General features: G+C 49.1%; 2 protein-coding genes and 1 non-coding gene across 7 annotated transcripts; 2 read left to right on the plus strand and 1 right to left on the minus strand.

The window, feature by feature from the left end:
• Positions 1-19,157: 19,157 nt before the first annotated feature.
• DDX20 (DEAD-box helicase 20) lies at positions 19,158-29,782 on the minus strand. The gene is made up of 12 exons (XM_049616564.1): positions 29,706-29,782; positions 29,184-29,532; positions 28,719-28,813; positions 26,916-27,084; positions 26,189-26,303; positions 25,930-26,072; positions 25,647-25,785; positions 25,489-25,547; positions 23,894-23,976; positions 23,454-23,559; positions 23,227-23,328; positions 19,158-20,694 (listed from the first exon to the last, which is right to left on the minus strand). The coding sequence occupies exons 2-12, from the start codon at positions 29,482-29,484 to the stop codon at positions 19,535-19,537; spliced, it is 2,472 nt and encodes an 823-aa protein (XP_049472521.1). The 5' UTR covers positions 29,485-29,532; positions 29,706-29,782; the 3' UTR covers positions 19,158-19,534.
• On the plus strand, positions 24,764-24,836 carry TRNAK-CUU (transfer RNA lysine (anticodon CUU)). Its single transcript has one exon. It is a non-coding gene; the product is annotated as a tRNA-Lys (tRNA).
• Positions 29,783-29,887: 105 nt separating the features above from the next.
• INKA2 (inka box actin regulator 2) lies at positions 29,888-56,235 on the plus strand. 5 transcript variants are annotated; one of them, XM_049616565.1, is made up of 5 exons: positions 29,888-30,286; positions 30,391-30,442; positions 31,186-31,417; positions 32,931-33,033; positions 55,434-56,235. In XM_049616565.1, the coding sequence occupies exons 3-5, from the start codon at positions 31,203-31,205 to the stop codon at positions 56,232-56,234; spliced, it is 1,119 nt and encodes a 372-aa protein (XP_049472522.1). In that variant the 5' UTR covers positions 29,888-30,286; positions 30,391-30,442; positions 31,186-31,202; the 3' UTR covers position 56,235. The 5 variants fall into 5 exon arrangements, with proteins under 5 accessions (XP_049472522.1, XP_049472523.1, XP_049472526.1 ...); XM_049616566.1 differs by having other exon boundaries at positions 29,888-30,172; XM_049616569.1 differs by lacking the exon at positions 31,186-31,417.
• The last annotated feature ends 7,120 nt before the right edge of the window (positions 56,236-63,355 follow it).

A 63,355-nucleotide genomic window follows, 5' to 3' on the forward strand; every position in this document is an offset into this window, starting at 1 on the left:
CCTTCCTTCCTTTTCCTTCCTCCCTTCCTTCCTTCCTTCCTTCCTTCCCCCTTCTTCTTCCTTCCTCCCTCCCTCCCTTCCTCCTTCCTTCCTCCCTTCCTTCCTCCCTTCCTTCCTTCCTTCCTTCCTTCTTCCTTTCTCTCTTTCCACAAACATTTTCACACCTACTGTGTGTCAGGCCCTATGCTGCATGCAGCTGGGTAGTTTTCTCACCCCCTGATCCCTGCTACTGGCCTTCCACCAAGCAGGGCTTCCTTGACATATCAGAAAAATCCAGAATTTCAGAACACATCTGTGTATGCTGACTGAAACGAAGTCACAGAGTTCATGAAAGTTCTGAAATGTATGGTAATTTACGTATAAAAATACTTAATAATATATATTATGCAACTATATCATGAATCCAGTTGAGCCCCACAATTTCGGTGGCATCAATTCCTGGTCTAACAGATCCCCTTCTAACAGATCCCCTTGTGTGTGCCCTTGTGGTCACTCCCTCCGCCTGTGCTGAGGTGCCTTTTGACTTATCTTGACCTGGGTCTGTAATGTTGCCAGCCTGCCTTAGGTTCATCTTCTGGCTCCGTGCTGTCCCCTCCATCCTCTCCAACACCCATTTCCTACCTTTTTGCCCAGGGTCCAAGCTTTCCCACCCCCACCCCCTGCAAGCCGCCCAGAAATAGAAGTCTTATCTTGTTCCCTGTTCAAGTCAGCTGGCAAATGTGAACAATATCTAAATTCATTATGCTGTCCTAAAGAAAGGGCTACAGGAAAACTAGGATCTGCCTTCCAAACCAAGGAGCCTGAGGCCTTGAAGAGCCGGGGGTCCTATAGCAAACCCCCCACCCACCCAGGAGCTAGGCTGAAAGAGGTGTTTGGTCTAGTGGGTGAGGGTCCAAGAAATCCCCAGCTCACACACTAGCCTCCTGCTGTGTCCACTCAGACTGGGCTTTAGGCCGCTCCTGTGGCTCCCTTGCCCTCTGTGCCCTCTGTGCCCTCTGTCCCTCAGAGCATCACATCCCCTGCCATTTTGCCCCTGCCAAGAACAGAACAGTGGTCCTTTCCCGTGGAACTTTAAAAAGCCCACCCCATACAGAAGGAATCAGCCTTGGCCTATCCCTCCCTCTGGCTGCTAAAGATGATACTCCCTCCCTTCTGCCTCCTTCCCCACCCTCTTCTCTCTCCCTCTGAAATCAGAGTAAATATTTACAGTGTTTTCACCTTGCCTGGATACTGTCTCTCCTCAAGGTTGCTCAACTGTCTCTTTCACCTCGGGTTTCTTCTGAGAGGCGAAGAAAAAAAAAAAAAAAAAAAAAAAAAAAAAAAAAAAAGAATACAAGAATACCGCCTGCTTCCAGCACTAAGTCTGTCACCATGAGACAAGGAAGGCAGGTACAGAGGATGTAGTGACAGTGGAGAGATAGGACAGGCAGGAGGTCATGGAAGCTGAGAATTCTCAGCCCATACCACATACTCAGGAGCTAGACAGCCCTGAGGGTTAGCTCCAGTCCACCTGCCTCAGGTGTAAAGGAAATGCTTAAAAAGTTATCATCTTTTCCTGTCACAATTGGTTTGCTTGAGATTGTTACTAAAATGGCTCCGTGACCATTTGCTTCAGAGACTAGGTTCTCGAAGCCACGTGAATTGGAGACCAAGTAAGGAGGTCTAGCAGCGGAGAGAGGGGAGCATGTGAAGTGGGAGGGTTTTTTCAGTGGAGATTTTTATTGAGATAATTATAGATTCACATGTAGTTATAAGATTATCACAATCAGGGTATGGATGTTGATACAATCCACCAATCCTATTCAGACTTCCCCAGTTTTACTTGTACTCATTGTGAGTATGTAAGTGTGTGTGTGTGTGTGTGTGTGTGTGTGTGTGAAGTTTGATACAGTTTCATCACCCATGCAGGTTCATGCACCCGTCACCTCGGTCAAGGTGCTGAATGGCTCCGACCTATAAGGACTCCTCCCAGCCTACCTCTACCCTGTCCCTAACCCCTGGCAACCATTTATCTGTCCTCCATCTACATGTTTTCCTTTCAAAAACATTACATAAATGGAGGTAACCATTTGGGAGATTGGTAACCGTTGGGAGATCGGCTTTCTTTTCACCTCACATAATTCCTGGAGACTCATCCAAGTTGTGTGTGTCAATAGTCCATTCCTTTTTCTTGTTGGGCAGTATCCCGTGGCATGGATGTATCCCACACCATGGGATTATAAGAACCACGTTTTTGGCTATTATAAAGTACTGCGAACGTTCATGAATAGGTTTTTGTGTGGACGTAAGCTTTAATTTCTCTGGGATGAGTGCTTGGGAGTACAGTTGGCCGTGTTTTCGTGTGGCTTTTCCGTGCCTCCCTCTTTTTCCTTCTTCTGCCTCTCCCAGGGCAAGAGATGTCCATACTCATGGCCCAGTAGCATCTGCCAGCCAGCTAGGAAGTGCTTCCTGGGGCCTGACAGATTCTTGGGCACAGATGCATCTGGAACCATACCCAGAGGGACAGCATCTTCCTTCCAGACCTCTCCTTCAACCCTGGAATCTCCATCCCTGTTGAAATTGCAACTTTCTGGGCTTTGCTAATCTGGTTTAGAAACTTGCTGGCAGGAGTTGAAATTGAGGGAAGGAGGAGGGGGATGTTATGGAGGCAGCATTTGACCTGAAGGTTGGAAGACCCTCCAGCCCCACTGCCTGGCCCTGGAGAAGTTACTTCCCCTCGTACCCTCAATTTTCTTGTCTTTAACGTAGCCTAGGTGATGCCCACATTCTCTTTTAACCTCTCACGTTGTGCTCATGACCAGGGGAGGAGAGAGAAGCTGACCAGTCCGCACAAGGATGAGCCCACCACAAGGGCCTTACTGATGGATTTCTGACGAGCTGTGAGGGATCTTCTTCCTTCCTGGGTCTTCACCAGCCTTGCTTGAGCTCCTGCTCAGCTCACAGCTCTGTGTTAGACGCTGAAGATAAAAATACCCAAAGGCCAGACTCGGGCTCTCAGGAGCTCAAAGTCAAATGAGAAATCCTCACCAAATTTCATGTGCTGGGTATGGTTCTGCAAATACATTGCAAACCTCTTTATCCTGTGTGGGAAATGATTAAACAGCGTTGTGCATTTGATATGACAATCTGTTGCTCTAATAGAGCCCAGGGTAAGATAAGATTAAAAGAAGTGCCACAAAGGAGAACAGGAGAATCTTTCATCTCTAGAAAGTAATGAAGACAGACCCCGGATACGGGAAAGGTCTGGCTCTAAGTGGTGCAATCAAATTATAGAAGGCAATAATGAGCTTGACACAAGCGGATTTCCATATGCAGCTCTCAATACCCAGTCCTCACCCAAGGCAATAACAGCCGCATCCTCAAATGGTGGGCAACATGCTTGAATGTAGACATCTTAGCCGAGGGGAGGGCTGGCACGGGCTCCCCAGGGAGGAGACCTGGAGCTGGGATGAAAGTTCTTTGCTCAGAAGAAGAGGACTGACAGGGCTTACTCACCATCCTTTCTTGGCTAGATTCCCCTTTCCATTCTCTCCATCCAGAGAAGCCCTCTTCCTCAGATTCCCAGGTAGATCTTCCAGGCCCAGGTCCTGGTCTCGTACCCATATTTAGAAGCCAGGAAAGGGAGTTGAGCTGTCCCCACAGGGACACGTAGGCCACAGGAAACAAGAGATACAGTGTATCCTTTGTGCTTCTATTGACAGCCTGGATCTGACTCCCTAGCATCTTTTGAGCACGTGAACCAGCCAAGCAGGACACTTGGACGGGACACTCCCCCGTGCTGGGGAGAGAGTGACGAGAAATGGAAATTGCCACGATTTTCCAAGGACTCTGGTCCTGCCCAGTGTCCATGCCGAAGTTACAGGGGACTTCCGCAGAGGCAGGAGGAGGGACCCCTCTGCCCCAGGATGGGTCTGTGAGTCCGTGGGCTCTGCTCCCAGTGTCAAGGACCTGGAGCCAGCTCTGGATCTCCAGGAACCTGGACTCTCTTAAACCAGCAGGAAGCCCTCTACCCTTCCTTTCTCCCTCTTCTCCCAAAGACTCTTCCCTTTCAGCCTCCCTCTGTGGTTGGGCTGCAGTCATGGTGACACTGATTATGGTCATTAGGAAGGAAAAGAGCAGCAGCATGTTCAGTGTGTCCAGCCTCCCGGGCCTCTGCAAGCAAGACAGATGCACTTGCATTGAGATACCGGCCCTGAAGGCATCTGCTGAAGGCACCAGGCTGGAGCTGGGGAGATTTTCAGTTGTCCTAGTTAAAGCCAGAGTGGCATATGAAAATGTGCTCCACCCCCCCCCCGTCATATACACACCGGCCCCCATGTCACATGCACCTGCTCTCATTCGCACAGACACGCGTGACAAAAATATACATGTATTGGCACATCCATGCATGAATCCACTCCCCAAAACTGAAATGCAACTTTAAGTACACTTATTAATTTAAAAATTCCTAGGCATTGGGTACATATCAGTGAACAAAACAAAAACTCCTGTCCTCAAGGAGTTTACATTCTGGGGGACAGTTGCAAAATAAACATAGAAACCAATTACTACCTTAGTAATAAGTGCTAAGGGAAAAAATAGAAAGAAGGGAAGATGTTAAGAAGTGGTGAAGGGCACATATGCACACTCCTTGCTTTCCTCATAATTAACTGATCCTTGGGCACCTGCTGGATACGGGGAACCACACTGGACCCTAGGGGACAATCGGGAGAGCTGTAACATATGCTCCTTTATACCGCTGGCAGTCTAGTTAGAGATGAGACATACTCTAATGTGATACTGAGTAGATAAAGGTCATAAAGCTTTTGGAAGGAGGGAGGACTTTGATGAGTGGTATTTCTCCTGCCGGGATTCCATCAGGGCTCTCCACCAGAGAGACGAGTGGAAACCCCCAGGAACTCTGACCAGAACCAAGCTGCACTAAGTGGGTACACAGAGTCTCAGACCCGGTCCCAGGATCTATAAACAGAGATCCATGCGGCTGGGAAGAAGCCGCTTCCTCCCCTTCATCAGACCTCATCTGGGATCGCAGCCGTGCAGGGGCAGCCCGCCGCCTCTGGCTTTTCCTCCCAGGCTTGTTGTCTCATTTCTCAGTCTCGCTCACTCTTTTTTCTCTGCCGATTGCAGAAGGCTCGCCTGGCCAGGATCCGCGTGGCCAAAACGGGCAGCTCCAATGCCTACCTGCACAGCAAGCGCAATGGACTCCTCAATGAGGCACTGGAGCTGATGGTAGGTGCCGGCGGGACCCGGGCTGGGGAGGTGGGCTTGCTTTCTCTTCCCAGGGGCACCGCCACCCCAAAGCCCCAACACGAACCCTAAGGAAGACGTTTCCAGACCCTCCAGGGAGTGGCCCCGTCCACAGACCTCTCCCATAGGATTATCACCACTACCCCTAACCCAGCTATAGACCAAGGGCCACCAGCCCGAAAGCTAGCATGTTCTATGGTGACCCTGAAATTTGGTTCATCCCGATTTTTCTGGTGCTCTCCCACCTCCTGTGGAGAAGTGAAGAGATGGAGACGGGAAGAGTCATCAGCTTCATCCTTAGCCTTTTGTTTTTCTTCCTAGGGCACCCCAGAGGAGGAGCACATGGGCAAGACCACTTCACTCATCGAGAGCCAGCACCACCACCTGCTGCACTGCCTGGAGAAAACCACTGTGAGTCCCAGCCCAATGCACTTCTTCTCACCCCTGACCCCCGACTCTTTTCTGAGGGCCAGAACTCACAGAGAACTCTGTGCGCATGGCCTCGCTCTGGGCCCAGGCTTCAGAAGTCAGAGTCGCCTTTAGATCCAAAAAGTAGCAATGGGTTCTCTGTTAACCCTCAGGGGGAAAACCCCAGTGAGTGGGGCACAGTCACCCGGGTGGGAGGCCATCTCTGTCCTGCAGCAGCGCAGGAGGTCGGTCCTCCCACCCCCAGCCTTTCTGCAGACCCCTACATAGTCCCCATAGCCCACTTTGTGATCACTGAGAGCTAAGGGCTCCGCCTCTCCGTTTCTCAGTTCCGAAGGCCATCACTCTTCAAAACTAAGGCTGAATTAATCCTAGATTGTTACAGAAGTGTGGAGAAGGGCGTCAGTTTTTGTCCTATCCCTCGGGCTAGGTTGCTGCAATTTGTGAGTCCTTCCTTTGCTCCCTACATAGCTCTTAGGACAGAAGACAGTGAATGAAGGAGGCGGTGCCTACATTTCTCTGGCCAAGGATGTTATCAGTACCACCGCTTCTTCATCACCCTGTGGCTCCCAGGGAGTTCAGACTCTAGAGGGCTTATTGTTAAAATAGAGCCGTGGTTTAGGATGCGGTAGCTGGAATGTGGCATGATGCTTGTGCCTCACAAACAGACTGAAAGGAAGGGCAGTGGGGCCAAGCCTGGACCCTTGGCAACAAGTGTTAGGAATAGCAAGGAAGAGGAGAAGTCAGGGTGGACAACCAAAGAGAGACACAGTGAAACCCTTCCCTGTTCCTTTCTAGGCCCTCCCTCCCTAGAGAGCCCATGGTCAGGGCTCAGCACCCTAAGGAAGGAACTTTCTACTTCTGAATGCTCCATATCCTGGCCTCTAGATGCAGGGGGAATAGATGTTAGATACCTCTAAGTATGAGCCAAATGTGGACACTATGGATGGCAGTTGAACCCAAAGAGGGCTTCCAAAATGGGAAAGTACTCTGACAACCCTAGTTTCCCGGATTTATCAACTATGTCTGACGGTCAAGAACTGTACAGGTGCATCTAGAATTTCTCTCAAAGACTCGGAGCTTGCCAACGGGATAGGCCCGGATCCAACTGCCCTTTCCGAGTTGCATGTGCTGGGTGGAATGTGTCAACTGAAAGGATGTGGGTAAAAAGATTTGGGTTTGAAGGGCTGGAATGTTGGCATTGAAGAAATGAGGCTTTGGGGCCGGAAGGACGGAATGCTGGCATTGAAGGGGTGGAATGCTGGATTTGAGGGAATGAATGTCGGACTGTGGGGGTGGGGGGCTGGGGTGAAAGAGACGGAATGCTGGATTTCAGGGTGGGGGGGCAGGGAATGTTGGGATGGAGGGACTGAATGTCGGTACTGAGCTTGGGAATGCTGGAATGTACAATCAATGGTGTTTTTATCTTCTGTTGGCATGTTGTCCTGTAGGGGTTGTCCTATCTTGTGGATGATCCCCTGTTATCTGTACGAACCTCCACCATCAAGGTATAACTTTTTAAAAATTCAATTGATGTGTTTTTCTCTCTGATTCTTCTGAGTCTGTGGATTTTCCTCCCTTCACCCCCCGGTCTGGTTCTCTGCATGTGCCGTTGGTTCTTCTGGGGCTTATTCCTACCTCTACTGCCATACCCAGTACCAGCTCAGGCTTTTTTTGTGCCCGACAACCCGACTGCCTTTCTGATTCCCTCTTTTGACCTCCCTGAGGGCGCGGAGGGGGTGGCGGAACGTGGCACCCATGTTGCTATCCCCTGGGCATCCGTGTGCCACTTTCCGGCCCTGCAGGGACTCCTGGTACTGGCTGCCGGGGCTGGTCTCTCTCTGTACGCTGTTCTCATACTCCCTCTCCCCAGACTTTCTCCTCACACTGGCGGCCTCGGCCAGACCGTTCATGCCATAGAGTTTTAGTCACCTTGGCGAAACAGCCGTTTTTTAAGTTATCCTGGGTTCAGCACCGGAAGGCTGTTGTTAGCATCCCTTCCCATGCTTACATTAACAACTTAGGGAATCCTGTGCCTCCGGATATATTAGGGGTCCGTATCCTGTAATCAGGTGGTGGGGGGGAGGGGGAAGCACCGTAGTTAAAAGAAATCATAACCCTGACATTTTGACCCCACGGGCCTCCAAGAGTAAATAAAGCCCTCTCAATTCCGTGAATAATCCAGGGCCTTTAAAAGCTGATGTCTCACACTAACCCGAGATCCGTACGGATGTCACCCATTAGATCCAACCTAGCGTTAAAGACTGCCTAGCATACTGGCTACCCAAGGCCAGTGACTCCTTGTCTGCCACTTCCAGGAGGTCGTGTGCAAGCCTTGCCAAGCAAGGAAAGTCTGCTTCTAGCTCTAAGGACACCACTACACCCCTTCAGGCCCTCTGTATCCCTTCAGCTCAGAGCTGCAGGTGGAGTTATTGTCACAGCAGGATTTAACATGCAGGCCCCACCCTTCGGTCTCATGGCCAGGGCTGCCAATAGGAATCTTTTTCTTTCTTCATTTGGTGCTTATGGGACATCGCCCCTCTGGGATGCTTATCGGTGCTCCGCGCAGCTGGGAGCCTTCCTCTCAAGGCCCAGACAGAGACAGGCGGCCCCACGGGGCATGGGGGGCTCATCCCCCTCCTTCCCGTCTCCTCTTCCTACTTCTCCTCCTGCTTCCCGCAGAACCACGAGTTTATAGATGAGCAGATGTTTGAGCAGAACTGCATGGAGAGCTCGATGCAGAACTACCCGTCCACAAGAAGTCCCTCGCTGTCCAGCCACCCGGGCCTCACCACCACCTGCTGCTCCCGCCGCAGTAAGAAAACCACACACCTGCCCAATTCCAACCTGCCGGCCACTCGCCTGCGCAGCATGCAAGAGCTCAGCACGATCCACATCCAGGGCAGCGAGCAGCCCTCGCTCACTACCAGGTGGGTGGCTTCCATCCCTGCCAGTCCCCAAGGCTTGAGTCGCGCCAGTCACAGAAGGAAACAGTCTCCGCGTTAGGAGACCCCCCCAGCCCTCCCTCCCCCTTATCTAATGCATCATCCTTGCAGGTTAACCCAAAGGCTTTTCAGATGCTTGGGAGGATACCATAGCAGGTTTAGGCCCGATGTGGGGTTAGATACCGGAAGATACCAGAAACAGTAACTGGCCATGGTGGTGGTGGGGGCAGGAGAGGGGCGGATGTACCCCAGTGCAAAGAATGGACTGTTTTCTCAAGGAAACAAGTGTCACAGTTGTGTTAGACATGGCTCATCTCAGGCTGCTGTTGAACCACAGACTGACCTTTTTCCTCCTTTCTCTGCTTACACTTTAGGCCACTTCCCACTATCTCCAGTGAGTGGCAAGGAATTCAGGGAAAGCAAAAAATGCCACAAATGATAGGTAAACAGTCGTGGGAGGGGGTACAGTCTAACGTATCCCCTGAATTCCAAAGCCCAGCATACGTGACTTTGCAATTGTTAGAAATGATCATTAGAATGGGTAGGGACAGGCTAACTACCAAAAACGGAGACAGAGGGACACTGGAGCTTCCTCCTAGTTACCATGAGCTAGACATGTCGGAGTCAAGGACGCTTTGGGACACCAGCAAGAAGAACCATCACCAAATCACTCTTTATTTTCTTCTTCTTCTTTTTTTTTTTTTTTTTACCCCAGTCGCTCCAGCCTTAACTTGAAAGCAGACGACGGACTGAGACCGAACTGCAAAACATCCCAGATCACCACAGCCATCATCAGCATCCCCACCCCACCAGCGCTAACCCCAGAGGGGGAGAGCCGGCCGCCCCCTGCCAGCCCCGGCCCCAACACGAACATTCCTTCCATAGCCAGCAATGTCGTCAAGGTCTCCGCCTTGTAAACCCACTGGACAGAGGGCCGGCGCGGGGAGTGGGAGTGGAAGGGGCTGGCATGTTGGTGAGTGGCCAGTGGGACCACTCCCTCCCTGTCCTCGCTATCTCTGCCTGCCCTGTTGCACCCCTAGCACTGAAACTTGTGCCTGGAAGGAAAAGGAGGCAGCAAAGGGGCACCCGAGGTTCACTGCTGCTAGCACGGATGGACGTGGCCGTGGCTGTGGCCCTGTGATCCTGCATCTGGGGCCAGAGGAAGTGGGGTGGGGGGAGATGGGGGATGGGGTGACGGGGGTGGGAGGGTGGTATAGAGGCTGTGTGCCAGGACGGGGCCTGGAAGGGGGGGAGCCTCAGACCAAATAACAGTTGTTTCTGGAGCCCCCAGTGAGGAAAATACAAGACCAAGAGCAGCACAGAGGCCGAGTTGTCACATGCAAAACAGGAAGAAAATATAACACTGTGTATTTAAGCACCTTTTTCAAGGCTCTTAATGGATAATATTTATTCATGGGAAAAGGTGGAAAACAAAACACCAACGGATTTTTGTGACATATTTTTCTCCATGGACCCAATACCTTTGAACCAAAACAATGCATTTTGTGAGGGTTTTTTTTTTCTTCTTTTATAGCAGAAGCTTTTAGGCTAAGAAGTCCGTTATTGCTGAGTTCTCTCTCCATTCCCCCAGGTGGGTGAGGTCAACTGAGCCTGGGCCCCCACTGCCCAGCTGACCTGCACAGAGCTGCCAACTGACCACACAGCAACACTTACCCTCTGTATGTCCTCTGTCTCTGTCCCTCTCTGCTTCACCCCCTGGCTGTTCTTCTCTGTGTCCAGCCATCTGTCTCTACATGAACCCCGGTGATCCTGAGACGTGTTAGTAAAGCCTTCTCCTACTGCCAAGCACCTGCAGACTCGTGCCTGCAAGTTATATCTGTGTGAATGCAGCTGTGGAAGAGAAAAGAATAAAGCCAAAAAGGGAGAGTTTAGGGATGAGGGAAGTCCACTTTATAGAACAAAGTGCTTCCCTTGTGGTTGGAACCACTGGTGTTTGGGGAAAAAAGGGACTGACCAGAAATTTCACGCTGGGATCTTGACACAGGAAATAGCCAATACCTGAGAGGCGTGGTCGAGTCTGGTGTGTGCCAGTGAAGAGAGAAGAGCCCAGGGCTCACAGCTGTAGTAGGCCCCGGGGGCACCTTGTTATGTACCCTTCTCACAGGACCCACCATAAAGCCCATCGGAACTCTGCCAAGAGGCCCCGTTAGCAGTTTCATGCAGAAAGGGAAAGGTTCTGGCTTACCTTACAATTAAGGCAACTCCCATCCGGAGGCTGCGGAAGATCGAGCCTGTGTGCTTCAGTGAAGGATGCTCCAAAGTGCAAAAGCAAGTGAGAGATTCTAGATGAGTCTTACATGGTCTGAAAAATGACTTGAGGTCTGAAGAGTCTTCAGGCCTGATGTCCCTGAAGGTAACTGAAATGGGGGCGAAGCCTGATCACCTCCGTGCAAGTGAGGGAGTGACTGTTAAGTTCTGGAGAACCTGTTCAAGTGGTTTGCACCCTGGTGGGACTGGGAAAAGCATTTCTGGAAGCCTCCCACCATTTTCACTGCTTAGAGCAGAGCAGGTGGGCCTCAGGATGAGAGGCCCCTTCCCGCCCTCCCCAGTTGCAGTTTCTCTGGCTTGGCCTCTGAGATTCAGGAGCTCCTCATCCATTCTACAGTTTAGTGGTTAGAAGTTCAATTGTAGGCCAAGAGCCTCTCTGCCCGCCACAGCCATCTAGACAAGTTGCACTAGTCAGGAACCTAAGAACACCTTCAGTGGGCTTCCCTATGTCCCCAGCTCTGTTGAGCCTGTGGAAGGGGAAGGCCAGTGGGTTCTGAGATGGCTCCTAACCAGAAGGTGTGCAAAAGGGCAGAGGAGAGGGAGCCTTCGACCTTTATCTCATTATACTATCCTCACTGACCACTGACTGAGTCCTTTCTCTCGGTCCAGCCTCCAGGATTTCCCCCTAACATGAGAATGGGGTGGTTTTGGCCTTCTGAGCCTGTGGTCTAAGTAGACAGAAAAGCTTTGCAACTACAGATGAATATATACACAGGAATATATACACAGGAATACACACACACACACACACACACACACAATAACAGCAACCTAAACACACCTGAGAATCAGTACTTAAATCCGTTCACTTCATACACATATCCCATCAGGGAAGGGGAAAGACTGGGCTGGACTCCATGCAGAGGGCAGGCAAAGGACTAGAAACAGATTATTTCCTTTGAAAGAATGGTAATGGAACAAAATTAAGCATATCTAAGTATCTAAGTTTACATCATAAAAACCGAGTCACAGGGTGCCTGGCTGCCTCAGTCAGTAGAGCACACAACTTTTGATCTCAGGGTCATGAGTTCAAGCCCCACGATGGGCGTGGAGCCTACTAAAAAAGAATAAAAACTGAGTGCGGAGTAAGGAATAAAGAGGTAAATAGGAACATGGTTGCATACACATACAAACTGCCTGTGTTTAAGAACCGGTCATCACAGGGTTAGAATAATGACTGATCATTATGACTGAGCGTGTTAGTGCTTCCCACAAAAGTTAATGAACAAATTTTTAAAATCATGTCCCACATAATTTCTCATTTTTTGACCCTAATTAACTATTTTGTATTCCTTCAATTTCATTTATAAATCTCACATTAAGCCAGTTCCTAAGAGACTTCAGACTGTCCCCTTCATCTCCATCCCCCAACGTAGCTGCAGCCAGGGATAAGAGACCCAGCTCACCAATGGTCCAAGAGATGTCAACCCAGGAAAAGGACTCCTCTACACAAGAGATAACAGCAAGACTACACTGCTAGAAGACTTTTGTGAGTAAACAAAAAGGCCTAAGTGTGCTGGATCAGTTCAATGACTAACTCATTGGCCAGTGACCGAAGAACCGGGATATCAGGGTTTTCTGGAGGCAATGGCTTTCTGGGGCAATGATTCCTGAGTTTCTTGAACCACTTCAGCATAATAGAAGATTCCCGAAACACCTTGCCCCATTCAGTCCCACTAAGCATCAGAGAGGGTTAAAAATAATGATAGTAATAGGCTATGTTCAAATGAATGGAAACTTAGAAAACATCGTATTAAGAATGTATTAGAACTAAAAGGCATTAAGAATATCTAATTGATTTTCCAGCATAGAAAGCTGAGGCCCAGAGAAATTAAGTGACTTGCTCAAGGTCATGCAATCATTTAATGTCCTAGCTGGGACCAGAACACAAGGCCCTTGGCTATTAGTCTAATGCTTTTTCCACTACATTCGCTGCCTCTAGGAGCAGTGATGCTTCGGAGAAGACCCATCAAAGAATACATGCTGTAATTAGAGACATAGTCTTATGTAAATGTCAATACCACTTGGACACAGCCCTTGGAAACCATTTGACTGTGCTAATACCAACCATCTTTTGAAGCCACCATTCTTTGGGTGGAACCAGCTATGGACTATCAATTCTGTCCAAAACAAACACAAACAAACAAACAAAAGGTGAACAAGTGAACAGTTTTCCTTCCGTCGAATGCTACTTCTTCTCAATGAAGAGAGGGCTAAAACATTTCAAAGCATCCCTTCCGGGGTCCTTTTGATCCTTACTACTATCTCTGATGGTAGTGGGTCAAGTGACTAAGTCCTTGATTCACAGAGAGGGAAAACAGGTGGAGAGAAACTGAGTGACACAGCATGGCAAGTGAGTGGCAGAACCGTGATTGTGATCCAGGGCTTAGACTTCTCGCCCTGAGATTTTTCTTCCACATCATGTTGCATTACTCTGGGGCTTGCTTATATTTTTAATACTTGGATTTCAAGGGTGGTGATTAGGGGGAGGAAGCATTCCATTCAGGAGCACCGGGAACCGGGACCTCCAGAAGCAAACTCTGTACGATTTCGCCTTCATCCCCCATTCTTAGAACGTGTCAAATTCAGGACTAACTTCCGACTGAAAGACCAGATATTCTCAGTGACAGTTGGACATAGTCTACAATCACATGGGAGTTTAAGGCCAGCAAGTAGAAAAGTAAAACTAAGGGGAACAAAGAATTTGAACAGAAATTAAAGTGGACAGTTAATGCTGATCCATGGTTAACAAGAGTCACCTTGTGAATGTGCTAAGGACTTTTACCTAGTTTTCAAATTACCATTCCTGCAGTTCAGGATCGTGTCACTTATTGGCCAGAATATAGGCAGAAGTGTACATTGAAACGCGTATGTAGATTTTTTTCCTTGACTTTTTAACTTTGCAGAGGTAGTGGTTGTAATTGAGCTAAATCTAGATTCTAAGATTATCAACGAAGTCCAGTGGTCCAGGCTCCCTCACTTCAATTATCAGGTAGCTACAAGGCAGAAAGATCCCAATGCTGTTAACCTAAGGCAATAGTAGTTTCCCTTCTAAACTAGTTGGCATGGTAACCATAACAAGAACCTGGAAGACTTTTGTTTTCCCTTTCTGATTTCCTTATGAAGTCTCATTTGCAAAGCTTTAAACTGACTGGATGAAGGAAAACCATTTTTATGATCCATGACCCTTGGAGCCCAAACAGGATCATGAAGAGAAAGTGGCTATCGGAAAAAGAAATAGCTTTAAAGGGGTTCCTTTTGAGTCTTGTTTTCTATTCAGAATGTTCTATGTTTTTCTCATCAAGTGTGGGAATGACATTTATCTTAGCAGGTTACTTAACTACACTGGATGATGTCACTCTAAACCAGTGTAGGGCACTGACCCAAATCCTGGGGGGCTCCTTGGACCAATAGACTATTTTACAAACCTGGGAGGTGGGAGGGATGGTATATTTTTGATAATCAGACATTCCAATGTAATGTTTTCCTTAGAGGTCACCTCCCCATTAATGTTATCGTGAAAAACATCAAGTGTGTTCTTTTCTATTTTCATATAATAAATGGGCTTTGCTTACCAACATCACAATGGCAAAGGAATACTGTACAAAACTGCAGGAAGATAAAACATGTGAAAACTTTGTATGAAAAAAAAAACAACTCTTGAGTTTCCTGTCGTCTTCTTTTGAAACTGTAGTGCATATGTTAAAACGTATTATCATTTACAGTATTGAGTCATGTGCCACTGCTGTACCTGATGTATCCAATCTGGATTAAACAAACTATGTGCCACAAACCCTAATGTGATTAGGAATGTTTGTTTTAATACCAATTCTCCTGCTATACACTAGAAAATACGGGTAATTTGAACAGAGAGGCGTTCTATCTTGTCAAAGAAAAGCCACAGAATCTCAGAAGTGTGTGTAAGGGTCTCGTCTCATCTTCCCTCCTCCACCCTCCCTCAACGCAAGCAACCTCTCGACGACCTGGATCACAGATCTTGCCTGCTCCCATGCTTTAGTCATGGATGTCCACAAGCACTGGATTGCATTTGTCAACAGCCCTATTTTGAGACCAGCCCCGTATTACTAAAAGAAAATCTGCCTTTACATAGCAGTACTGGTTCTGCTGAGAATATATTTACTCCTTCATCTAAACCAGGGTCTTAAAACTAAAGGGAAAACCCAAAATTAAATGATGTGTAGGGTATGGCAGGAAGCTTGGGAATTAGGTGATGGGAGGCTTACATTTAGGTTCTATTGCTTACTTGCACGATTTCCCATCAGGCACTGTGTTTCCTCATCTTAAAAGTGGGGGTACTTAATCCAGTACCAGTATCTTAATCAAGTACCAGTATCTTGAAGATTTGCTCTCACCTTAGTAATTCTGATTTAGGTTAACGAGAAGGGGCATTTTCATATTCCACCATAATGTGAACAACACACATTCCCAGCAACAATGGAAATCCTTTTAATTTCCCCATGACTACATCCCAATCAATGAAAACCATGATACAAATGGAACATCAAGCCAAAAATGCATGATGCCCAAAGGCCTTTGAAGTTGGCCATGAAATTCAGATGCTCATATCCTTATCACCCACTAGGTGTCACCACGGATCCACAGCTCACATAATCCAGAGACCAGAAACTGGAAACCAGATGTGCACGGAGCAATACATGCTCCTTTTTGCTAAAAAAAACACTCAGTGTTAACTGGGACATAGGTGTTTGTTGACAGAGGCACAAAACAATATTCTGCCAAAACAATAGAATACCCTTGTGAAGGACCCAGTTCCAAGGTCAGCTATGACTATCAAAATTATGTTTTCTTAAAGATTAACAGGTTCATTTACATTTAGGGGAAGGGGAAAAAACCGAAAACTTCAAAACTACTCCTTGTCTCATATGATTTGATCTGCAAGTACTGTAATTCCTATTCAATTATTTTTAGCACTCAGGGGCTAATGTTTACCTTTAAACCACATTTTTTTAAAAATATTTTTTTAACATTTATTTTTGAGAATGAAAGAGACAGAGCTTGAGCGGGGGAGGGGCAGAGAGGGAAGGAGACACAGAATCCAAAGCAGGCTCCAGGCTCTGAGTTGTCAGCACAGAGCCCAATGCGGGGCTCGAATTCACAGACCACGAGATCATGACCTGAGCCAGAGTTGGATACTCAACCGACTGAGCCACCCAGGCACCCCTAAATCACATTATTAAAAGGTAAGTGATGCTACAATACTTAATCTACTTTAGAAAATGTTATTTTTATTACCCAAATAGTTTGTCTTCTAAGTCAGAATTATCTACAGCTGCAGGTTTCCTAGAGATTTCTCTACATGTTAATACTACTAACCTAATTTAAAGCTTAACTAGAATAGTGGTATTTAGTATATTGTTTAGTATTCTAGAATTCAGACATTAAGCCAATTCACACTAGCCTTCATCCAAATCACCTGAATTTATCAAGGCTCTCTATATTCATAAACTGATTTTTCTCTTCCAGAACTAAAAAGTATTTTCTCTTATTAGTCATATTTTAATTAAATCTTGGAACTGGAAGGGAACTAAAAATCTTCTAGTCTAACCCCCTCATTTAATTGATGAGAAAACTGGACCCTAAGAGGTCATCTAACAGGTACAAGGTGAAAAAGGAGGCGGCAACCATCTCTGCCCCGACAAATGCTCTTTCCACTACACAATAGCACTCTCACGTGAATTCACCTGAAAACTACCTATGGTTCCTAACAGATTATGGAGACAGTCACCTTGACTGCAATTCTTTTTTTTTTTTTAATGTTTATTTACTCTTGAGAGAGAGAGAGAGAGAGAGAGAGAGAGAAAGGGCCAGAGAGGGAGACACAGAATCCGAAGCAGGCTCCAGGCTCCAAGCTGTCAGCACAGAGCCCGACACGGGGCTCGAACTCACAAACCGCAAGATCATGACCTGAGCTGAAGTCGGACGCTTAACCCACTAAGCCACCCAGGCGCCCCACCTTGACTGCAACTGTAGACAAAAAAGTCTAACCATGCACAAATAGCAGCCGGTTCCTTCCACAGCCACCACCAATACTACGTCCCCTTATTTGGGAAGGTAACTGCTGAAATTTCCCAAATGCTTATGGAAAATGAAACCATCAGTATTTTCAGATGTTATGTGTATGCTCCCCTCCAGCTTATTTTCCTACTAAAAAAAAAAAAAAAAAAAAAAAAGGCAAACACAAAATAAGATAAACCTTGAGAGAATCCAATTAATTTCAAGACTAATGGGTAACCTCATCTCTAATTAAGATGCAGCAGTATCCTAATTAAAATCCCCTAGCAATGACAGACTGTGAACTTGGCTGTATTGTGGGGGGAAAGGGTAGAGAAAAAGAGTTAAGTTCAATTATATAGCAATGACGGGATCTTACTGAAATGTGTGTAATTAAAGTCTCTACCTCTTAATGACATGCTGGACCTAATTATGGATTTGCTATTTACAGTGTTAATTAATTCATTCTAACTTGGCAATACATGTACAGTACAGATCCATGTAAGTAAAGCCTACCACTGCCCAACCCAGATGACAGGAATCCGAATTAAACAGGAGTTTAGGGTAGTGGTATGTTGAGGGTTGTGGACAGTAAATGACAGTGGCTGTGGGTGTTTGCTGAAAGCCTGGAGGAAAGTGTTGGTAGTGCCTAGGGAAGTATGTACACAGAAAAGAAGAGCTTTCCTTTTAAAAAGTTAAATACAAATCTCTCTAGACACGAGGGGTTCTCTCACCACAATTCCAATTCACAAGGTTTGGGAACCAAACGCGTAATCATAAAAAGATTGCCAAGGAGAAGAAATGAAAGAATACGTATCTTTACACCACCCTTATCCACAGAGGATACGCTCCAAGATTCCCAGTGGATGCCTCCAACCGCGGGCAGTTCCGAATCCTAGATGTACTGTTTGTTCCTATACGTACATACCCATAATAAAGTTTAATTTATAAATTAGGCACAGTAAGAGATTAACAATAACAATAGAACAATCACAACATACTATAATAAAAGTTACATGAATGTGGTCTCTCAAAGTATCTTATCGTACTGTACTCACCCTTCTGGTGATGATGTAAGATGATAAAATGCCTACCTGATGGTGAATACTATAGGTATTATGACACAGCATTAGATTACTACTGACTGGCCAGACAGTATGTCAAAAGGATCATCTGCTTCTGGACCCAATCAATGGTGGACTTTGGGTAATTCAAAGTGCAGAAAGTAAAATATCAGGGGGTACCTGGGTGGCTCAGTCAGTTAAGCATCTGACTCTTGATCCCAGCTAAGGTCATGATCTCACGATTCAAGAGATCGAACCCCACTGACAGCGCAGAGCCTGCTTGGGATTCACTTTCTCCCTCCTCTCTGCTCCTCCCCTGCTTGCACATGCTTTCTCTCACAAAATAATAAACTAAAAAAAAAAAAAAAAAAAAAAAAAAAGCAAAATCTCAGATAAAGGGGACTCCAATTAATTTTTTTCTGAGTCATGATTTATAGATGTACCATCTCAGAAAAATGAGACCCTCCCCTTAGATCCTAGCACTAAAGGTAAAAACTGGGGGAAAATTTCTAGAAGGCATAAGATTAGGACATACTATGAGAAGAGTTTAAACAGAATGAGTTCCAGCTTCCAAAAAAACAGTTAAAATGAAGGGCTAGAACTTTCCTTTAGCCTCCCAGCAGAGTAGGGCAGTTCTTAATCTGGCTTCTACCTGGGCTTCAGAAGGTCTATGAACCTCTTGGAATTACATATACAAATCTTGTTTACAGAATGGAAATTTTTCTGGCACAAATCTATAACTTTCATCAGATTCATAAAAGGATCCAAGAACCAACAAAGATTGAGTTACTCCTTTTCTTGAGAAACGGAAATAAGACAGCCACTGATGATCCTGAGCTATTTAATGCGCGTAAACACACACACAGCTTTCACAATCTTAAAAACAAGACATTCGAAAAAAAGATGAACAATAAACATGACAATAAACATTTGGCTGAGTTCGCATTTTTACTGGTAACAAATATTTTTCCTGGAAGAAAATGGCATCAAAGCTACCTCTGGGAAAGTGTGAAGCAATATTTATTCCTTCCTACCTAAACATAAAAGGCGAGGGGATTTTCTGATCTATCGTGTTACAAATTTCTACAAGAACACACCTCTATAGAAATACAGCCCAAGCCTTTTGTCAAGAACTCCACAGCATAAACTAACATTATTTTTCAAACCTCAACTGTTTTTATTTTTTTTTCAAGTAAGCAGTGGTATTAAGTCTTTCTAAATGTTTCTTTCTTGAATGGCTTACAGATAATGGCATCCTGGGACCTTTAGCTCTATGTCTCCAAAATTTTCTTTCAAGGATCTGATCCATGAAGTTTCTCAAAAAAAAAAAAAAAAAAAAAAAAAAAAAAGATAATATACCTCACCTAATAAGACAGGTCAAAACAGTCTGAAAAATAGATGTGTCCCAGCAGAAAGCCTCAAGACTTTTCAAATTCCTCAAAAATGGCACTGTGCTAAAGGCCCCAGAGGATGGCTATCTGAAGGTATCACTCGTTGATATTTCTGGATGGTATGAGGTACTGCCTGTCATCACTGGTTGCCACGCATCATTTCTTGTAGATAAATGGTATTCATGTGATAAGCTGCCACCCAGCTTGGGTGCCTCTGAGCATTCCAATAATATGACTGAGAAGCAGCAGTGTAGTATTCCTGCCATGCCCTGTAGTAAGCTCTCCAGTACTCCTCATAGTCCTGGTAGGTCTCGGAAAAATTCAGATGGGTTTCCCTGTGGCAGTCGTACCAACCGTCCTCCTGGGGTTCTGTCTGCATTCGATAGGAAGACCGCCTGGGAGGGTTTCTCCGGCTCTGCTTAGCTCTCTGGGTAGCCCCCTCTTTATGCCTTGCCTTTGTCTGGATTTCAGGTGATTCCTGATACTCTACTGGATTAGGGATGTTGTTTCCATTCAGAGGCTGCTCCAAAGAGATATGGCCATCCACACGAGTAGACTCCGCGTCTTTCGGCTGAGTATCAGAAGAGCCTTCCAAGTAGGACTTATTTCCTTTGCTCTGGGAAGAAGTCCTTGAGCTGTAAGAATCACTGTCACTCTCAGAGTCTCCAGATTGACTGCTACTTGCCAATACCTGCACTCTCTCTTCAGGAATTCTGTTTCTTACAAAACCATTTTGAGGATTGACAGTCTGATCCCCAGGACCCGTGTAATGCCTGATGATTTCCACAGGTTTCTCTAGCCCCTCTTTAATATAGTGTTCATAATCCTCTACCAATTCCGAAAAAGTCAAAGAGTATGGCAGATGGATTTTAAAGGACGACAGACAAGGAATTTTAGGGAGTGACACAGGTATAGCTTCTTTGACCTGGTGCTGACCAGTCGAGTTTTCAACAGAGATCTGAACAGAATTCTTCATCGGCTCTTCCAATTGTATGCCACAGCCCACTTCTTTCGGTGACACTGCTTTTTCGATGATTCCACACTCTGAGTGGCTTTTCACAGGAAGCTTTTGTTTGGTATTATTTTTTGATTTGACTAAGAGTGCAGATACAGAAGTATTTCTGGATGAAGCCACATGGTTACCATGAGCTTTCGGAGTTGGAAAGGTTCTCTCTATTTTTTGAATCTGCTTTTTTAAGGGCTGGGTAGGTACACTTGCTAAGCCATATGTATGCATAGCAGCTTGAACCTCCACATCCCAATCCGAACATTCTTCCATCAGACCAGGAGGAATGGGATCTACATAAAAGGAACAAAAGAATATGAAAATTCTTCAGCTGCTCAAGACCAGCAATTTTTGATGACTTCATAAAGCTCTCCATGGTAAAGTAAGAAATAATATATACTAATAATACACTAAGAAGCTTAAGAATTGCACTTAGTATTTTAAAAGACCCAAGCAATCCTCGCAGTAAAGAAATACACCCCAAAATATGCAAGACCCATCCCATACTCACAAGCAGGATCTCCCCATACCTCCCACTCAGAAAGAACTTCTGCTAGGACATACAAGTCTGCAGAAATTCCCCCATCTCTTCCCCTCCCACTCTCCCCAACTCTTCCCCTTTATCTCACTACTGCTGACAGCAAAACAAGATTATTAGAAAATGGATTGTGCTCCCCAGAGCTTATCAGCTGGGGAATATTACGACTGCAACTCTGCACCCAAGTAAATCTGCCACCCTATACTCCCAACAGGGAGGAATCACTGCCCCCAACAGTGGAGAAAAACCTCTATCTGGGAACAAGTTAAGAGGACTGTAAAAAGATCTGTGGCCTCAACAGCACTTGCAAATTTTTAAAAATTTGCTGGCTCCAGCTCTCTAAATTTCCTATTCCATCCAGGAGGGATAGTTTGCTCCCACCTGCACACTCAGACCTTCCCAAAGTGTGATCAGTTTTCACCTTAGACAGACAAAATACACAAAGCCCCTGATTGACACAGGTCTGCCTGTCTGTTCGTGCTACTGGGGCTCCACATAGACATATCCACTATTGAATCCCTCATTCTGGACTCTTCAGCTGGGGCTCTTGATCTTTTGCTGAACAGATCCTCTGACAAAAACTCGATTCCTACTGAGGTGGTATCCCTTGTTTGCCTACCACCCTTCTCAAATAGGCCGACTGCCCTCCTACTCCTGTGCCAGGTGCTTCACCTGAGCAGTCTGCTATCATACAAGCTCCTGGTCCAATATAAATCCAACACCACAAATATAATTTTCTGATTTCAAGGCTCCGAGAACATTATGTGAAGATCGAAATATGTCATTTTCCAGTATCCAAAGGCAAATTTTATTTATCACTACATGCTATGATACTGAATCCTACTGAAGGTCTTAACCCTCTTTTACCAATTTTCAATTTACTATTTTCACATTATAATCATCTGACAGATTATCAATAGACTCATACATAGAGTTAACATACTACAGAGTCTTAAAAGTGACATGGGGCACCTGGGTGGCTCAGTTGGTTAAGCATCCGACTTCAGCTCAGGTCATGATCTCACAGTTTGTGAGGCTCACAGCTCAGAGCCTGGAGCCTGCTTCAGATTCTGTATCTCCCTCTCTCTCTACCCACCCCCCACCCATGCTCGCTTGCTTGCTCTCTCTCAAAAATAAAATAAACATTAAAAAAATATTATTAAAAGTGACAGAGAACCTAAAGACTGTTTCAAAAAACAAGTATTTTGTAAATCAGGACACAAGCTTAGAGCAATTAAAGAAATTTGTGAAAAGATCACAAAATGAGCTATGACAGCCAGAACTACTAGAATCCACAAAATTCCCAGACCTATGCTTAATCTAACTTTATAAAAATCACTAACGGAGTTAAATATAAATCACTGAAATATTCACTGCTATATTTATTCAATAACTACTTATCCCATATTCTAGAAGGTCATGTATATGTAAGTGTACAATTATGTATATATACACATATATATTGGTATATACATATATATGCACACATATATGTACCTATACACATGTATATACACACATACACACTAACATGCATATATTAACATATATAATAAATGAGCCACATTTCTACACAACAGTTTTTAAAGTTTTCAAGAGATCATTAATAGTTTCAGACATGCAGTTTCCAAGGTGGCACTAAAAAAAATCAGCTTGACAAATGACCCATTAAATCAAAAGAAAACACTTCAGGGGCACCTGGCTGGCTCAGTCACAAGAGCACAGGACTCTTGACCTCAGGGTTGTGGGTTCAAGCCCCACACTGGGTATAGAGATGATAAATAAATAAATATTAAAAAGGAAACACTTAAAATTTTTCAAAATAGCATTTAAATTAAAGATATTATTCCTTCCTTCCCCATGATGACAAAGGAGAATACAGCAAGAATTACCTCCACAGCGACAAAAGAAGTGAAATATATGCCCCCTTACATAAAACAGTGAAATCAAATTGCAAGGCTAAAAGCTAAAATACAGAGCTAATACAGTAGTAAAATAATTCTCATTTCTCATGTGCCAGGAGTTAGCTTGCAATCTTCTCCTTGCTGCTTATTAGCTGTAAGAACTTAGGCAAATTACTTCACTTTTCAATGTCTCAATATCCTCATTCACAAGAAATCGACAATAAGGGCACACACTTCATAGAACCATGGTGATAATTAACCAAGCTAACATATGGAATAGGACCCAACACATCCTAAGTGTTCCGTGTCAGCTGTTAATTTTATGAGGCCTATCATCAATATCACTATTCTTTTGACAGCAAAATGACACAGACAAAATATACCTGGTAAAGGCAGAAGGTTGATGTTACATTTCTGGGCAATTTTCATCATCACATTTTCTTCTTCTCCCCGACAACAGTAGGTCACTGTCAACCCCAAGGTACCTAAAGCAGAGGGACTCTTAATTAGTAAATCATTTCCACATAAATGACATTCTACCTGTCATATCTTCCTCCTAAAGAAAGCAGCCAAACTTTTCACTTTTTTTTTTTTTTTTTTTTTTTTTTACCAAAACGGCCAGCTCTGCCAATCCGATGCATGTATGTCTCCCAATCCAATGGTACATCCAGATTTACAACCAGGTTCACCTTCTCAGCATCAATCCCACGGGAAGTCTTGAATTGAAGAGAACAAGTGTTTGCATTAACTGCCACACAGGCTCCAACGCACACTAGATTATTCTACTATAGTACGACCAAAATCCAAGTGAAGAACAGGAAGGAATTCAGGAGCAAAGGAAAAGGAAATTCATTTCTAATGACTAGCTTCAAGAATAAAGATGAAAATATAAGACTTTTAAGAAAGCATGTTCCCCAGCACTGGAAAGACAATTCCCTTCTGGTATTCTTATCAGACACACCCATGTAAAGTAATAGTTGAAACCTGTGCATCTGACAAGAGAGCCCAAGTCAAGATGGATTAGTCACCCAACCCGAACGAGAAATATACCAAATCTGTGGAAATGAGGACTCTGCAATGAAACTGCTTCAGCTTGGCCATAGCATCAAGACGCTGATTCTGATTCATGTTACCTAAAAAGACCCAAAAAGAAAGTCATATAAAAACAAGCTAACATATTTATCAAATACACAAAAAGCAGAATTCCTAACTACCAGTCTTAACGCTTTAAAAATATACCAAAGTTAACTCTATCCTTATATACAAATATAGGTTAAGACCTAAAGTCAGAATCTTTTAAAAATACGGTTAGGCAGTCAACTTGAAATTCAAAAACATATTTTATTTTATTTCAATTTTTAAAAGTCTATCTACCCATTTTGAGAGAGAGAGAGAGAGAGAGAGAGAGTGAGCGAGCGAGCAGGGGAGGGACAGAAAGAGAGGGAGAGAGAGAATCCCAAGCAAGTTCCATTCTGTCAGCGCAAAGTCCAACATGGGTCTCAATCCCATGAACCATGAGATCATGACCTGAGCCAAAATCAAGAGCCAGACACCCAACCGATTAAGCCCCCCAAAAATCAATTTTAAATGGTGACTAGGTTATGCCTGCAGATATACCATTATATCCGCAAGGTTACATATGAAGTAGAACAATTCTTAGAAAAATTGCTTTAATCAGCGGTTTATAAATTTGGTTTTGAAGTGTGATCTACAGTCAAAATATTGTCCATTAGAAAACAGTCTCCCAGTATCTCATAATATACAATGATGAGACAAGCTTATGCTAACAGGTTACAAACTAAGCTATCAATGAAAACTCTAAAAAGGATCTTACTGATCAAAAATTCCTTTAAATCTTTCATTTCTATTAGGCCAGCAGTAATAATTTAGTTTTCTGTCAAAAAGGAATCATCCTGGGGCACCTGGCTGGCTCAGTTGGTAGAGCGTGTGACTCTTAATCTCAAGGTTGTGAGTTCGAGCCCCACACTGGGTATAGATATTACTAAAATATAAAATCTTAAAAAAAAAAAAAAAATCATGTTCACCTTCCTCAAGACCATAAAGCAGTTAATTCAGTAGCAGCTCACAGCATTTTTACAATGATTATGTAAAGAAGCAAAATATGTTGCACTGAAGATAACAAAGGCAAACTTTATAAAATTATTGAGCTCTTCATGGACAATTCATTCCAATTTTCTAATTTCATATGATGTACCAAGTTACAACTTAAAAAATAAGAATATTGAGGGGCAACTGGGTGGCTTGGTCTTAAGCATCTAACTCTTGACTTCAGCTCAGGGCACAAACTCGTGGTTCCTGAGTTCCAGTCCCACATCAGGTTCTGCGGTGACAGTGCAGAGGCTGCTTGGGATTCTTTCTCTGCTCCTCTCTCCACCCCTCCCCTGCTTGCTCGCTCTCTCTCTCTCTCTCTCTCTCAAAAAATAAACTAAAAAAAATAAATAAAAATAAGAATATTGATATATCAAATTCCAATGAAAAATTAGCCTGAAATTTCCTTTACTCTAAAGACTCAGTGTAACCTCACACTCATAAGACAACTCAGGAAGTAGCATTTCTTCCTCCTGACTTTGGAGAGGCTTCAAGTCAAGATACTAAACAAAGATTAAAGTAAGATATAAACTTACCCGAAATACACTCAGCAGGAAAGCCTTTAGAAGAAAGAATATCAGCCAAATGCTGTGCTCTATGAAAAATAACACAGAGGTTATAATTTTATAAATATGGCCCCATGCCTATCCTTTTATTTCACAAGTTCCCCAAATGACCTTTTAAGGTACATTACCTGCTGTGCAAATTAGAAAAGACTAAGGCTTGATTAAACGGAATTCTGCTGAACAGTTCCTGTAAATGCTGAGCCTTTTCCTCAAAAATCTTATGGGCCAAAGGGTATGAATTGACAACTCTGTAATACTGCTTCAAACCTGCAAAGAAGAGTCCTCTGTTAAAACAAAACATATTTGCTATATCCTAATAGCAAACGTGAAAGCAACAGCCAACTAGGCAAGGGAAAGCTCCAGAGTATCACAAACAAACCAGTAATGTAAGTATCCAATATCTGTACTCACCTAGGAGACTCGGATCACTGGAATTTAGTCTTACAAAAGTGGGATCTCTCATGTACCTTGTCAAAGCATTAGCCAAATATTCAGGGTAGGTGGCTGATACGGCCAACATCTGTTTACTTGCAGGCAAGGAAGAATAAATCCAGCTGCAAAATACAAGAAAAACACACACTGTGGAAACTAATCAAACAGTAACTACCACCTGTTAAAGCTAGACACTTTAGGACACCATTTTAATAGTCCAGCAAGTTATTTTTCTTACTTTATTTGCTCCTGGAAGCTGCCTTCTTCTAAAAGCTTATCTGCTTCATCAAGAATAAAGAGACGTATACTGCCTGGGTTCAAGTAGTCAAGTTCTATTAGTTGTTTAATTCTGCCTAAAGTCCAGAAAAAAAGCATATTGAAATATTTAAGATGCAGTGAATTTGTGCAAATCTCAGCCAGTGTTGTTACTCTACTCACTCACAGGTTATACTGCTGATTTTCTTGACCCGACCTTCGTTATTATACATTTACGCACCGAACCACAAATTAGAAATGTTGAATTCTATCTTGCCTAAATCCATTATTTCTTCCTCATATTTCACCACCAATAAGCACAGATCATAAACACTATTCCCATCAAAAGACTTGAATGCTAAGGCCCTGAATACTAAATTCTGATCTGAGTGATTTTTGTCTGAATGATTAATAGAGAAGCAAAGAATAAATCCCAATCCATGGCTTAGAAAGGCTTCTTGAAAATCATCTCCTTTCTCCTCTTTTCATAAGCCAGTTCCATAGGTGCACTTAAACAGCCTCAGGGATGGAGATTTCCTACATTCTGCTGGTAATTCCAGTCACATGTCTAAAGCCTCGCTTATAATCCTCAAAATAATTATCAGTTATCAAAGATTCCCATATTCTTACATCAATTATTTTATATTACCTATATTAAAAGTGTTCAGTTCCTTAAAAGCCCCAGTTATGAACAGTCATTGATATCTTACCAGGAGAGCCAACAGCAATATGACACTTTTTAAGTCTGGTTTTGTCTTGTGATAATGGAGTCCCTCCAATAAAGACATGACACTCTAAGCCTTCCATTTTTATTCCAATAGCTGTAATAACAGAATGTATCTGTACAGCAATTTCTCTTGTAGGAGCCAAGATCAAAATCTAAAAAAGCATAAAATATATACACTTTTAATGAGTCAGTGGAACAGATACGTGTGGTTGGCACATTTTGCATTATAATGAGCTATTTTTCATTTAGCCAATCATTTTAAATGATGAGTTTTTACTGACAAGGGAAACTATTCCATTCATTCACATATATATTCATTCAACACACACTGAGTTGAATGAATTGCCTACCTACTAGGCAACATGTAAGTTGCTGTGGAGTCAAGAGTTAACAATACACAGTTCTTGCCCTCAGGGCACTTTCATTCTGTGTAAGAAGACATACAATAAACAAAGGGACATCAATAATGGCATACAATAAGAGTTGGGGGGGGTGGGGAGAGAAGTGAAAAAAGAAGGGAAGGAGTTATTTTAAATGGAGCAATCAAGGAAGGCCACTAAGGAAATAACATTTGAGCAGAGACCTAAATGTACACGGCAGAGTAGAGCTTAGCTATGTGACACCTGGGGAAATGATTTTGGGAAGAGAAATGGCAAATGTAAAGGCCTCAAGGCAGTAACATTCTTGGTGTACCTGAGGAATAGCAGGGAGGCCCTTGTAACTGGACCTAGTCAGGGTGAGATTTCTAGCTCCATGAAAAGGAGCTTTAGGGAGTCAAGGTGAGAACTTTGCAAAATAACTAACTACTGGAGGACAAGGTGAAACTACATGTTCTGAGCTAGGAGAAGGAAAAAACTGCTTTAAAAAAAAAAAAAAAAAAAAAAAAACTAGGAGAAGAAAATATGCCAAAACAGTTAACAGCAGTTTCGCTCTGGGTAGGTGAGATTATCAGATGCAGTTATCTGGTACTTCTTGACTTTTCTGAAGTTTCCCAATTTTCAAAAATAAATTTGAGAACAAAAAGATCTTAAGTTTAAATATACAAATTTGGTTTATGGCACTTTTCAGGGTTTTGGCATTTCATCTACTCCCAAATTGTCAGAAACCAAAATCGCAAATACATCTCAATTCACAAGTAGAATAGCCTAGGTCTTTGGGAAGCTGAAGGATTTCTTACGTACATAACCCAGGATTTGGTAGATATGAGTCAAGAAGCTTTGAATATGGATATCCTGGCATACTGTTTATACATAACATGGGCTTGAAAAATCTTTGTTGAAGAAATTATTTCCAAACCTAAATCTCTTATTAGTTTGGGTTCTCTTAGACCTACTCCAAGAGAACCTAGAAGATGGGAGATCAACAGGATATACTCACAAGGCTGTAAGAACCACCTGCAGTTACCAGCAACAGCCAGAGCACTACATTATCATCAATCAGGCCAAATACTAAATCTTATTTATCACAACCGGATCAACAAGTAGAAGAACAAAGAAAACCTATCTGTATTCCCAAGTAATGAAAAAACTGACACACATGCCATTATTCTATTTAAGATGCGGTGACAAAAATTTCCAAATTTCTAACTCTAATAACATATCCTTGGTCACCATCCACACCACCAGCACTCAAAGGCTTTAATGTCTACTTCTATGCTTTTCATATGGCTCACCTCAATCATTCGTTAAATTCACCTCTTCTCTCAGGAGCTACGGTATTGCATCCAACCCGCGATAATAAAATCCGCGTAACATACCCTCCTTTGGGTCCTCTGAGTTAGACTCACCTGGGTACTTAGGTTTTCAAGAACCAGAGAGTCCAAAGCAATGGTAGAGAACACACACGTTTTCCCGGTGCCAGATTTAGCTTGAACAATTAAATCTGAGGAGAAAAAATATATACTGTATATCGCTAACCAGTACCGACTAAAGAAGCTTAGATACCGACACAAAACCACATGATTACAAGGGTCTCCAGAACATCACTGGTTGGCACCTTCGTTTTTAGTGAACTCTCAAAAAAGCATCGGGCCATATCCAGAAACAGGGCTCGTCCCTGAACCTCTACCGTTTATCTTCTCGAACGGAGAGCCAACTGTCACCGTGAAAAGGACCGTAACCATCAACGCCGCGTCTCTTACAGGGGAAACTGAGGCTCGAAAGCGTGCAGCGCCCGGACGCAGGCCGGACCCCGCACCCGCTCCGGGACTCCTCCGGGACCCTCCCGGCCCGCGCACGGCCCCCGCCCTCACCGAGCCCGCAGCGCCCCAGCGGGATGGCCTTGAGCTGCACCGGCGAGGGTCGCTCGAAGCCGGCAGCCCGCAGCCCCTCCAGCACCGGCCGCGACAGCAGCAGCGACTCGAAGTCGGCCGGCTCGGCCAGCAGCACGTCCCCCGTGCGGGTCCGTGGGCCGCTGACGTCGTGAGCCGTCCGCAGGCTCCGCACCGGCCCGGGGGGTGGCTCCGAGGCCGCGAGCTGTGCGGCCACACGCTCCGCCGGCATAGGGGCCTCCACCGTCGCTAAGGCCGCTGAGGCTTCAAACGCCGCCGCCATCGTAGCCGCGCCGCCGGATCTCGCGGTACTTGAGGCGAGGGAGGGAGCCTAAGAGCGAGAAGACGAAAAACTTTATTGGCAGTCCTCCCAGGAAGACACGCTTCGGCGAGGGGCGAAGGGACGGAAGTCGGAGGCTTAGGAAGTCTCGCAAGCAGCGATAACGACAAAACAATGTGGCCCGAGGAAGGCTGAAAGAAGGAGGAGAGAGAGGCGGGGGCTACCGGTGTGCGGCCGCGGGCAGCCTGCAGAGGGCGCCGCGCGCACACAGTGGGGGCGCCGCCCCGCCTCCCGGCCCTCCGTGGGCGGTCCGCCCAGTCCCGCGCTCCGCCCCGCGCCACCCTCAGAACGCCGGCTTTGTGAGGCGCGTGCGGCGTCACTCTCCCCGCCTCCCGGTTACTGGCGGCCGGTGCCTCCAGCGGAGCCTATCCCCGCCCGCTCGAGGCGGCTGAGGCACAACCAGACTCGGCTTCCTCGTGGTCCGGTCCGTGTCTGTCTCGGCACCGCGTCGCTCTTGTCTGTCGCCAGCCCGAGCACGGCCCCTGGCACACTCAGCTCCCGTACCCATCCATTGAGTTGCCGCCAGGCCCTGGACTGACACCTCTCAAAGCCACAGCCCCGCCTCAGACCGCTCTCTGAACTTAGATTTGTACATCCATCGGCCTTCTCAGCATCTCCATTGAGAAGTCCGGTAGACATCTCACATCTTTCATGTCACCTGGGTGTTGCTCCTGTCCCCGGCTTTATGCACCACCATCTCGCAGGGGGGTCAAGGGACCGACTTTGCCACCTTCCCTTCTTTTAGGTCTCTGCTCAAATATCGCCTTTCCAAAGGGGTCGTTCCTGACTTTTTTTTTTTTTTAATTTTAATTCCAGTGTAGTTAACATACAGTGTTGTATTGTTTTCAGGTGTACAATAAAGCAGTTCGACCATTCTATACATTACTCAGTGCTCATCACGGTAAGTGTACTCTTTAATACCCATCACCTCTTTCACCCTGATCTATTATTATTATTATCTGAGATACTTCCATCATCCTCTGGGTTCCCCCAACTTTCCCACCACTCTCTGTTCCCTTGTTCTGCTTTATTTTTCTTCATGACACCACTACCTGGGATTGTGTTTATTGTCTGTCTCCCCCACTCTATGAGGACAGGGACCTGTTCTGTCTAGTTCTCTTCTGTATTCCTAATGAGAAAAAAAAAAAAAACAGATCTGACCCATAGTAAGTGCTCAGTGTTTATTGAGTAAATGAGTTCCTGCGAGTCTTAGCCATAACTCCAAGTTTAAATATTTCTGGAACCTAATCTTATTTATAATTCCAAAACTAAAGATATTCTGCGTCCAACTCCAACGTTTTCTTTTGTCCTTATATCATCATTCTGATCATTATCTCTCACCCCATGCTCACACACAGGCAGGTGCACACAGAATGATGATCCAGATTCCAAATGATGTAGGAGGGGCTTTGGCACTGTAATCCCATCTGTAAGAGGTCTCAAGGATACGTTTTGGTTAAAAAACATTGAGAAATGTCAACTGTCCATGTGAAAGAAGGGGTTCTGTTGGGAGTGGGCACTGAAGTTTCCAGGCTTCCTCTTAGTAACCCCAGCTTTTTCATCCATCTAGCCCCAAATCCCAAACCTGGGAGGTATTCTTTTTAAAAAAAAAATTTTTTTAACGTTTATTTATTTTTGAGACAGAGAGAGACAGAGCATGAATGGTCAGAGAGAGAGGGAGACACAGAATCAGAAGCAGGCTCCAGGTTCTGAGCTGTCAGCACAGAGCCCAACGCGGGGCTCAAACTCACGGACCGCGAGATCACGACCTGAGCCGAAGTCAGACGCTTAAACGACTGAGCCAGCCAGGTGCCCCACTGGGGCACTCTACCATCTACCATCACTCTCCCTTTTCTTACAATTTACCTGAAGGCAGGTAATTTTGCCTCTATGTACCTCATTCATTCCTCTGTCCAGTCTCCATAGCATTTGTCCTACTTTAAGCCCCTTTGTCAGCCTAGCTATTGAAACAACCTTCTGAATAGTCCCCTGTCCCTTTTCTTCTCTCTCCCAGCCACTCACTCCACAGGTACTGGAGTAATCATTCTTAAGTGTGTACCATAGGTTGTTTGGGTCCAGCTTCAGATCCTGTTCCTTTTTTTTATTATTATTATTTTTATTTACTTTTTTTTTTTTAGAGAGAGAGAGAGAGCATTTGAACATGAGGAGGGGAGGGGCAGAGAGCAAGGGAGACAGAATCTGAGGCAGTCTCCAGGCTCTGAGCTGTCAGCACAGAGCTTGACTGGGGGCTCAAACTTGTGAATCTCAAGGTCATGACCTGAGCCGTAGTCGGATGCTTAACCGACTGAGCCACCCAGGTGCCCCTAGATCCTTTTAACAAACTTTTTTATTTCCCATGCCAGACTCCCACTTCACACTATAATAACTCCAGTCTACCTCTTACCCGGTTCTATTTACTTGTTTAGGTGTCCGTCCCTTACACTAAAAAAAAAAAAAAAACAAAAACAAAAACAAAAACAAAAACAAAAAAACTATAAGCTTCTAAAGGATGGGAATTTTTTCACTCCAGGCTCTCCAGCCCAGCACCAGGCCCTTGGTGGGCCTAGTAAACACTGAATCTTGCTCAAAAGTCTTTGCTGGATCTCCATTGCACATAGCACTAATTCTATAGAACTCACACCAATCGATGAAGAAGCCAGCTCTCATCCCAAAAGAAACAAAAAGACTGCTTTTCCAGAAAAGAACACATCCAGTTTTATAGACATTCTGTGATCGTGTTTCTTGTTTATGATGTTTTATGAACACAAATATTGCAGTAAGGTTACTAGAAATAAATTATATTGCTACAGCTAAAAACACAAATCAATACATAAAATATTTTCCTCAGTAATGGAAAAGTTAGATAAAGTTGTTGGCTGTAACTTTTAGTGCTGTAAAGATAAAACACAGAGGTAAGGCACCATTTAATAACTAGGTAAGGTATGAGAGTAACATACACAGCAATGAGTCAGACTGTGTGTGCTTCCCGGCCTCCCCTCAGGAAAAATCTCAATGGGACCTCAGCCTTTTTTTATTCTATTCTGTCTACCTGGAAAGCCTTACTTCACCTAATGTACCTGGGAGCTAGAGAAGGGAAGGATTCCTGTGCACTGAAAAGCAAGTAAAACTTAGACTCAGGATGGACGTGGAGGTTCAAGTGGTCCCATACAATCATTCCACAGTGGAGGTTTTTGCACCGGTGTAGAGGAAAACATTGTAAATAAAAGCATGGACATTAAGGTGGCCCATGGTGGGTGTAAGGAGAATGTGGAAAGAAGGAACAGAACTACCATTTTTACAGCTGCTTTTTCTCATTTGATCTCAAAGCAACAAAGGGTAGGCAATGTTATTTGCATTCAATCTGAAACTTCTCTTTATTCTTTCAACAGATATCTTCTGAACACCCAATATGGACACAGCCGTTGCCCTCAAGGAGAAGGATACCTGCAAACAGGTGGCCCCGATCAAGGAGAAAATACGCAAGTAGCACAAGTTGGTATAAAATCATATGCAATACTGACATTTTCAGGGCCTTAGTTAAAATGTGGCTGTCATGTGGGAGAGAGTGGGAACTACTGAGAAATTAAGGAAAACAGCTTTTGGGATTCAGAGAGCAGTAGCTTTCTTCTCTATGCCCTTCTCATCTCCACCCAAAATCAAAATGGTTTAAAGCATGCCTTGAACAATGAGAAAAACACCATGTGCAGATTATTCCTTACCTACCCTGGAGTCTAGTACATCTGCCAAAACAGCAGCGCCAGGAGGCCAAGCCCAAGTCCTGTGAAGCACTGGGGGCTCATTTTCTGAGCTGATCCTGAAGGATAGATAAGGAGTTTCATCAGGCAGTGGGGGTGGAAGGAGAGAGCTCACCAAGCAGGCAAGTTAGAGAGATATTCTGGGCAAAGCGAACAGTTTGTGCAAAGGCGTGGAAGCATGAGAAACCATAATAGTTTAGGGAAGCCACGAGCTTTAGTGTGAACGGAGGCAAGTATGGCAGCAATTACCAGGAAATGAGGCTGCAGAGATATATTGGTCCCATGTTATGAAGGACCTTGTCTGCTACCATAAGGAATAGAAAATGACTGTGCTGTGCTCTCCCAATGCGGGGTACTGTTACATAAAATAAAGAGAGATACAGTTGGAAATGTGGATGGGGCTCGATTAATGGCAAAGCCGAGGAGTCTGGGTTTTAACTGGCAGACCGTGGAGCATCATCTAGATCTGGGATCTAACCTGAGGCGGGGAACTGCAGGACCCCCTTCACACGCTTGTGTCTTACACCTGCTAGCTCCCGGGTGTTTTCGGTGTTGGTACACTGCTTCCCGAGTACCAGGGCTTACCTGTGTGGTGTTTACCCCGCAAACTGATGAAGCAAGTGTTTCCTAGTTCTTGCTCCCAGACAAGGGGGACCTTCCCTCCGGCATTCTTCAGTTCATCTGCTCAGTGGACTAGCGCCATCGATACGCTTAGGTTATATAAAGTTTATCAAGTAACAATATGTGGCCGCCTGGACAGAATTTGTTTCATGACCTTCTCATTCCTAAGTGGCTACCTCCCAACACAGAGGATAACTATTTTTACATGCGCCCCTTGGCCCACGGGGTGACCTTATATCTTCAGTACCTTTTCAGACAGGAATTAGGAGGTGGGGAAGCCGCCGCAAAGGCCCAGCCCACGCACTCTGCACAGCCACCTCCCGCCATGGGCATTGGCCTGGCAGGCTTTCGGAAAAGAACCCCAGGTCTTCCTCCCTGTCTCCAGACCAGGCTCTCCTCTGCCCAAGGCCCACATTGATTAATTGCCCCTTTTAATAGCACGGCCTCAGTCTTTAGGGAGGAAGGCGTCACATTTGCTCTTCCCCTTGTAAGAACGGGGCCCAATTCATTCTTGTCCAGGCAGCATAATAAATAACCTGCCCCCGTTGGCAGGGAGTTTATTAGAGACTGATGGGACATTTAACAATAACTGGGGGCCTGTGATTTATTAGGTAGGGAGGTTCATGGCGTCTCCAAAGACTGGGAATGTGGAATTTAATTGATAAAGTGACTGTCAGCAGCAATGAGATGCACTCAATAGAATATGCATTTGAGGGATTCTCTTTGGAGCTGTCAGGAAGGGTTTCTGCTAATCATATTCAGCTTCCGCGGATGGTGGCGTCTGCCGGATATCTGGGTGAGAGACAAATGGCAGGGAGGGGACTCGGAGAGGGACCCAGGGAGGGATGCACCTGTCAGTTGCCCAGCCCGATGGAAGAATGTGACACAAATGAGCAAAAGGAAACAGGATTCCCATCACCCTGAGTGAGGACTCTTCAAGAGGCCTTCGTCTCTCTCCTGTGAGCCGCTCGAGAGAGCAAGAGGCGCCCGAGCACCCACTTCCTGGAAAAGGACGGAAATGAAAGAGTTAAATGGCAAGATGAGAGATCTGTTCCGGAATCTCCCTAAGCCCTGAGGCTTCTGCACCAGAGACCCCCTGCCTTGCTGTCCAGCTCCAGACGCTCACACACACAACACACACACTGCCGAGCGCCACAGTTCGTTACCCACCTGCCCCCCATATGGCAGTTTCCACACAGCCTCCCTCAAACCCCTGGTTCAGGGGGCAGCTCCTCCTGTCACAGCCGCTTTCGTGCCAAGAACAGAGCCACAGAAACTCTGATGGAGTCTCACCTTTGTTTGTTGTTGCTGTTTCCCAGCTCTGGAGACCCCAGAATCCAGGCTGAGAACCTGGAAATAAATGCTTGCGGGCTGGCGCGTACAGAGCATTGGCGCACCCCTCCACCCTGTTTCCGAGACCCGGTGTATCTCCGAGGGCCATCGATAATGGTGCTGGCACTAGCACAGCTCTGTCCTCGGGCAGTCCTGAGCCTTTCCAAGGCAGCTCTGCTCGAATTTTCTATCCCTCCATCCCTCGGGCTGTTGCTCAGCCTTCAACCAGGCCATGTAAGGCATGAGAGGGGCTTTCTCAGGCCAGTCTGCTTCCCTCCTTTGATCCTCATGCATCTATTCTTAGGTCCCAGGAGACCGGTCTGCCTCCTTGTTCCCTTCAGGGAGAGAAAGGGAGGGGGAAGCTACAGCCAGGGAAGAAGAAGTAATTGTCACTGTCTAATCTGAGCCTCGGTGGTGACACTGAGGGACCTCTGAGCAGAATGGATACAGCAACTGGTTTGATTAAATCAAGCCTCTCCCACAACCTTGTTAAATTAAACTGACAGGCCGAGAGCAGATGCGGGAGGGCAGAGGGATCATCGCCTCGGGTGGGGGCAGAGGAGGCCCAGAGCCGAGGTTGGTAAGAAGATCAGATGGTAGCAGAGCGGCAGCCTGCCCTTTCCCTTATTTGCTGACTACAGATACGAGCTGAGATTTATGGATGTGAGATGCTTAAGTACCTGTCTGAGCACAGGCTGTGAAACCGACGCCGAGGCAGACGGCTGCCTCCCCGTGGGCTCTGCAAATTCCCTTGGCATTCGGGCCTCACATTTGCAGCCGTGCTCTTGACATTTCAAAGGGCCTCTAAATATCTTGCCTTTACAGCAGGCAGGGAGCAGAGGAGTTGTTTGCCCCACTTTACAGTTAGAGCAACCGAGGCACAGAGGGATTCCAGGGCCAACCAGAGCCATGCAGAGACAGGCCGGCAGAGCCAGTCCAAGACCCCAGGTCTTCTGCCCGCCGCTTCTGGCCCACATCGCCTCCGACGTCCTGCCATATGGCGGAATTTCCCAGGGCTTAGTCCCTGGGCTGCCATCTCTTCTCCCACCCACCAAAGAAACGTAAGCCACACAGCTTGCTTTGTGGGCTGTCAGGAAAATGCCAACTCCCGACTGGCTTAGGGCAGCCCACCTGCAGAGCACACAGCTAGCTTCCAAAGGCCATGAGGCCATTCTGTCGCACTCATGTCACGCGCCCCCGTGCCCAAGCCCTTGTGAGCCATTTCCACTGCACCTAATTACAAGTCAGGGGAGAGGGGGTACGAGAGAGAGATTGTTAGCCACAACAGCAACAGCAATAGTAGAAGGATAACACCGATACCCCTGCTGGCTTCCTCACCTGTCACCCAGTTCCTCACCTGCCAAAGCTAATTTTCCACTCACCAGTGGGTGAGAGCTCATTTCGGAGTGGCTGAGCCACACGCACCCTCACATACATACACGGGTTCACGGTGCCATTGTGAACAGAGTACTGCCTCCCCCAGGATGCCCTTGTTCTCACTTCGGACGCGCTCCAATGATTTGTTCATTGACACCTCCAGCCCTCCCCAGTCTCTGTCTCCGTAGCGAGGACACTAGGATGGGGATACTACTAAAGGTGGTGCACACTGATCGCCAGAGCGCACTGTCAGACCTGCCCCCTCCAGAGGCACGCTCATCACACCCCAGTGTCTGATCAAATCCCGCAACGGGGGGCGGGGGGGAGGGACGGGGACAGGAGAACGGGGAGAGGGGCAGACTTTGAACCACGATGAAGGATGCAGGCTCCATGAGAGCCCGTACAAGGTGGTAACATTTGCTTGAGAGGGACAAAACCACTGTAAGCATCACCCACCAGGGGGGAGTGTGTATGTGCCGCAGCAGATATCGTATCACCGTGCTCTTTCTCTGTGGTTACCGCATGATTTTGATCACCACTCTTGACCCGAGAAAGATAGGAAACAGCAGACAGGCAGATAGGTCGAAGATACTTAGACAAATATCACCAGCCTCTTAAATTCCTCTTTGGTGTTGTCATTGGCCACACCCAAACCCGACATCTCCAATCTACCTGAACTCCTCTTAGGCAAGGAGTTGGACTCCTCTAGATACACCTGACAAAGTGAGGTGGAGGGAAAGGCCGTCTTGCCTGGCAGGCGGGGAGGAAAGACCACCAGGCCTGGGTTCCCATGCCGGCTCTGCCTCTGGCCACCTGGGTGATGTACGGCAAATCATTTCACATTTCTGGGCTGCACTTTCCTGACCTGTATATCATATGCTTGGGTAGGAAATGCAGACTTTTGTTAGAGTTTTAAAATTTTAAAGATCACCAAGGAGAAAACTGAGACCCAAAGAGGTTGAATTACTTGTCTGAGGCTCCACGGTGAGGCAGCCGAGTGACTGAGAGGGTGTGGGTCCTGGAGTGAAAGCCAGAGCTTTGTGTGACCAGAGGGGAGTTCTGGCTCCCTAGCTCCCTTCTTCCTCATCTGCAGAATGGAGGCGATAGGAGCCCCTGCCTCTGAGGGTTTGGGACGAATAGATGAGCGCCTGATACAGGGAAAGCCTTCAATAAATGTTAGCAAGCACTATTTTTAGTGACAGACCAGAGGTTCAGACCCACATGTCTTGACTTCTGGTCTCTCCATGAGGTCACAATCCCCTGATTATCTATAAGGTCCTCCTCAGCTCCCAAATTCTATGATTCCAAGTCAGATAGATTAAAATGCAAGTTACTTCCAAAACCCTCCAGGCAGAGACACAAAAGACCATTTAGGGGATTCATTATTCACTCTCCATTGCCTCAGTCACTTGCTATGGATGATGATTCATGGGGAATAATCACAGCAAAGAAAACCTGTCCAAAGGCAGGGAGAGGGAGGGCAGTAGAAACCAAAACTCCTTTGCATGTGGAGTGCCTATTCTTTAAAAGGTATCTTCATTTGTGAAGTGATGACAGTGTCTCTTGGCCTCATTGCCATTCCACTCTGGAACTTGAGGCTTTCTCTTGGTATAGATGGCTCCCATTGGGAGCCACTGCCCACCCTGCCTCCACCGCCCCCCCACCCACCCAGAACCCTGGGGAGAGGGTCCTGCCTCTCTGGTCAAGCAGAAGCCTTCACAGCAGCAGCTGTCACCCTGGCACTGGCTGCCCTAGGGGTCTCTGGCCACACCCCAGGGCTGGCATCTATTCCAGGCTTGGACAGTTCTGCAGTCCCCGCAGAAGACTGGGAGACCCTTGGGAACCAGCCTGGTGGCAGAAGGTATGCAGTAAGCCAAACCTGAGATGTGACCTCTTTTTCTCCTCACCCCATGGCCTCAGGAAAAGAAGCAGGTAGCCTTCTTTCTGTCTCGCCGACAAGTCTCTCCCTGGCAGGCTGCCAACTCCTGGTTTTTGCTCACAGCAACCAGAAGCTGGGGGCGGGGGGGGGGGGGCTGGTAAGTAGTGTGTATCAAAATGAGCTTTCCCTCTGAGTGGGAGGCCATGTAGGTGAGGTTACAGGGAAGTGGGCACAGGGCTGCCAGGGAGCCAGCTGTGGCAGAATGTCCCTGGGAGCGTGCTGAGAACGACTCCCTCTCCCTTTCCATGCAGTTCCCATCTACCGGCATTGGTTTGCACAAATCGCATTAAGTATTTCCCTGTGCTGTGTGTGCCCTGACATTCTTCAGGAGCTCTTTGCAGTTGAAAAATATTTGCTTTTCCAGTAATGTTTGCAAAATGGAAATATTTGCTTCCCAAGTAGCAATGAGACCATTGCTTAGGCACCACAAGCACAAGACCCATAGCTGCAAATAATTCCAAATAAGGCTCAGTAGCAGCCCATATTTGGACTAATCTGAATAACTAACTGTTCATTGTTTGGACTCGTCTAATTTTGCACTAGTCAGTTCCCTCTGAATTGTTCAGGCGAGATAGCCCATTCATACATGGAGTTTTCCAAAATACTATACTGCTGTTTCTTTCCCCTGCCCCCTCCCCCAACACCTTCCATCTGTGTTGTAGAAAAAGTTGTAGCCACTGCATGACTGATGGCCTGGCCTTGCAAGGCAGGTGACTTTGTACAAAAGTTAAGGCTGAGAGTGGTGCCTAGTTTGGCACTAGGTATAAATTCAACCACGGGGTTTGTGGATGGGGGACTAGAACCCTCAATGGTTCTAGTCATCTTGGTAACCCACCTCAGGTTACACCCTGCATGCTTTCTGCAGAGTAGGTAGTAGAAAGAGGGAACAGGAGAACTTTGTTCCTTCAACATAAAGACGAGTCTCTTTTGGCCTCAGTTGCTCTATAAGTGGGGGGAATGACACTCCATGTTTGAAGACATGAAAGCTAAGGAGCTTTTTCCCCCCATGCCTAGAGTCTTTGATTTCTCTAGCCAGTCAAAAGATTTTTCAAATAAAATCCAAAGTGAATCTTTCCTTTGGAACCAAGGGACCTCTAGCATATAGGCCACTTGGTCCCTCTGCTGTCTCTCCTGATACCAGGATTGTATGAGGCACAGGAGCCCAGTCCCATCTAAGGTGGACAGAGGAATAAAGCTAGAAGTTAGATTGTTTTAAGAATAACTAGGCCTTGCAATCCCTATCAAAATAACACCAGCATTCTTCACAGAGCTAGAACAAACAATCCTAAAATTTGTATAGAACCAGAAAAGACCCCGAATAGCCAAAGCAATCTTGAAAAAGAAAACCAAAGCAGGAGGCATCACAATCCCGGACCACTTTCTTACACCGTACACAAAAATAAACTCAAAATGAATGAAAGACCTAAACTTAAGACAGGAAGCCATCAAAATCCTAGCTTCAAAATAAATCAAAATAAAAAGCTTCTGCACAGCGAAGGAAATAATCAGCAAAACTGAAAGGCAACCTTCAGAATAAGAGAAGATATTTGCAAACGACATATCAGATAAAAAGTTAGTATCCAAAATCTATAAAGAACTTCTCAAACTCAACACCCAAAAAAACAAATAATCCGGTGAAGAAATGGGCAAAAAACATGAATAGACACTTCTCAAAAGAAGACATCCAGATGGCTGACAGACACATGAAAAAATGCTCAACATCACTCATCATCAGGGAAATACAAATCAAAACCACAATGAGATATCACCTCACGAATGTCAGAATGGCTAACATAAACAACTCAGGCGATAACAGATGTTGGTGAGGATGTGGAAAAAGAGGATCTCTTTTCACTGCTGGTGGGAATGCAAACTGGTTCAGCCACTCTGGAAAATAGTATGGAAGTCCCTCAAAAAATTAAAAATAGAACTACCTTATGACCCAGCAATTGCACTACTAGGCATTTATCCACGGGATACAGGTGTGCTATTTCGAAGGGGCACGTGCACCCCCAAGTTTATAGCAGCGCTATCAACAATAGCCAAAGTATGGAAAGAGCCCAAATGTCCATCGATGGATAAATGGATAAAGAAGATGTGGTATATATATATACAATGGAGTATTACTCAGCAATCAAAAAGAATGAAATCTTGTCATTTGCAGCTATGTGGATGGAACTAGAAATTAGAGAAAGACAAATATTTGAGAGACAAACTTCACTCATACAAGGAATTCAAGATACCAAACAGATGAACATAAGGGAAGGGAAACAAAAATAATATAAAAACAGGAGGGGGACAAAACATAAAAGACTCAAATATAGAGAACAAACAGTGTTGCTGGAGGGTTTGTGGTAGGTAGGATGGGCTAAATGGGCAAAGGGCATTAAGGAGTCTACTCCTGAAATCATTGGTGCACTATATGCTAACTAACTTGGGTGTAAATTTTAAAAATTAATTAAGTAATTAAAAAAAAGAATAACTAGGCCTCACTCCAGTCCCCTCCTTGCAGTCCCAACATGTTCACACTCAGACACACAGTCTCTGCCCAGCACCTCCAGGCCTGCCTGCCAGGCGAGGTCCTCTGCCTGGTGAGGGACAGTTCCGCAGTGATATCTGAACACATTCCAACAGCACATGTTTATCTCTAGGGTCAGCCTTTCCTGTTGATGCTCAGGAGGTGTGGGGGAGCTGCTGGCAAGCACAGGGGGTGGAGGCCTGAGGGCAGTAGGGATATGGACGCCCCTCTTAGGAGGGTGATATTATGATGAGGTTTCCAGACTGTGTGTGGCCATGCATGCCTTTCCTCACATCAGTATGAACTTTTCAGCTCTTCTGCTGTCAGTGGAGACGGGCACAGCCTCACCCAGGGATGCATCTTCCAGAGGGCGGGCTAAGACGCACTGGGTGGGGACCTCCAGGTGGGGGCCATGGGATATGGAGCCAGGAGAACGGCCGTGTTTCCATTGTTTACTGTAGGATGTGAGCTCTGTTGGGACGCAACTGGTTCTGCCTCTCCCTTTGAGCTCAGTCATTGGTGCCAGGACCTCCAGGCTTTGGCAGTGGGACAGACGGGGCCACCCTCCCTGAGTAGGTGGGCAAACCCCATGAGTCTGACACCCTTAGACACCATTTCCAGGAGTTGTGCCTCCTCCCTCAGGAAAAGTACCCACCACGCTTGTCCCCACCAGCAGGGGGCAAATGCTGAGCTACCATTTAGGGGTCCTCCCCCCACCCCCGTCCCCACCCCCGCCCACCTCTGGGTGGCTTTGAGAAAGTATGTTCATAACCAATCTGAGACCTTTGATATGTTCCTTATTTTCAAGTGAGATAATTTCATCTTCACTCCAGGCTGAGTTTTGAGGGGCAGGAGAGAGGAGGTCGAACTATTTGATTCTTCTTCAGCAAAAATGAATCATGTCCCACATCCCCCATTCTCAGCCTAGGGATATTTACCCATGTTTATATAACTATGGCAACAGGCTTTATTCTCTGCCATTTAAACCCTTAAAAAAAAAAAAAAAAAAGAAAGAAAGAAAAGAAAAATGGAAAGCAATCCATTTCCCTGTTCCTGCCTCCTGGTCTACCCAGATGACAGAGCTATTCCTGCAGAAGCAAGGTAAGAGACAGAGCCCCACATGTCCTGGTATAATGTCAGCCTTCTCCGAGGGTAAGTTTGCAATGGCCCAACCTCATGAAAGGCCTTACGAGTTTAACAGTCACTTTCTACCAAAATCCTATGGGAACCACACAGTAATAGCACCTCTGACTTGTCTGGGACCTCTCTTTTGAGCACCACACTGAGATTAGGGGCATCGATTTTCTTTTTCTTGCCATCTCCTTGACCTTAAAAGGGGATGGATTTCGTAATGTATATAACTGTCGTGTCACTACGTCAACCACCTGAAACTAACATGTCAACTATCTTTCAATTAAAAATATTTTTTTTAAAAAAAGTGGATGGAATGCCAGCTGGCTTTGCTAACAATATATTCTTCATCTCTGAGATGGATTCCTCTTGTCCTGACTACTTCACAGATTGTTGTCAAAATAGAGTTTTGTAAGGAGTGTAAAAGCGTTAATTAGACTCACATAGGTTTAACTAGAAGCAAGAGAAACTGAGGCCAGGAACAGGGAAGCATCTGTGTGAGGACAACTGTGCTGTCAGAGGCCTAGGACACCCAACCACCCAGTCTAAACTTGTTACCAGATCAGCCTGCACCTCTTGGAGTTTGAACTACAGCCACCCTCTTACCTTCCAAGAGGACCCCGGTCCAAGTGCTCTCAGGGATGGCAAAACCCAGGCTTAAACTTGCCTCTAAAGACTATGGGAACCACAGACTCACAAACGTTTACTCATTGCCTCCTGCAGCAGTCACTGTGCTGGGTGCTGGAGATCTCAGAGTGAGCAAGGCCCGCAGGGCTGGGGAACTCTTGTGTGGTGGTTCTCCCACGTAAGACTATGTGTGGATTATGTTAGCGGCCAGGTCCCCCTTTCTATCCCCATCCAAAAAGACTCAACTCCAGAATGGTTCAGCAGATCTGGGGACCGCAGCTCCATCCTTGGGGGTGGCTCCCACTGTGAACATGCTTCGGGTACCACGGGAGGGTCCCCTTGGGAATCTCTGTCTCCCAACTGCAAGGAAGCCTGTGAGTGGGTCGCAGGGCCACGTGGACTGGAGAGGCCAGACTCACTCAGGTAACGGAAAGACCCGGAGAGCAGAAGTAAATGGTAATTCAAGCTCGGCAGCTTGGAAACACCTCCGTAGATTGATTCTCAGCTCCTTCCTGCAACAGTCGGGTTTTCTGATCCACGCCGGATCCTGAGCAGGGACCCCGAAGGGATCCCAGGCACCCGGGCTTAGGGCTTAGCAAACGGCCACCAAGACTCAGACTTCCGAGGGAGTTCTCACCCATCTACGCCTCTTCTTTCTTTTCTCCATCCATCCGCTACCGCTGCCTCCGCTTTGTCCAAAGAGGGGCACTAAGGTCTAGGACAAAAGACATGGGCGAGATCCCCTGTAATTGAGGAGCTGGGGTTAAGTGGAGACATCCGAAGGGACTCTGTAGAGTCTTCATTTCTAAAGATGTTCGTTTTTACGCACCCCCCCCCCCCACCCCCCCCTTGTCTTTCAATAGTAAGCAGGAGTGGCACCCTTTCCTGACCAGGATCGGAATGAATGACCACAGCGCCTGCATTCACTCTGCACCTTCTCACGCGTCTGCAAGGTTCTGTCTCGGAGACCCCAAATTCTGCCTGGGGCAAACTTTCTCCCGTTAATTGTCTTGAGATAACACGTAGCTAATTACCCTAATTACTCTCTGGCCCTGCAACACCGTCCCCCGCGGGCCAGGGAGGGTGGCGTGGCGCCTGGGTGCGGAGAGGGACCAGTAATCCTGGCCGCACGCGGAGGCTGGTCCAGAGCTCCGCTGGAAGGAGCACCCAGGCCGGCCTGCGGCCCCTCTTGGGTCCTCCTGCCGCAACTCCTGTGTCCATTGAATAGAACCCGAGCAGCTTGGAGTCGGCCCCCCTCCCCGTCCCTTGAGCAAGAGTTAGGATAACTGACGCATATGGAATACTGGGGAAGAGAAAGGCCTATTCCTCCACTCCCTGCCCACCCTACTGAAAGCAGCCCCCCCCATTCTACTACCCTGTTTCATATTTTCACAAAGAATCACTACTGGAGAGTACCGTGTTTATTTATTTTAACCTGTCTCATCCCTCCCCTTCCCCTACCCCACGCACCTTCTTGAGAGCAGAGATCTTGCCTGTCTTAATTCGGTATCATACCCCAGACTTACACGTGGCGGGGAGTCAGCAGAGCCTCTAACAGCCTTGTGTTAAATAAGTCTGTGGACCGAGCAGCGGCTCCTCAGCTCCAGGATGAAGACTGGGCTGGGAGGAGCCTACACTTGGAGGTGAGACGGACCCACACTTCCAGACTTCCAGCACACTTCCAGAGTTCAAAAGAACTGCTGATTGGCTGCTTTGGTGGAGGATGTTCCTTTTCTGATCGGAGTATGGGAAACAGGGTTGAAACTAAGGCACTCTTACTAAGGCCGCTTCCCAATGCCCACTCATAAGACGGTGCTCTCTCTTTATCACCAAACGGGGGTCACGTGCTTTGTTGGGGGACGTCGGTACAATCTGGCGGCACGATACCCCCAGCCGCGTGGGCCAGGACTAGGTGTCCCGCGGCCAGCCCCCAGCAGCGGCTGCCCTAGCCCTGTGCGACCACCCGCTGCTGGATCCACTCGCTGCAGCCCAGCCCGCGCCCCCCCGTGCTCCCTTCTCATTGGCTGAAGGCATCCACCCTGAATTCTCATAGGCTGTCGCACTTTTCCTCCGCCCCCCGCACGGACCGCGCGCCGCGCCAGCCAGGGAAGCTGCTCTAAGTCCGGGCCTTGGAGCAGAGGCTCGGCTCGGCCCTGCGAGAGGCGCGGAGCGCGGGGGCCGGGGGCCGGTGTTCCCACCCGGGGACGCTCTTGTGGAGCCGAGCCCGGCAAATGGGCGCAGGAGGAAGAGAGCAGAGAAATGGACTGCTATTTGCGCCGCCTCAAGCAGGAGCTGGTAAGAGCGCAGCAGGCGCCGGGGGCCGGGGGGACTGCTCCGCCCCGACGGCACCTGGCCCCCGCCCCAGGCCAGCCGGGGAGCTGGGAGTATTCGGGCGGGGGAAAGCCAGAGAGGACGGGACGGACAGGCAGAGGGCAGGGCCTGTCCCGAGGGAAAGGGCCGCGAGGAAACTTGGAGCGAAGATTTGTGAGTGAGGCAGACGCGAGCAAGTGACGGAGACCTAGCGACCCCAAACCCAGACTGAAATGCGCCCAGGGAAGTCGCTGGAGAAACGGGGGCACACTCCCAGACGGACAGACGCGCGGGAGCGGGACGCCCGGGCCGGCTTCTGGGGCCGCTCGGGGCGCCGCGGAGCGCGCGGGGCAGGCGGGGCGCGGGGAGCAGGGGCCGGGCGCGCGGGCCGGAGGGCAGACGGGGACCGCTGGCTCGCGGGGAGCTGGCACCGCCTGGGGCCCCCAGCCCCGCCGGGCTTGGCAGAGCTGGCGCGGCTGCGGGGGCAGGCTGGGCCGGCTGTCTGCCCGGGCTTGTCTGCCAGCAGGGAGGGGGCTGGCAGCTGGAAGGGCGGGGGAGGGCCCCGCGCCGGAGGAGGGGTGCCGCCTGGCAGATAGCGAGCGGAGCTGCGGGGGCCCGGCCAGATGTCGGGGCTGGGCGTGGGGAGTGCGGAGGGAGCGTGCGGAGGCCAGGGGTGCAGAGGTCGGGAGACGGATCTCAGTCTGGGACCCAGGCATCACCCAAGTCGGGGGCGGGGTGCTTCCAAAGCTCTGTGAGGCTGATTCTCGCCGATTTCATATACCACCCCCCCCCACCTGCCACCTTTCCTGTTCCTGCAACCACCCGAATTCACACAGATATGCACACCCCCCACCCCGGCCCCTGGGCCCACCTCTCTGTCCACCCAGCTCCTTCCTGTGTCTTTGCCCCTGCCTCTTTTTGTCCCCTTTAGTGTCTCTTGGAGTGGACCTCTCCACTCCTCACTTTTCTCCCGTCCTCTTTCTTCCCACTTTCCAAAGCCAGGGACGCCCAGGCTCTCAACAGCAGACCTGGACCCATGACTCTCCAGATTCCGTGACAGACTCTCCCACTAAGGCCTGTAAACTCTACACTCCCTTCGAGCAGCTACCCCCCCCCACCCCACCCCGGAAACTTGGCAGCTGTATCTGGGGCCAGTTTTTTTGGGGGGGGGGGGTGGGGAGGGCAGCTTGCAGAGCAGGTGTTCTCACTGATGCTTCCTGGTCAAGGCTTCCAGGCACTCTTCCTGTCTGTCCCACCTCAGGGTCTGCCTTCTCAGGTCAATGGTCACTTCTCTGGGACTTCCTCCTCAAGCCCTTTTTGTGGTGACACACAGATGGTACAGTTACCCAGAGAAATGCTGCTTCTGGAAGGGACAGAAGAGTCTCCACCATGTTCCTTCCCACCCTCATTTTCACATGCTTCCCATGTCAGTTTCGGATGGTCAGCCCCAGTCCACACATACACAATTCTGACTCTTCCCATTCATTTGTCCAATACCAGAAAGAAAGGTCAAGGTCATCACAGATAATGTCTGAAGTCCAAGGCCCATGCTGAAAAAAAGAGAATCAAATAGAGTCCTCTTTTTATGCTTGGAATCTGGGACCACACCACCCACCTCAGGATATGCCTTAATAGAGGGTTTGTGGGTGTTCCTGGCATAGGCTTGAATTTTAAAATCCTACTGATTTGCATTTTTTATAGCACCCTAGGTGGGAGGGGGGGTGAGGGGAGGAAGACAGTCTGTGGATGCCAGGAGAATAAAAAAGGCAAATAGGAATCTGCACTGAGCTGAGCTCCAGGTCTTGATGTGCACCCTCTCCTGCCAAGGACTTGAGCCCCCAGTCCCTGGGAGTCACTGAGCTCCCCATTAGCTTTCATTTGGCCCTTTGTCTGAGCAGCTTCAGCCTTTGACTCCCTTGGCGAGGAAGCCAAATGCCTGGCCTGGGGCCCAGAATGACACTCAGATGGGAGAGTTCTGCACCCTCCCCCCCCCCTTGGTGCCCCGCCTCCTCCCCGGTGCCAGTCTGCCCAGAAATGAGACAGAGCAGAGTGACAGGCAGAGGTATTAGAGTCTCACTCACTCCCTGACACCTCAGCCCAGTGCTTAGGTAGCTGAACCACATCTCAGTGCCTCAGTTTTGCCAATGGGAGTAAAGAAGAAAGTAGAGCTGAGTTAGCCCATCTGGGTCCTTTGGCTCCTCTAAGGACTGTGGGGATTGAATTCAGTGCACCTTGGTTGTGACTGGGATGGAAGGTTCTTGCTTTTTATACCCCAGGTCTGTAACAGGCATACAGTCGTTTTATGTCATGAGCTGGTGAGGGTGGGGGCAGGCAGTAGGGCTTGTGTGTTTATTCTAGGCAGAATCTTCCCCACCGCCGCAGAGGAGGACTGCGTGTTGCCTGGCTTTGTCCTTAGGTTAGTAGATGCCCAGGAAGGGCACTCATGTAATACTTGTCGAGTTCTACATTCATTTATGCCACTAAATCCCTTCAAGAAGCCTGCGTCCTACAGACACTGGGTTAACCTGCTGGAAAAGGAAACATTAACAGGTTGTAAAATAATTTTTGTTAAGGGTGTTCTGTGGGCCTGTCCTTGTCTCAGAAAATCTAGATGAGAAAAGTGTGTTCCTGAAGACCAAAGTAAACAGAATTCCTTAATTTCGTGGAGCAGAAAATTCACACTGTAGGGGCGTCTGACTTGGGCTCAGGTCATGATCTCACAGTGTTGGGCTCTGTGCTGAAAGCTCGAAGCCTGGAGCCTGCTTCGGATTCTGTGTCTCCCTCTCTCTACCCCTTCCCTGCTCACACTCTGTCTCTGTCTCTCTCTGTCTCTCAAAAATAAATAAAACATTTAAAAGAGTTTAAAAAAAATTGCACTCTAACAAGTGAGCACTGTGGGGGGGCGGGGAGGCTAAGGGTTTGGGGATCCTGGCTTGATTAGCTTGATGTCTAGAGAACTGGCCTTTTCCCCCTGCCTCAAAGAGGACAGAGATCAGGTTTCAGGGATGAAATGTGGCAGGAGAGTAGCAGCAGCTGACACACTTCTTCATTAGGATGAAGGGGTCAGGGCTGCAACAACCCAGCAGGGAACATATCTCTCTCCCCTCCAGCCACCACAGAGGGGCCCTGCACGAACACAAGGCCTTGGGACCAGCTGTTCCTACACACTCCTCCCTTGAGGGCTTCCAACAAATGGGGTAGACACAGAAACACAGAAGAAGCAGACATAAGATGCTCACGGGGTTTGCCTCATGAGTCAGTATCAGTGGAAAGCGAATAGAGTGTGTAAAGGTTGAGTGATAGGGGCTCATGAAGTCCAGCCATGCCAGGAAGTCTTCCTGGAGGAGGAGGAGGTTGATGGAGGCCACCTCCTGCAATATCCGTCCTAGCTTAGGCATGATGAAGCAGCAGAGGGGCTTCTCTTGGGCTGGAGAAGGTCCTTCTAGAACAACTTGGTATTCCTAGAAGGCAGTTACCTGGTCACAAGGTCAGGAGGTTCTGACATGTGGAGGAGGACCAGGACCTAAAGGCAAGAAAAGGAGCAAAGAAAGTGATGAAGAGATATGGGAGGAATAGCCTTCAGTTCTCGGCCTCCTTTGATGTTTAGAGCTGGGGTCGGGTCCGTAAGCGAGGAGTGTGGAGCATGGGATTCGGGGGCAAGCCAACTTGAATTCACATCCTGGCTCAGGATGTGACCCAGGCAGATTACTTAACCCCTCTGTGCCTTGATTTTCTCATCTGTAAAATGGGTTTTTTTTAAAAATACCTACCTGCTACAGCTGCTGTGAAGATTAAATGATTGATGTCTGTCCTTAGCACATAATACCACGCACATTGTGTTGTAGGCACTCAGCAAACTCTGGATGGATTGATCGGGCTGGTGTGCATGAGTCATTCATTCACAGAACACATTAATGGAACTTGCCCTATGTTTAAAGCACTTTACCAGACACTGGTACTGTAGTTACAAATATAAACAGACACAGATTCCGCTTTCAGGGAACTCGCAGTTCAATAGGGGAGATGACGATGATAATAATAATAATAAGTGTTGATGTTAACATTTATTGATATGCTAGACATATAATGTATCATGTCACTTAATTGCCAAAGCAACCTGGAGACGTTGTACTTCCATTGTTCTCATTTTATAAATGAGACATGGGGAGGTCAAGTGACTTGGCCAAGGTCATCGAGCTGGTATGCATGCATGTGTCCAGCAGAGAGACAGAGGGTGCTTGCTACGTGAGAAGCACGAGTTCAGTGCTCTGAGAAGGGAGAAATGACCTCCAGCCAGGGGATCGGGAAAAGCTTTGTGGAAGAAGTAGCATTTGAGCTTGACCTTGAGGGATAAGCAGGGATGCGAAGGGGAGGAAAACCGCATTCCAGGCAGATCATGAAACAACAGGAGTGAAAGGCACCGAGATGGAAGTAGCAAGGACGTCCGGATGCCTTCTGGCGGGGATGTTCGAAGACTACTTCCGTCTGGTAGAACATAGGGTATGGGCAGAGAAAGAGTGAGCAACGGGGCTGAAAGAGTTGCTGAGAGCAGTCTATGGGGCACCTTGGATGCCATGCTAAAAAGTCCGCTCTTCCCTCTATGCACTGCAAGAAGCAGGCCGAGAACAGTGCCCTGGGATCCAGGAGGTGGGTGGTCTGGGGCGGAGGGTGGTGGGTGGGGGGAGGAAATGGAGGCAGAGGCTGAGTTAGGTGGTTATCACAAGAGCCCATGAAGGAGAGTATGAAGGCCTGAACAAGAACGAAGAGGAAGGTTACTTCTGGAGGCCCCCTGGATGCCCAAGGAATTGGGACTGCCTGCTTTGGAGAGGAGCTAAAGCTGTCAAGGGCGAAGGGCGTGGTGAGGCTGAGAGGCAAGCTCCCCGCAGGGCGAGATTGGGCCCCTCTCTCCACGTGTCTGCCTCTTGCCCAAGCGCACGGGTCCCTGTAGATGGTTCCATCGAGAGCGGGCTCACCCATTTCACACTTCCTTCTTTCTTTACCCTCCTCCCTCCTCCAGCTCTTTGGCACAGTTTCTATTTTACCTTCCTGTCGTGCGTTCCCGCCAAGAGCAAGGGACTGTGAAGGTCCCTATTCACTGGACTGCAGAATGGGCCACTTGGCAAAAGCGGGGCCTTTTCCCGTTTCCGGCCCTGAACCTCCTTGTAGCTTCCAGAGGGGCTGAAAGGAACTGTGTGGGGATCTTGTGAGTAATGGGGGTGGGGGCAGCGAGGCAGGGCCCACTGCCAGGTCCGCGGGCAAAGCTGGAGCCCGCGTCAAAGGATTCTGGCTGAGCGGGGAGAGGGCGTGAGATGGACGGATGGAGGGCGCAGCTGTGGGATCAGTCAGGGGCCTAGGAGAGGGCTTGGGAAGGTTGCCGAGGATGTTGGTGTCACTTTCCCATCCCCATGCCTCCCATACCACAAAGGCCCAGCAAGTGCCAAGGGGGACGGTGCTGTCCATGGGCAGCTGACCCCACACTACCCCTACCCCTCGAAGGCTCAGTGCTGCAGGGCCAGGATGGCGGGGTCTGCTTCCTGGCGGCATCTTCCCCCTCAGCTCCAGACAGACAGTGCTTTTTCCTTCTTCAGATGATTCAATGAAGAGGCGCTGTCAGTGGAAAGGAACTGAATTAGGTCTTGGAGTCCCTCCAAGACTTCGTACTCTTCCTCCCCGTATGATGGTAATTGCACTTTGCATGTCAGATTGGCTATCCTGGTTTCTTCTCGCAACAACCCCACGAGGATGAGAAGTCAGATCGTGATGACTCGGAAAGCCCACTGGGCTGGAGCAAGAGGGCCAGGCTTGGGGTCCCAGTCCTCCCAGGAATCCTTCCCAGTTTTAGAACCCCAGGCAATAGATCCACATTTCCACCAGGGGCGCTCAGGATGACATTAAGATCTGATACTCAGATGAAAACCTTTTCATTTTAGATCCTTACTCTCTGTTTATGGCAAGTGCTATGCGTTTCCTATAAGTTCCTACAGAAATGCATTTATGTATACAAACAGATTTATGTAAAGCATTAAATGGGAGACTAGGTGATGAGGAGATATGGTGAAAACCACGCAGGAAGTCCAGGGAAGAATGTCGAGGAAGAAAACGAGCATCTCGGATCCCGTTTCTTCATCCATAAAGCAGGGTCACCAGCTTGCCAGAGTCACCGTGGGGTCCGGCAAAGCACGAAGGAAGGATGCACACCGCATACACACAGGGGATCAGCATTTCACAGCCACAGCCCTCTGCCCGAGGTCATGCGGCCCAGTTAGGCAGCTGGGACTCCCCTGGGGCTCCTCACAAATGCCAGGAAGGTGCCCAGCGCCCATCCAGCTGGATTCAACTGCAGCAGGAGAGACTAAAATTTGACGTGAAGACCATATTTAGAATGAAACATTTCGAGGCCCAGGAGGTGCTGGGGGGCTAGGAGGTGGGTGGTGGCGGTTGTGCTTGTGAGGAGGCCTGCGAGGAGGAAAGAACTTCCGTGGTCTTTCTCAGCAAGGAGCCCCACACCCGTCTCTGGGATATGCTGTCAGGGGCAGTATGTTCGATGGTGGAACAGGCCAGCTCCTGCGCGTGCGAGGCAGTGAATGTGATTGGGGGTGGGCACGGGGGGTGGCTGCTAGACCCACTGCCACTCGGACTAATCAAACCAATTAGATCCTCTTAGGACCTGTCCAACCGACCCCTGAGGGCAAGCTGGGTATGACTGGGTCCCTGAGCACCGGAAGCCCTGGCACTGGGAGGCCAGAGAGGAACTCAGTCCCCTACAGCCTAGAGATTGGGATTAGTGATGACCATTTCTAGTTGGGATTTTCTCTGGCTCCTCTCCTCTGCTCCCACCCCACGCTGCTCCATCTTGGGTTCCCGAGGCAGGAGAAACCCTGGGATCTGAGAAGGTCCCACGCCCCGAAGACAGCAGCTTGCCCTCTGGCTCTTTCTCCCTGGGTGACATCATTCCCCCTTGGGGCCAGGAAAGGCAGCTCCTCTCAGTCAAGACCCAGCTGATGCTCCTGCCTCCCCACTTCCCCCGGCCCTCCCCGCTTCCCACACTTCCTCCTTCTCTCGTCCTCCTTCTCACAGCTGCCTTCTGCCCTCAGTGTCAGCACCCTCGCTGGTGGGCAAGAGGATGCGGAGCTTTCCTTTCCTTCCTTGCTCTTCCTTTGGAGGGGGCCGGGGGGAGGACAGAAGGGACAGGACAAGAGCTGTGTTTCTCCTTGATCCCACCAGGTAGATGAATGGAGTCCTGTCACGACTGTGTGTTAAGGTCCACTGAGGAAGATGTGTTCTGGAAGTTCTCAGGAAGTCTTAAGATAACCACCAAAACTCACCTCCAAGCCACGTATAAACACTCATTACATCACCTAATCTGTCCAGAGCTGCGTGAGGCAGAAACTCGTATTCCCGTTTTGAAGAATGGAGAAGTTGAAAAACGATTTAAATAACCGTCCCGGCCACACAGCTGCTGCTATGTGGCAGAGCTGGGATTTGAACCCTGTTCCATTTGTCTCTAGAAACCAAGACCTTAACCAATACAGAATATCATTTTCCATAGGGGTCTAATTTCACCTCCTGTTGACTTGACTGGGGCCTCTGTGTTATGAGCAGTCCCAAATTCATACATACCCACACATTCATTCTCACTGGAAAATGGTACAAAATGTCAGCATTATGTCTTCAGGATTTTTCCATACTGGAAGAGACTGAATGGGGTCATTTCATTCCTCTCACTGCCTCTGACCTGGACTGTGTTCAGCCTTCTGGAAGGATGCCTGCAAGTTCAGGCTTCTTGCCTGTTGGTGAAATGAAGCCTTGAGCCGTGTCCCTGACTCTTCCTCTCTGAGGAGTGCATTACTGCCTGAGGGCAGCAGGTCTGGAGACACAGGACTTGGGGTATTCAGTGGTACTCAATAGATGTTTTATGGGTGTGTCACAGGGGCAAGGTGCTAGCTGGGTTCTGGGGAGGCATAACAACGTGTAGATCTCAGACCCTGCCCTTGATGGTAAATGCTCAGTGAATGTTTCATGAGCAAATGAGCATTGAAACGTGGAGGGGGGGGGAGGGGCTGGGCCACGTACAGAAGTAGCACGATAGACAAAGGCACTTGGGGTGTCACTAATGACGTTCTGACAGCAGCAGGGGGTATGCATATGGGAACAGTGACATGCTTCTGAGTGGCAAGTGACAGGATCACAGGAGTGTGGGAAGACTGAGCTGGTGGCCGGAAGGCCTTCGAGGAGGGTTCTGCCTTCCAGGAGATGGAAAAGCAGATGTGAGACCTCTGGGGACAGGAAGAGGGGCAGAAGGTGGAAACAAAAGCCAAACGGGACTCTGAGGTCCAGGTTGGGGTGACGAGGAAAGGGGTACGAGAGAAGGAGCAGAAAAAGGGAAGTCAGAGAAGCAGTTTGCGGGAAGGGACCTCAAGGAGGTTGGTTTGAGGCTTAGGGTCTCCTCTGACTCTGCCCTGGGTCTTCCCAGCCGCGCTGAAATGCCTCCAAAAGGAAGGTCTCAGGAGGCCGGAAGCCAAAGAGGTCAGAGCAAGGGGCCATTGGCAAGCGCAGCCACCTCACAGGCTGTCATAGCTGCCACTCCAACGGAGCCCACTTCCCGGGGCGGGGGGCGGGGCGGGGCGGGCGGGGGAGGGGGGGGGGGGGGGGGGAGGTGCGGGAAGGGTCTGGCAAATCCCAGGGTCTCCAGGGCTCCCACCCACCACACTCAGCTGAGGCCTCCTTGCCTTCAGGGACACTCAGTCCTCCAGCTGCTTAGTGCTGCTGGCTCAGGAGAGCCTGGCCTGGTCCCCTGCCCTGCCCCTGCCAGGGTCGGGGTTGCCAGGTGAGGGTTTGACTGCAAAGCCTGAGAGTGTCAGCTGCCAGTGCAGTGCCTCTGTGCCCGCCCTCCCAATCCCTCCACCCCTGCACCCCGTGGGCTTAGTTCTGTGCATTACGACCAGGCTGGGCGGTAAGATGATCCCCACGGGTCTCTGGGGGGCTTAAGAAACAGATGGTCCCCTCACGCGAGGGCTTTTGCTGTTGGTAACACGAGCAGATCCGGGGAGGGAGCCGGCGGGACGAGGGCAGCTTGGGCAGCTTGGGCTGTGAATGTTATCAGACCACGCATCCCCTGCCCGCCTCCAAACTCGGCCCTCACCCAAGTCAGCCTCTTGGCCCCTTCCAGCTGGCACCTGGGACTCGTGCCTTTGACACCCGCAAAGGGGCTGGAGGGCTGGCCCCCAGGGTCCCCACTCTTGGCCAGAGCGGGGGAGCCACTTGGGCTGAGAAGGCAGGAAGAGCACCGGAGCCAAGTGTAAGTGCAGCTGAGAGGGGGAAGGCAGAGAAGGGCCGGGAAGGGCTTCTGCACACAGGAGCATCCTGGCCTCCTTGTCTCTCTCCTGAGCGGCCAGATGTGCACAGCAGTGAAAGGAAGCCCCCGGCCTAGCCTTTTCTTTCGGGAATCTGAGCTCCTTGTCTTGCCCTCATGTCCTCCAGCCTCCTCCAGCGCCCTGGGGAGGGCAGAGTAGCCTTAAGGCCCAGCTCTTCTGTCCAGCCATCTTGAGGCAGGCAGTGCTTAGTATATAGCATTTGGAGCAAGGTGTCCTGTGTCCAAGGCCCAGCGATATGACCTAGATGACCTTAGGCAAGTTACTTCACCTCCGCCATGGTTAACTCACTAAAATGAGAGCACTAATGGCAACCTCACAGGTTTTATATAAAGATCTTAAGAAGTGATGTGCCTAGAGCAGGTAGCTCAGTTCCTATTACATAGCGAACATGCACAGACTGCTCTTAGCGTGGCCATCATCATCGTCATCGTCATTGTTGTCTCAGGGAGGCTCGCAAAGAGGGCGCAGCACCTCGTAAAAAGACAAAGACGGCCACCACCATTTCACACACCCTCTTGTATCTGCATCGTCTCGAGCAAGCTACTCACACGCCTCCGTTCCTTCATCTAGTACTAGTCACTACCTCATAGACTAGTTGGGGAGATTAACCACAGATCCATTTATATATGTGTCTGTATTTACATATATGTCGCTGAGGACAGCACCTGCCTTAGCACGTTAGCTGCCATTAATATGATTTCCTTTAACTAGCCATATGGGCGTTAAGATTCCTCCTCTCCCAGCTCCCATCTGCACTGCACTGGGCCCCGTGGAGGTGGGGTCAGTGGAGGGCTGGAATGACCCCAGAGGTGTATGTTTGGGCGGGCGTCTAGGTTCGGGGCCAGTAAGGGGCAGCGCTTCCCCAGCCCCCCGTGGCTCATGGGCCTGTGCATTTCTGTCCCCTGCAGATGTCTATGAAGGAAGTGGGTGATGGCTTGCAGGATCAGATGAACTGCATGATGGGTGCGCTGCAAGAACTAAAGCTTCTTCAGGTGCAGGCAGCACTGGAACAGCTGGAGATCTCTGGAGGGAGTCCTGCCCCAGGCTGCCCTGAAAGCCCCCGGACACAGCCCCAGGCCCCTGCCAGGCCCACGGCCTGCTCCTCCTCCAACCAACCTTTTGGCACGAAGTTTCCGTCCTGTAGGAGTGTCTGTGGGAGGGATCTGGTCCCCCTGACAAGAGCACAGCTCCCAGAGCACCAAAGCTGTGCCCAGCAGGGGCCAGAGCTGGCGGAACCGGAAGACTGGACCTCCACATTGATGTCCCGGGGCCGGAATCGACAGCCTCTGGTCCTAGGTGACAATGTTTTTGCGGACCTGGTGGGCAACTGGCTGGATTTGCCAGAACTGGAGAAGGGTGGGGAGAAGGGGGAGGCGGGGGAGCCCAAGGGGGAGAAGGGCCAGCCCCGGGAGCTGGGCCGCAGGTTTGCCCTCACAGCAAACATCTTTAGGAAGTTCCTGCGCAGCGTGCGGCCTGACCGAGACAGGCTGCTGAAGGAGAAACCGGGCTGGGTGACACCCATGGCCTCGGAGCCCAGAGCCGCCCGCTCACACAAGGTCAAGAAGCGGAGCCATTCCAAGGGCTCTGGACACTTCCCCTTCCCAAGCACTGCAGAGCCCAGAAGGGGGGAAGGTCCTTCCACAAGCTGCCCCAAGGCCCTGGAACCCTCACCCTCTGGCTTTGATATTAACACAGCTGTTTGGGTCTGAATCCTAGAGACAGAACGTTGACTGAACCCAAAAGGTCCAGGTGCCCAGTGCTGGGCCCTGGGAAGGATGGGGGGAGGGGGGCGGGTGCTATGGCTTTCAAAAGCCTAACTCTGGGTTCCTTTTTCCCAGGAAGGAGGGAAAAGAAGCGGGAGTGTCTGGAGTAGGACTAACAGGCATGTGGTTGGTAGAGGCTGTGGTGGGGGCTGGCTGGTGGGGAGGTGAGGGTTCCCGGACTGAAAGAGAGATTGAGAGAGTGGTGCTCACCTTGGGGCTGCAGGTGATGAGGGGCATGGGGCAGGAGACCAGGAAATTCTTACATTCTTTCACTGCCCCAACTAAACATTCTGTATGGATTAGGGCACTGGGGCCTCATGTTCCCCTAGAAAGGCCCCAAATAAAGACCTTGGCTCCTGTGTCCCCAACCTTATAACCGCTGGCATCCCTGGCAAAGCACTGCTCCAGGCACAGGCATGAAACCCCAGCCCTCCTGGGATAGGGATCAGCAGAGAGGGAACTTCCCACTCCCACCTCTCCCTGTTGGCCTTCAAGATTTCAGCCCATACCTGGATCGTGGGAAATGGGCCTAATAAGGAGTGTATGTATAAGGAGTACTCCAGGGAACCCTATATCTTTTCAAAAGCACAGGAAAGGTATCTGTATAGCACTTTAAAGTTTGAAAGCCTTTTCATATCCCATATCCGTTATCTCCTTTTGAGTAAGCAAGTAAGTCAGTTTAGCCCCCTTTTCCCGATGAGGAAGCAAGCTTAGATATGCCACCTGCGGGCAGGTGGCAGATCAGCGCAGGGCTGACCCAAGGGCTGCAGCAGGGCCCTGGAGGCACAGGAGCTCCTTCCCCAACACCCCGCCTCCAGCACTGAAAGCCCCCCTCACCACCTCCCTCCCCCGCCCAACCCCGGACGCAAGCACAGGGCATTCACCAGCGAGGCTAAGGTGGGCCCATAAGAAATACGCCCGGTGTTTTAGATTCCCAGCTCCACCCCACGATCGGGCGGCTGGGGGAAGGGCGGCAACTCCGCTCCCTACTCGAGGCGCCTAAAGCTTTCCTGGAGCGGCGCACGTGGCTGTCCGCGCCCCCCCCCCCCCCCGGGGAGCTGCCGGCCCGCCCACGCCCACGGGGACCGCCCGCTGCCTGGGAAAAGACAATGTGGGTCCCTGTTTGGGCCGGCCCGCCCTGGAGGCACTCCCCCTCTCCCTGCCTCGCTCCTCCAGACTGAGCTCCTCTGCGCTTGATGGAGGGGAGGGGGGGGTGACAGCTGCAATTAGAGGCAAGACGCCTTCCCGCCCTCGGCGCATTAACAAATTGGAGAAGAAAAATAACAAGAAAGGCTCTTCCTGCATCCTGGACCCCCGGAGACCAAGCTGGAGGAGGAGGCTTAGCGCAGCAGCAGCACAGCGGGAATTGGGGGGCGGTGAGGATCGCGCTCAGATCCCCACGCAATCAAATCGTAGTTTTTGTTGGCGGAAGCTACTAGGGGAAGGTGCTAATTTTATTCATTTCCTTGAGCGCTCGCTATCTGCCAGGCAGTGTGCACAACTTGTCTTTCAGACTTCAGAATGACCCTAGAAATGATTGTCTTCCCAGTAAGTGGGTGGAAGCTCCTGGGGGTCACACAGGCTGCCCAGATTAGGCTTCTGGCTCATGGAAGAATCAGGATTGGCCGCAAAACGGCCTTTCCTACTCTCCCTGAAGTTTGCCAGTTGAGGCAGCGCTTTCTGGAGGAGCAAGTTCCTACCCATCCTTTCTGTCTCCCCACAGAACTGATATTTCAGTCCTGGGGGAAGGCCTGTTGGCTGTGGCTGCCTTGGTGATGGTGGTGCTGTGCGCATATGTTCAGTGTGTGTGTGTGGGTGGGTGGGTGTGGGTGTGGGCGAAGGCTCCTCCCACTGGGTGGTGGTGAAGTCACCAGGTCCCAGTCCCAATGATTCCGCAGGAAACCAAGTCCCCTCTTGGCCATTCATCTGTGACTCATCTGTTTTGTGGACCAGTCATAACAATCCAGACCCAACTGAACAAAACTTTATGAACATCTCCTAAAGGCCGGGCATTGGGACAGGATCAAAACACAGCAAGGAAGAGGACCCGGTTACTGGCTCAAGGGGTTCAGTAAGAAGAAACAACTCTTTACCCATCAGTTAGCCAGAAGGGATCCAAGGGAATGAACTGGGCCAGAACAAAACCATTAGGAGTGACATTTGCTGGCAACAGAATCCCCAGGCCTGGGGCAACGCTATCGCCATCTTTGCGTTTCCTTCTCGCCTCACTCTGGAAGTGGCTGCTGTTGCTCTTATTCTGCATGGAGAGGCCCTGGGAAGTCAAGCAATTTGCCCAAGGTCACAGCCACAGAGCTGGGATTGAAACGGTCCCGACAGACCTCCCGCCTTGTGCTGTTCACCCTACCCCACAAAGTGTCCATATCTGCTCCAAAGCCAAGTCAAGAGCAACAACAGAACCTGTCCTCCCCATATTATCCATGCATGGATAATAAATGGAATGCTTATTGTCCACTGGGGGAATTTTGCTCTGGTCTTGACAAGGGCTGGTAGAATGCCTTCATCACTAGGTCATGCTTTGCTAATGAAACACAATTCATTTACACCCCCTGCCCCGCACCACTAATTTTTCCTTTTCCCTCCTTTTCTGGGCTTTGGTCGTGACAGGATGGAGACTGTATTCCACTGAAGCTGAGGGGAGAGGTGAATGGGAATGTCTGGGGCCTACGGGATGTAGGAAAAGTGTAGGGGTGGGGAGCAGCAGGAGGAGGGGGAGGTAGGGAAGGTAAGCAGAGGGAAATTGACAGCTTAACTCTGCCCCTGGGGCTCATTTTATGGTTAATTAGGATATGCAAATAAGCTGGAAGCTCATCTAATACCCTCCCTGGCAAGGGGCCCCACATCACACCTGGCCCACTTCCCTGGCAGGTACGGGGGACCCCCTGATTGACCCAGGCATCTGCTCAGGCCCCCACCTGCTTCTCTGTGGCTCTGTGGTCACTGTGTCTCTAGATGTTCCCTGACCATAAACAGGAGCTAGAAGAGTCCCTACCCGGCCTGCATGATCTCCTGTCTTCCTTTCTCTTTCCAACCCTTCAGATCCGGGACCCCTCTTTCCCAGAGCCCCCCACCCCGGCCCACCAAGAACTTCCCCTGCACCCAGGTTAAGATCGGAACCCCAACTTGCCCAGAGGAACAGAGACCTGGTTTGGCTGTGTCCCCACTACATCCCCCTTCCTCTCTGTGGGGCAGGGGGCATCCCTGTCTTTCCCAAGTCACACCATTTCCCACAGGGCCTCCCTAAAAGCAAAAGTACAGCTTGCATCTTGGGGAAGCAGGGGCATGTCTCCAGCTTTCAGTGTACCTCAGGTCACTCCCCGACCCAGAGTAGTTAAGGCACTTCTGCCAATACCATGGAATGAGCACTGCATTTGGGAGTCAGACAGGATTTCTGTCCCTGTCAGCTTGAGCATGTTGCTTGACCTGAGCCTCATTTTTCTTGTCTATGACATGGGGGTAATGCAAGGCTGCTGGAGATTTAAAGGACATCATGCATGTCCTCCATGCAGGAACACGGCAGAAGCTCTGGGCTGGACCACCTGACCTTCAGTTCAGGCACGAACCACGTGTCCCAGAGCAAAACCACTAAAACAAAACAACAACAACAACAAAACTTTCATGGAAGCTTGGTTTCCTCTTCTGTTTAAAAAAACGTATACGGGCCCTATTACCTCACAGGATCGTGGCAAGGGTCAGAGAAGACAATAGGTTTCTCTATTGGAGAGAAGACAACGTACGACGCTTTTGTACGTTGTACAAATATTACCCCGGTGGGGTCTTATTTGCCAAATGGCAAACAATTGACACTTTCCCATGGAGGATGGCGTGTGTGGGGAGGGGTGTGGAGAGGGCCGCAGGGGCTGCTTGAGGACCCCACTGCCCGAGGATGGGCTCTAGGGAACACCGCCACCCCCTCCTGTACCCAGCTGTCCCTTGCAGTCAACTGTGGGCCCTCACATTCCTGGCAAGGACTGGAGAGCTGAATGAGCCAAGTTCTGATGGCTTTCAGAAGAGTCCAGCCCTGATCTGCTCTCTGCTCCCTAAGGCCTCGGTCGCTAGAGTCTCTGCCAAGCCCCACACTTCACCCCTGCCCCTCCCCTCAGTCACCCTGGGGACTAGTGGCCTAAAGGTGCTATAGTGGCACTCCTGCTAGGATCCACCCCCCCCTCCACCCCCCTGGATGGGGTGGGAGGCGCCCTGAAGCCGCCCCTCGCAAGAGGTGTCAGGGGCTCAGGATGACAGGCCTGGAGGAAAGGCCTAGCCAGCCCGGGGGGATAAGGGCAGGATCAGGACCCCAGACTGCAGTCACCCCCTTGGTACTATTTTCCTTTTACTTTTATTATTTTTTTTAAACTAAGTTTCACACCCTCGTTCTCCCTCCCCTTCTAGTGTCCCTGCCCCCCAGGTGTCTCTGGAGGCATCCTGGTGTCCTGGTCAGAGAGAGGCCTCTGAGGAACACTGAGGGAGGGGGCCCTTGGGCGGGGGGCGCCTACCTCTCAACACAGTGCTTGGGGCGATACTAATCTGACAAGGGACTGTGACACTTCCCCTTTATGCTGCCTCTTGCCGGGTCCCTGGGTGCCTCAAACTCTGTATACTAAGGCCTCAGGCCACAGCTGCTGCCCTGGCTTCCACTCCACAGAATCCATTCTCTCTAGATATGCCCCTCTGGGCATGGCGCTCAAGAGGACCGCCCCATTCCAGGGCCTAGGAATCACAGCCAAAAACTGGAGGCCTGCTCCACACCTCCACCCTCTCCTGCCCGTGACCGGCTCTGGGCTGTCTTCCCCTGCCCCTCTTGTTCTCTCCAGTCCGGGGAAGCCCCCTAGCTGCCTCCAAATGGTCAGGGTGGGGTGGTTCAGCTCTCAGGGGGCACTGCCGTAGGGGGGACGTGTCCTCCCTCCAGGGGCAGAGGTGCGTTCTGCTTTCCCATTTCTGGCTCTGCTCCCCCCCACCCCCACCCGGCCCCGGCTGCTTTCCCTTTCCTGCTGCCTTTCCCTCAGCCCCCTTCCCTTCCTCATCGCCTCTCAGGAGGCCGCAGCTGCAAGGAAATGCTCCCCGCCTTCCTTCGCCTTCGGGGGAGAATAGGGGAGGTGAGGGCAAGGTCTTCAAGGTACTGTGACTTCATCCTTAGCCGGCCTGATTTGCCTGGTGTCTGGAGGCCCAGCCCTTCCCCGGCAGACCCCAGCGGACTTGCTCCGCCTCCTCTGGGGGCACTGCTCCCCTCCCCCCCATCCCTGCTCTATCTTCCAGGGCCCTGTGCTACTGAGTGGCTCTCTGCACTGGCTGGTCTCCGAGACCCAGGTTCCCCATGGCCTCAGACTGGCTTTTTACTCAGCTTCCACTGCAGTTCAAAGAGCACCTCCTCTGTGAAGCCCTCCCCGGGGCCCTTACCTGCGCCTGTATACCCAGCCACAGGAACCCCTTTTAAAATCGCCCTTTTGCATGTTCATCTTCCCCTCTAGACTGTGAGCACCTCCAGGGTACCAAGTCCTCATTACTCATTTCTGTATCTCCCGCACCGAACACAGTCCTCAGGGCGAGCCCTCGGCTGAGCCCGGCTCTTGCCTTGGTGAGGCCTGCCGCGGTCAAGGCCCCCTCAGCCGCTCCCAAGGCCCGTTGCTAGCCCCGTCCCCAAGCTGTTGTGCATGCCCTCTGTGACCCCCTGTGGCTTTGGCTTCTCCACGCCAGCTGCCCAGGCCAATCTGGTTCTCATGCAGGCTGTCCAAGGGCCTCAGTGTCACTGGGCTGCCCAGAGCTCGGGCCCTTCGGATGGCCACCACGGCCACTTCTCTCCCAAGCCTGCTCAGTCCCACATGGGCCCCAGTTCCCATTTCAGAGGATACTGCTTTTACCCCGGCCTCCAAACGGTCTCCCTTTCTGCCCACTCCCTCTCCCCCATTGCCATTGTCCATTTGGCAACGACATCTGGCCCCAGGCGTACTCTACCCAAGAAGTTTTTCCTAACCTGCACTGCCAGGGATCCCCACCCCTCCCGGGGACATTGAGTCTGCCGGATTCTCCTTCCTCCATTGTACTTATGGAGGCTCAGTCAGGGCGGGGCAGTGGGGAAGGAAGTTGAGAGTTGGGTGTTCAGGCTTCCCTACCTCCAGCCCCCACTACTGGCCACAGTCCAGGCATTGTCTCCCAGGGACTGAGCTGCCCACAAGGCAACATTCGTAGTTATTTGCGTAGAAGTGGTGGGAAAGGGGAGGGTCTCAGGCATAAATTTGCTTTAAAAAGGCAAACACACACACACACAAACCCAAAAAACCAGATTCTTCCAAATGGGCTAAGTGTAGCTCCCGAAATCCCTACACGGACTCAGGCTTGGGACTGGAAGGCCTGCAGGCTCTCACTCCAAGCCTGCGATGTGCACGGGCCACAGCGACAGCTCCAGCTCTGCAGGACCAGCCTAGGGAGCCTGCTCCTTATCACAGGGAGCACTGGGCCAGACTGACTGAGGCAGGTGCTAGAATCCCTGGTCGGAGGTCCCAAGCATCTGTTAAGATAAGACCATTTATATCCCAGAAAACAAGGGGTTAGGCTCTCCAGCAGAGATTTCAAGGGCCCAAAGAATGCCAAATCCGCTGGCCTTGGCTTCAGGACCCCGCTGGGAGTGTGGGGATCAAATATCTTCTTTAAACTCCTCCATTACATGCATCCCCTCCCAGGAAAGCAGGCAGAGCCCAGCGCCTGGCCCATAATTCCACGTCCTGTTTTCCCACCTGCGAAGGCTGCGGGCTTTTCCCTTCATCCCGGCGGCTCCTTCAAACTCCCCAACCCGCTCAACCGGGGACCCTGGGGATGGGCGGGGCAAGGTGGTCGAGGCGGGGGTGGTGGTGGTGGGTGGGTGGGTACAGTGTGGCCTGTGCCTTTCCTCTCACCCACAAGGGAGGGCCTGGACGATGGGATCTTGGTGGGAAAGCTGGCAGCTCCCCAACAGCAGCGAATTGAGGAAAAACACTCCCTTACTCGACTTGTCAATCACGCCGGCAGATGCCAAGGGGAGAGGGCTGGGAGGGCCAGAGGCTGCCGTCTCATGCGGG

The sequence above is a fragment of the Panthera uncia genome, assembly GCF_023721935.1.
Source record: "Panthera uncia isolate 11264 chromosome C1 unlocalized genomic scaffold, Puncia_PCG_1.0 HiC_scaffold_4, whole genome shotgun sequence".
Lineage (NCBI taxonomy): Eukaryota > Metazoa > Chordata > Mammalia > Carnivora > Felidae > Panthera > Panthera uncia.

Excerpts from the sequence above, each read along its gene's own strand:
- DDX20 (XM_049616564.1), bottom strand. The coding sequence starts at position 29,484 with ATGGCGGCGGCGTTTGAAGCCTCAGCGGCCTTAGCGACGGTGGAGGCC. Across the intron at positions 27,085-28,718 it reads TTGAAAACCTAAGTACCCAG|ATTTTGATCTTGGCTCCTAC; the intron begins GTGAGTCTAACT and ends ATGCTTTTTTAG. Across the intron at positions 20,695-23,226 it reads CAACCTTCTGCCTTTACCAG|ATCCCATTCCTCCTGGTCTG; the intron begins GTATATTTTGTC and ends CCTTTTATGTAG.
- INKA2 (XM_049616565.1), top strand. The coding sequence starts at position 31,203 with ATGGTCAGAGAGAGAGGGAGACACAGAATCAGAAGCAGGCTCCAGGTT. Across the intron at positions 31,418-32,930 it reads TACAATTTACCTGAAGGCAG|ATATCTTCTGAACACCCAAT; the intron begins GTAATTTTGCCT and ends TTCTTTCAACAG. Across the intron at positions 33,034-55,433 it reads AAAATACGCAAGTAGCACAA|ATGTCTATGAAGGAAGTGGG; the intron begins GTTGGTATAAAA and ends TGTCCCCTGCAG.